This window comes from Salvelinus namaycush, chromosome 2 (assembly GCF_016432855.1).
Source record: "Salvelinus namaycush isolate Seneca chromosome 2, SaNama_1.0, whole genome shotgun sequence".
NCBI classification, from domain to species: domain Eukaryota; kingdom Metazoa; phylum Chordata; class Actinopteri; order Salmoniformes; family Salmonidae; genus Salvelinus; species Salvelinus namaycush.
Window position 1 is genome coordinate 72,187,962 of NC_052308.1, and position 72,089 is coordinate 72,260,050.

General features: G+C 44.3%; 1 protein-coding gene, 1 long non-coding RNA gene and 1 pseudogene across 2 annotated transcripts; all 3 read left to right on the forward strand.

Annotated features, from left to right (window-relative positions):
- The first annotated feature begins 27,094 nt into the window (after positions 1–27,094).
- LOC120023315 (alpha-2-macroglobulin) lies at positions 27,095–48,204 on the forward strand. The gene is made up of 7 exons (XM_038967338.1): positions 27,095–27,153; positions 46,064–46,244; positions 46,621–46,777; positions 47,181–47,233; positions 47,579–47,599; positions 47,854–48,019; positions 48,116–48,204. Exons 1-7 carry the CDS (start codon positions 27,095–27,097, stop codon positions 48,202–48,204), a joined length of 726 nt encoding a protein of 241 aa, XP_038823266.1.
- Positions 48,205–49,128: 924 nt separating this feature from the next.
- LOC120017807 lies at positions 49,129–52,621 on the forward strand. Its single transcript, XR_005472146.1, has 3 exons — positions 49,129–49,231; positions 49,415–49,463; positions 52,571–52,621. It is a non-coding gene; the product is annotated as an uncharacterized LOC120017807 (long non-coding RNA).
- Positions 52,622–63,788: 11,167 nt separating this feature from the next.
- The window catches only part of LOC120023327, a 16,537-nt pseudogene continuing 8,236 nt past the window's right edge, over positions 63,789–72,089 (forward strand).

The following is a 72,089-nucleotide window of genomic DNA, read 5'->3' on the forward strand; positions in this document are numbered from 1 at the left end:
ACAGTGAGTGAAGACCATAACAAACAGACAGTGAGTGAAGACCATAACAGACAGACAGTGAGTGAAGACCATAACAAACAAACAAACAGACAGTGAGTGAAGACCATAACAAACAGACAGTGAGTGAAGACCATAACAGACAGACAGTGAGTGAGTGAAGACCATAACAGACAGACAGTGAGTGAAGACCATAACAGACAGTGAGTGAAGACCATAACAGACAGACAGTGAGTGATGACCATAACAAACAGACAGTGAGTGAAGACCATAACAAACAGACAGTGAGTGAGTGAAGACCATAACAGACAGACAGTGAGTGAGTGAAGACCATAACAGACAGACAGTGAGTGAGTGAAGACCATAACAGACAGACAGTGAGTGAGTGAAGACCATAACAGACAGACAGTGAGTGAAGACCATAACAAACAGACAGTGAGTGAAGACCATAACAGACAGACAGTGAGTGAAGACCATAACAGACAGTGAGTGAAGACCATAACAAACAGACAGTGAGTGAAGACCATAACAGACAGACAGTGAGTGAAGACCATAACAGACAAACAGTGAGTGAAGACCATAACAGACAAACAGTGAGTGAAGACCATAACAGACAAACAGTGAGTGAAGACCATAACAAACAAACAGTGAGTGAAGACCATAACAAACAAACAAACAGACAGTGAGTGAAGACCATAACAAACAAACAGTGAGTGAAGACCATAACAAACAGACAGTGAGTGAAGACCATAACAGACAAACAGTGAGTGAAGACCATAACAGACAAACAGTGAGTGAAGACCATAACAAACAAACAGTGAGTGAAGACCATAACAAACAAACAAACAGACAGTGAGTGAAGACCATAACAAACAAACAGTGAGTGAAGACCATAACAAACAAACAAACAGACAGTGAGTGAAGACCATAACAAACAGACAGTGAGTGAAGACCATAACAAACAGACAGTGAGTGAAGACCATAACAAACAGACAGTGAGTGAAGACCATAACAAACAAACAAACAGACAGTGAGTGAAGACCATAACAAACAGACAGTGAGTGAAGACCATAACAAACAGACAGTGAGTGAAGACCATAACAGACAGACAGTGAGTGAAGACCATAACAAACAAACAAACAGACAGTGAGTGAAGACCATAACAAACAGACAGTGAGTGAAGACCATAACAAACAAACAGTGAGTGAAGACCATAACAGACAGACAGTGAGTGAAGACCATAATAAACAGACAGTGAGTGAAGACCATAACAAACAGACAGTGAGTGAAGACCATAACAGACAGACAGTGAGTGAAGACCATAACAAACAAACAAACAGACAGTGAGTGAAGACCATAACAAACAGACAGTGAGTGAAGACCATAACAGACAGACAGTGAGTGAGTGAAGACCATAACAGACAGACAGTGAGTGAAGACCATAACAGACAGTGAGTGAAGACCATAACAGACAGACAGTGAGTGATGACCATAACAAACAGACAGTGAGTGAAGACCATAACAAACAGACAGTGAGTGAAGACCATAACAAACAGACAGTGAGTGAAGACCATAACAAACAGACAGTGAGTGAAGACCATAACAAACAAACAAACAGACAGTGAGTGAAGACCATAACAAACAGACAGTGAGTGAAGACCATAACAAACAGACAGTGAGTGAAGACCATAACAGACAGACAGTGAGTGAAGACCATAACAAACAAACAAACAGACAGTGAGTGAAGACCATAACAAACAGACAGTGAGTGAAGACCATAACAAACAAACAGTGAGTGAAGACCATAACAGACAGACAGTGAGTGAAGACCATAACAAACAGACAGTGAGTGAAGACCATAACAAACAGACAGTGAGTGAAGACCATAACAGACAGACAGTGAGTGAAGACCATAACAAACAAACAAACAAACAGACAGTGAGTGAAGACCATAACAAACAGACAGTGAGTGAAGACCATAACAGACAGACAGTGAGTGAGTGAAGACCATAACAGACAGACAGTGAGTGAAGACCATAACAGACAGTGAGTGAAGACCATAACAGACAGACAGTGAGTGATGACCATAACAAACAGACAGTGAGTGAAGACCATAACAAACAGACAGTGAGTGAGTGAAGACCATAACAGACAGACAGTGAGTGAGTGAAGACCATAACAGACAGACAGTGAGTGAGTGAAGACCATAACAGACAGACAGTGAGTGAGTGAAGACCATAACAGACAGACAGTGAGTGAAGACCATAACAAACAGACAGTGAGTGAAGACCATAACAGACAGACAGTGAGTGAAGACCATAACAGACAGTGAGTGAAGACCATAACAAACAGACAGTGAGTGAAGACCATAACAGACAGACAGTGAGTGAACACCATAACAAACAGACAGTGAGTGAAGACCATAACAGACAGTGAGTGAGTGAAGACCATAACAGACAGACAGTGAGTGAGTGAAGACCATAACAGACAGACAGTGAGTGAAGACCATAACAGACAGTGAGTGAAGACCATAACAAACAGACAGTGAGTGAAGACCATAACAAACAGACAGTGAGTGAAGACCATAACAAACAAACAAACAGACAGTGAGTGAAGACCATAACAAACAGACAGTGAGTGAAGACCATAACAAACAGACAGTGAGTGAAGACCATAACAAACAGACAGTGAGTGAAGACCATAACAAACAAACAAACAGACAGTGAGTGAAGACCATAACAAACAGACAGTGAGTGAAGACCATAACAAACAGACAGTGAGTGAAGACCATAACAGACAGACAGTGAGTGAAGACCATAACAAACAAACAAACAGACAGTGAGTGAAGACCATAACAAACAGACAGTGAGTGAAGACCATAACAAACAAACAGTGAGTGAAGACCATAACAGACAGACAGTGAGTGAAGACCATAACAAACAGACAGTGAGTGAAGACCATAACAAACAGACAGTGAGTGAAGACCATAACAGACAGACAGTGAGTGAAGACCATAACAAACAAACAAACAAACAGACAGTGAGTGAAGACCATAACAAACAGACAGTGAGTGAAGACCATAACAGACAGACAGTGAGTGAGTGAAGACCATAACAGACAGACAGTGAGTGAAGACCATAACAGACAGTGAGTGAAGACCATAACAGACAGACAGTGAGTGATGACCATAACAAACAGACAGTGAGTGAAGACCATAACAAACAGACAGTGAGTGAGTGAAGACCATAACAGACAGACAGTGAGTGAGTGAAGACCATAACAGACAGACAGTGAGTGAGTGAAGACCATAACAGACAGACAGTGAGTGAGTGAAGACCATAACAGACAGACAGTGAGTGAAGACCATAACAAACAGACAGTGAGTGAAGACCATAACAGACAGACAGTGAGTGAAGACCATAACAGACAGTGAGTGAAGACCATAACAAACAGACAGTGAGTGAAGACCATAACAGACAGACAGTGAGTGAACACCATAACAAACAGACAGTGAGTGAAGACCATAACAGACAGTGAGTGAGTGAAGACCATAACAGACAGACAGTGAGTGAGTGAAGACCATAACAGACAGACAGTGAGTGAAGACCATAACAGACAGTGAGTGAAGACCATAACAAACAGACAGTGAGTGAAGACCATAACAAACAGACAGTGAGTGAAGACCATAACAAACAAACAAACAGACAGTGAGTGAAGACCATAACAAACAGACAGTGAGTGAAGACCATAACAAACAGACAGTGAGTGAAGACCATAACAAACAGACAGTGAGTGAAGACCATAACAAACAAACAAACAGACAGTGAGTGAAGACCATAACAAACAGACAGTGAGTGAAGACCATAACAAACAGACAGTGAGTGAAGACCATAACAAACAGACAGTGAGTGAAGACCATAACAAACAGACAGTGAGTGAAGACCATAACAAACAAACAAACAGACAGTGAGTGAAGACCATAACAAACAGACAGTGAGTGAAGACCATAACAAACAGACAGTGAGTGAAGACCATAACAAACAGACAGTGAGTGAAGACCATAACAAACAAACAAACAGACAGTGAGTGAAGACCATAACAAACAGACAGTGAGTGAAGACCATAACAAACAGACAGTGAGTGAAGACCATAACAGACAGACAGTGAGTGAGTGAAGACCATAACAGACAGACAGTGAGTGAAGACCATAACAGACAGTGAGTGAAGACCATAACAGACAGACAGTGAGTGATGACCATAACAAACAGACAGTGAGTGAAGACCATAACAAACAGACAGTGAGTGAGTGAAGACCATAACAGACAGACAGTGAGTGAGTGAAGACCATAACAGACAGACAGTGAGTGAGTGAAGACCATAACAGACAGACAGTGAGTGAGTGAAGACCATAACAGACAGACAGTGAGTGAAGACCATAACAAACAGACAGTGAGTGAAGACCATAACAGACAGACAGTGAGTGAAGACCATAACAGACAGTGAGTGAAGACCATAACAAACAGACAGTTAGTGAAGACCATAACAGACAGACAGTGAGTGAACACCATAACAAACAGACAGTGAGTGAAGACCATAACAGACAGTGAGTGAGTGAAGACCATAACAGACAGACAGTGAGTGAAGACCATAACAGACAGACAGTGAGTGAAGACCATAACAGACAGACAGTGAGTGAAGACCATAACAAACAGACAGTGAGTGAAGACCATAACAAACAGACAGTGAGTGAAGACCATAACAAACAAACAAACAGACAGTGAGTGAAGACCATAACAAACAGACAGTGAGTGAAGACCATAACAAACAGACAGTGAGTGAAGACCATAACAAACAGACAGTGAGTGAAGACCATAACAAACAAACAAACAGACAGTGAGTGAAGACCATAACAAACAGACAGTGAGTGAAGACCATAACAAACAGACAGTGAGTGAAGACCATAACAAACAGACAGTGAGTGAAGACCATAACAAACAGACAGTGAGTGAAGACCATAACAAACAAACAAACAGACAGTGAGTGAAGACCATAACAAACAGACAGTGAGTGAAGACCATAACAAACAGACAGTGAGTGAAGACCATAACAAACAAACAGTGAGTGAAGTTGTCAAAAGTTAAATCAGTAGCTATATAGATGTATATGTAAGTTATTAGTTCAACTCTTCAGATCTATTTCACTGAGACCCTACCGACCGACCGACCGAACGAACGAACGAACGAACGAACGAACGAACGAACGAACGACCGACCGACCGACCGACCGACCGACCGACCGACCGACCGACCGACCGACCGACCGACCGACCGACCGACCGACCGACCGACCGACCGACCGACCGACCGACCGACCGACCGACCGACCGACCTACCTACCTACCTACCTACCTACCTACCTACCTACCTACCTACCTACCTACCTACCTACCTACCTACCTACCTACCTACCTACCTACCTACCTACCTACCTACCTACCTACCTACCTACCTACCTACCTACCTACCTACCTACCTACCTCAGGCCCAGGGAAAGGGATGGATGGATCTGCCAGTGGTCTTACTATGTGTCCCAAATGTCAACCTATTTCCGATATAGTGCACTACTTTTGACCAGGGCCCTATTCCCTATATAGTGTACTACTTTAGACCAGGGCCTATAAGGTGCCTTTTGGGGACAGGTCTTCAGAGTAGGCAGGCTAAGTGGATATAGCTAAAGCTCTCAGTCAGAACCAATGACTGGACCATAGTCCTATATACAAAATAGAACCTGGTTGTTTTCCCCACACTAAAACAGTTTGCCTTTTTTAAACATATGAAAAATATCTATTTTTTCATAATTATATTTCAGCAGCTTAGGGGGAGAGAAAAAAAATGCATGAGCCCGAAAATCTATAGTTGATGAGATTATTGAGATAGAGTGAAGGAGGCGTGTGTTGTTGCAGAGACCCGTGTAGCTCTCTCCCTCACACGCCAAGACACCCCCCCCCCCCCCCCCCCCACACACACACACCCTTCTCTGTCCCCGTCCTAACCCGTTCTCTCTCGCTGCTCCAGAGTTGAAACAGGGATAATGTCATGGTAATATGATCAGTCTTCTATAAGCGTGACCCAGTACTCTTTGTGGGACTCCACCAGAGTACCTGGAAACACACACACCTACACACATACACAATGTGGGTGTGTGTGTCGCTGTCTGTCACAGTTCGTGCCATGGCAACAAACCAGAACACCTTGACGACTGGTTGCCATGGCTGACAGGGTGTTTAAGGTAAGTTGGAGTGTTAATGCTCCAGGACATGGGAGGGAGGGAGGGAGGGAGGGAGGGAGGGAGGGAGGGAGGGAGGGAGGGAGGGAGGGGGGGAGAGAGACTTCTGATGTCTTGGTTGGCCTCTTTATGTCCTCCCTACACCAGCTAAATCCAGAACCATATATACACTCTATATCTGTCTCTGTCCTAATCAACCAACCAACACACACCAGTCCCAAAACATCTGTCTGGTTCCAACATCAAACTGACCTCAAAGCTCAAAGCCTGTCTATCTCCCTGGAGGGTATTTATTTGGGGGTCAACTGGGGAATATCTCTGAAGTCACAGTTTTCCATGGCAAGGAAGAGGAGGCTGAAGAGGAGGGTGAAGAGGAGGCTGAAGAGGAGGCTGAAGAGGAGAGTGAAGAGGAGGCTGAAGAGGAGGGTGAAGAGGAGGCTGAAGAGGAGGCTGAAGAGGAGGTGGAGAGGAGGCTGAAGAGGAGGGTGAAGAGTAGGCTGAAGAGGAGGGTGAAGAGTAGGCTGAAGAGGAGGGTGAAGAGGAGGCTGAAGAGGAGGCTGAAGAGGAGGGTGAAGAGGAGGCTAAAGAGGAGGCTGAAGAGGAGGCTGAAGAGGAGGGTGAAGAGGAGGGTGAAGAGGGGGGTGAAGAGGGGGGTGAAGAGTAGGCTGAAGAGGAGGCTGAAGAGGAGGCTGAAGTGGAGGGTGAAGAGGAGGCTGAAGAGGAGGCCGAAGAGGAGGCTGAAGAGGAGGGTGAAAAGGAGGCTGAAGAGGAGGCTGAAGATGAGGTTGAGTCAGGATTAGATGTGTGATGAGGGTCAGGGTTAAATTAGTTTCCTGCAGCAACAGAATTAGAAGTCTAGATAATGACTGTTGGAGTTGGAGGTGAGAGATCAGCCCGTAATAGATACCAGTAACCAGACCGCCAGATTGATCAGCCCGTAATAGATACCAGTAACCAGACAGTCAGATTGATCAGCCGGTAACCAGACAGTCAGATTGATCAGCCGGTAATAGATACCAGTAACCAGACAGTCAGATTGATCAGCCGGTAATAGATACCAGTAACCAGACAGTCAGATTGATCAGCCGGTAATAGATACCAGTAACCAGACAGTCAGATTGATCAGCCGGTAATAGATACCAGTAACCAGACAGTCAGATTGATCAGCCCGTAACCAGACAGCCAGATTGATCAGCCAGTGACCAGACAGTCAGATTGATCAGCCGGTAACCAGACAGACAGATTGATCAACCGGTAATAGATACCAGTAACCAGACAGCCAGATTGATCAATCGGTAATAGATACCAGTAACCAGACAGCCAGATTGATCAGCCGGTAATAGATACCAGTAACCAGACCGTCAGATTGATCAGCCGGTAATAGATACCAGTAACCAGACAGTCCGGTTGATCAGCCGGTAATAGATACCAGTAACCAGACAGTCAGATTGATCAGCCGGTAACCAGACAGTCCGATTGATCAACCGGTAACCAGACAGCCAGATTGGTCAACCGGTAACCAGACAGTCAGATTGATCAACCGGTAATAGATACCAGTAACCAGACAGTCAGATTGATCAACCGGTAATATATACCAGTAACCAGACAGTCAGATTGATCAGCCGGTAACCAGACAGCCAGATTGATCAACCGGTAATAGATACCAGTAACCAGACAGTCAGATTGATCAGCCGGTAATAGATACCAGTAACCAGACAGTCAGATTGATCAGCCGGTAATAGATACCAGTAACCAGACAGTCAGATTGATCAACCGGTAATATATACCAGTAACCAGGCAGTCAGATAGATCAGCCCGTAACCAGACAGCCAGATTGATCAGCCAGTAACCAGACAGTCAGATTGATCAGCCGGTAACCAGACAGCCAGATTGATCAACCGGTAATAGATACCAGTAACCAGACAGCCAGATTGATCAATCGGTAATAGATACCAGTAACCAGACAGTCAGATTGATCAGCCGGTAACCAGACAGTCAGATTGATCAACCGGTTATAGACACCAGTAACCAGACAGTCAGATTGATCAGCCGGTAACAGATACTGGTAACCAGACAGTCAGATTGATCAACCGGTAACCAGACAGTCAGATTGATCAGCCCATAATAGATACCAGTAACCAGACAGCCAGATTGATCAGACAATAATAGATACCAGTAACCAGACAGTCAGATTGATCAGCCGGTAATAGATACCGGTAACCAGACAGTCAGATTAATCAACCGGTAACCAGACAGTCAGATTGATCAGCCCATAATAGATACCAGTAACCAGACAGTCAGATTGATCAGCCAGTAATAGATACCAGAAACCAGACAGTCAGATTGATCAACCGGTAACCAGACAGATTGATCAGCCCATAATAGATATCGGTAACCAGACAGTCAGATTGATCAGCCAGTAATAGCAACCGGTAACCAGACAGTCAGATTGATCAGCCAGTAATAGCAACCGGTAACCAGACAGCCAGATTGATCAGCCGGTAATAGCTACCGGTAACCAGACAGCCAGATTGATCAGCCGGTAACCAGACAGTCAGATTGATCAGCCAGTAATAGCAACCGGTAACCAGACAGTCAGATTGATCAGCCGGTAATAGCTACCGGTAACCAGACCGCCAGCTTGATCAGCCGGTAACCAGACAGTCAGATTGATCAGCCGGTAATAGCTACCGGTAACCAGACAGCCAGATTGATCAGCCGGTAACCAGACAGTCAGATTGATCAGCCGGTAATAGCTACCGGTAACCAGACAGCCAGATTGATCAACCGGTAACCAGACAGTCAGATTGATCAGCCGGTAATAGCTACCGGTAACCAGACAGCCAGATTGATCAGCCGGTAACCAGACAGTCAGATTGATCAGCCAGTGAGCAGAGTGTTCCTATGAAGATAACAGTCTGGTTATGTAATGCAATAAGGGCGTCTGCCAGGATAACACAATATGCTACGGAACAATGCACGCTGTGTGTGGGTGTGTGGGTGTGTGTTTGTGCCACAGAACAATGCACTTTGACTAGAGTATATCAGTCATCTGTGATAGACGTAACATAGGTAACATCACACAATGGAGTTTTATGTGTGTGTGTGTGTGTGTGTGTGTGTGTGTGTGTGTGTGTGTGTGTGTGTGTGTGTGTGTGTGTGTGTGTGTGTGTGTGTGTGTGTGTGTGTGTGTGCGTGCGTGTGTGTGTGTGTGTGTGTGTGTGTGTGTGTGTGCAGACAAATGAAAAGCATTAGGCATAGAGGTGTGGACCATCACATGGTGAACTATTTATAGTTCTAGAAATTAATTTCAACAAATACACTGTCTCTGTAATCCCTCTAACCCATACTGTCTCTGTAATCCCTCTAACTAAGCCATACTGTCTCTGTAACCCCTCTAACTAAGCCATACTGTCTCTGTAATCCCTCTAACCCATACTGTCTCTGTAATCCCTCTAACTAAGCCATACTGTCTCTGTAACCCCTCTAACTAAGCCATACTGTCTCTGTAATCCCTCTAAACCATACTGTCTCTGTAATCCCTCTAAGCCATACTGTCTCTGTAATCCCTCTAACTAAACCATACTGTCTCTGTAACCCCTCTAATAAGCCATACTGTCTCTGTAATCCCTCTAAACCATACTGTCTCTGTAACCCCTCTAAACCATACTGTCTCTGTAATCCCTCTAAACCATACTGTGTCTGTAATCCCTCTAACTAAACCATACTGTCTCTGTAACCCCTCTAAACCATACTGTCTCTGTAATCCCTCTAAACCATACTGTCTCTGTAATCCCTCTAAGGTATACTGTCTCTGTAACCCCTCTAAACCATACTGTCTCTGTAATCCCTCTAAACCATACTGTGTCTGTAATCCCTCTAACTAAACCATACTGTCTCTGTAACCCCTCTAAACCATACTGTCTCTGTAACCCCTCTAAACCATACTGTCTCTGTAATCCCTCTAAACCATACTGTCTCTGTAATCCCTCTAAATCATACTGTCTCTCTAATCCCTCTAACTAAACCATACTGTCTCTGTAATCCCTCTAAACCACACTGTCTCTGTAATCCCTCTAACTAAGCCATACTGTCTCTGTAATCCCTCTAAACCATACTGTCTCTGTAATCCCTCTAAACCATACTGTCTCTGTAACCCCTCTAACTAAGCCATACTGTCTCTGTAATCGCTCGAAACCACACTGTCTCTGTAACCCCTCTAACTAAGCCATACTGTCTCTGTAATCCCTCTAACTAAGCCATACTGTCTCTGTAATCCCTCTAACTAAACCATACTGTCTCTGTAATCCCTCTAACTAAGCCATACAGTCTATGTAATCCCTCTAACTAAACCATACTGTCTCTGTAACCCCTCTAACTAAACCATACTGTCTCTGTAACCCCTCTAACTAAGCCATACTGTCTCTGTAATCCCTCTAACTAAACCATACTGTCTCTGTAATCCCTCTAACTAAGCCATACAGTCTATGTAATCCCTCTAACTAAACCATACTATCTCTGTAACCCCTCTAACTAAACCATACTGTCTCTGTAATCCCTCTAACTAAACCAACTTCCTACGGGTTTCAATCAGAGGCACAAAGCACTTGTAATTTAAAAGTACTTTCTGATTGAGTTGAAATCTGCAGCGTTTATCGTGAATATGATCTCATTAACGATAGTTCAATGGACTCGTCGCCAACATGCCATATACAGTGCATTCGGAAAGTATTCAGACCCTTTGACTTTTTAAAACCTTTTGTTACGTTACAGCCTTATTCTAAAATTCCCCTCATCAATCTACACACAATACTCCATTATGACATCACAATACTCCATTATGACATCACAATACTCCATTATGACATCACAATACTCCATTATGACAAAGCAAAAACAGGTTCTTATACATTTTTGCAAATTTATTTGAAAAAACCCTGAAATATCACATTTACATAAGTATTCAGACCCTTCACTCAGTACTTTTTTGAAGCACCTTCGCTGTGATTACAGCCTTGAGTCTTCTTGGGTATGATGCTACAAGCTTGGCACACCTGTATTTGGGGAGTTTCTCCCATTCTTCTCTGCAAATCCTCTCAAGCTCTGTCAGGTTGGATGAGGAGCGTCGCTGCACAGTTATTTTCAGTTCTCTCCAGAGATGTTAGATCGGGTTCAAGTCCGGGCTCTGGCTGGGCCACACAAGGACATTCAGAGACTTGTCCCGAAGCCACTCCTGTGTTGTCTTGGCTGTGTGCTTAGGGTCGTTGTCCTGTTGGAAGGTGAACCTTTGCCCCAGTCTGAGGTCCTGAGCGCTCTGGAGCAGGTTTTCATCAAGGATCTCTCTACTTTGCTAAATTCATCTTTCCCTCGACCCTGACTAGTCTCCCAGTCCCTGCCACTGAAAAACATCCCCACAGCATGATGCTGCCACTACCATGCTTCACCGTAGGGATGGTGCCAGGTTTCCTCCAGACGTGACGCTTGGCATTCAGGCCAAAGAGTTCAATCTTGGTTTCATCAGACCAGAGAATCTTGTTTCTCATGGTCTGAGAGTCTTTAGGTGCCTTTTGGCAAACTCCAAGTGGGCTGTCATGTGCCTTTTACTGAGGAGTGGCTTTCGTCTGGCCACTCTACCATAAAGGCCTGATCGGTGGAGTGCTGCAGAGATGGTTGTCCTTCTGAAAGGTTCTCCCATCTCCACAGAGGAACTCTGGAGCTCTGTCAATTTCGAGTCTCATAGCAAAGGGTCTGAATACTTATGTAAATAAGGTATTTCTGTTTTCGCTTTGTCATTATTGGGTATTGTGTGTAGATAGATTTTTTATTTTTTATTTTATTTATTTCACCTTGATGAGGTAAAACATGAATTGAATCAATTTTAGAATAAGGCTGTAACATAAAACACCTTGAAAAAGTCAATACTTTTATTTTATTTTTATACTTTCCGAATGCACTGTAGATGTGAAGTAGGCCACAGACAGGGGAACATGGATATAGCAACACTTGTGTGTGTCTGTCTGTGCTACCAGTCTGTTAAACAACGCCCTTCCTCCTGCTTCATTTCATCTCAGAGTGTATTGTAGAAGCTACAGTACAGTATGTATGTCATCTGATAGGGCTGCATCAGTTCACCAGTAGTGACGCAACACCCTTCACACCTCCACAGGTAGGCTACAGGGTGAAGAACATGCAAACAGGAGACAAAAGGGGAGAGGATGTGTTCTGAGTGTGTGTGTGAGTGTGTGTGTGTGTGTGTGTGTGTGTGTGTGTGTGTGTGTGTGTGTGTGTGTGTGTGTGTGTGTGTGTGTGTGTGTGTGTGTGTGTGTGTGTGTGTGTGTGTGTGTGTGTGTGTGTTCTGAGTGTGTGTGTGTGTGTGTGTGTGGCGACAGAGAATGAGCAAGAAAAGGAGAAAGGGGGGAGAAATATCTGCTCGGTTTGAATGCCTGTAGAATGTTGGGCCACCCACCAGTTTGAATACCTGTACAATAATGGGCTACACCCACCACAGTTTGAATACCTGTGGAATGTTGGGCCACCCACCACAGTTAGAATGCCTGTAGAATGTTGGGCAACCCACCACAGTTTGAATACCTGTATAATGCTTGGGCCACCCACCACAGTTTGAATACCTGTAGAATGCTGGGCCACCCACCACAGTTAGAATGCCTGTAGAATGTTGGGCCACCCACCAGTTTGAATACCTGTACAATATTGGGCTACACCCACCACAGTTTGAATACCTGTGGAATGTTGGGCCACCCACCAGTTTGAATACCTGTACAATATTGGGCTACACCCACCACAGTTTGAATACCTGTGGAATGTTGGGCCACTCACCAGTTTGAATACCTGTACAATATTGGGCTACACCCACCACAGTTTGAATACCTGTGGAATGTTGGGCCACCCACCACAGTTAGAATGCCTGTAGAATGTTGGGCCACCCACCACAGTTTGAATACCTGTACAATATTGGACTACACCCACCACAGTTTGAATACCTGTGGAATGTTGGGCCACCCACCAGTTTGAATACCTGTACAATATTGGGCTACACCCACCACAGTTTGAATACCTGTGGAATGTTGGGCCACCCACCAGTTTGAATACCTGAACAATATTGGGCTACACCCACCACAGTTTGAATGCCTGTAGAATGTTGGGCCACCCACCAGTTTGAATACCTGTACAATATTGGGCTACACCCACCACAGTTTGAATACCTGTGGAATGTTGGGCCACCCACCACAGTTAGAATGCCTGTAGAATGTTGGGCCACCCACCACAGTTTGAATACCTGTATAATGCTTGGGCCACCCACCACAGTTTGAATACCTGTAGAATGCTGGGCCACCCACCACAGTTTGAATGCCTGTAGAATGCTGGGCCACCCACCACAGTTTGAATACCTGTAGAATGCTGGGCCAACCACCACAGTTTGAATACCTGTAGAATGCTGGGCCACTCACCACAGTTTGAATGCCTGTAGAATGCTGGGCCCCCCACCACAGTTTGAATGCCTGTAGAATGCTGGGCCACCCACCACAGTTTGAATACCTGTAGAATGCTGGGCCACCCACCACAGTTTGAATACCTGTAGAATGCTGGGCCACCCACCACAGTTTGAATACCTGTAGAATGCTGGGCCACCCACCACAGTTTGAATACCTGTAGAATGCTGGGCCCCCCACCACAGTTTGAATGCCTGTAGAATGCTGGGCCACCCACCACAGTTTGAATACCTGTAGAATGCTGGGCCAACCACCACAGTTTGAATGCCTGTAGAATGCTGGGCCACCCACCACAGTTTGAATACCTGTAGAATGCTGGGCCACCCACCACAGTTTGAATACCTGTAGAATGCTGGGCCAACCACCACAGTTTGAATACCTGTAGAATGCTTGGGCCACCCACCACAGTTTGAATACCTGTAGAATGCTGGGCCACTCACCACAGTTTGAATGCCTGTAGAATGCTGGGCCACCCACCACAGTTTGAATGCCTGTAGAATGCTGGGCCACCCACCACAGTTTGAATGCCTGTAGAATGCTGGGCCACCCACCACAGTTTGAATACCTGTAGAATGCTGGGCCACTCACCACAGTTTGAATGCCTGTAGAATGCTGGGCCACCCACCACAGTTTGAATGCCTGTAGAATGCTGGGCCACCCATCACAGTTTGAATACCTGTAGAATGCTGGGCCACCCACCACAGTTTGAATGCCTGTAGAATGCTGGGCCACCCACCACAGTTTGAATACCTGTAGAATGCTGGACCACCCACCACAGTTTGAATGCCTGTAGAATGCTGGGCCACCCACCACAGTTTGAATGCCTGTAGAATGCTGGGCCAACCACCACAGTTTGAATGCCTGTAGAATGCTGGGCCACCCACCACAGTTTGAATGCCTGTAGAATGCTGGGCCACCCACCACAGTTTGAATACCTGTAGAATGCTGGGCCCCCCACCACAGTTTGAATGCCTGTAGAATGCTGGGCCACCCACCACAGTTTGAATGCCTGTAGAATGCTGGGCCACCCACCACAGTTTGAATACCTGTAGAATGCTGGGCCACCCACCACAGTTTGAATGCCTGTAGAATGCTGGGCCAACCACCACAGTTTGAATACCTGTAGAATGCTGGGCCACCCACCACAGTTTGAATGCCTGTAGAATGCTGGGCCACCCACCACAGTTTGAATGCCTGTAGAATGCTGGGCCAACCACCACAGTTTGAATGCCTGTAGAATGCTGGGCCACCCACCACAGTTTGAATGCCTGTAGAATGCTGGGCCACTCACCACAGTTTGAATACCTGTAGAATGCTGGGCCACCCACCACAGTTTGAATGCCTGTAGAATGCTGGGCCACCCACCACAGTTTGAATACCTGTAGAATGCTGGGCCACCCACCACAGTTTGAATACCTGTAGAATGCTGGGCCACCCACCACAGTTTGAATGCCTGTAGAATGCTGGGCCACCCACCACAGTTTGAATGCCTGTAGAATGCTGGGCCACCCACCACAGTTAGAATGCCTGTAGAATGCTGGGCCACCCACCACAGTTTGAATGCCTGTAGAATGCTGGGCCACCCACCACCATATTCCCTATTTAGTGCAATACTTTTGACCGGGGTCCATAGGTTAAAAGTAGTGCACTATATAAGGATGAGTGATGTGTAGTTCGTGAACGATTCCTTCTTTTTGAACGATTCTTTTTACTGACTCGAGAGTCATGATTCGTTTTTCTGAGTGACTTGTTCATTTTAGTCTGTCGTTTGACCCGCTTGTGCTGGCTGCAATGAGTCCTACAGTTGCATGAAAAGCCCGTTTCTGCTTGATCTGGAGGCTCTGTGACGCAAAAGCGGAGCCCTCAGAGGCACGCATGGGCCAAATTGAGCTCCACCCCGCATCGATGTTGTAACAATGTGGAGGGCTCCATATAGCTTTGCTTTGACATGATTGGTTGAAGGTAGGTCGGGGTGGGAGTTCCTGTATAAACGCAAACTCACTTCCTTGACAACTTCCTTCACAACAGCTCTGCTCAACAGCTCAAGAAGTATGAGTTCCCTGACTTTTGCAGAGTCTGTATTACCGTAAGTGCTGCACGGCCAATGCAGATACTGACCATGCAGCGGCTCTAACACAAGCTCTGACCATGCAGCGGCTCTAACACAAGCCCTGACCATGCAGCGGCTCTAACACAAGCCCTGACCATGCAGCGGCTCTAACACAAGCCCTGACCATGCAGCGGTTCTAACACAAGCCCTGACCATGCAGCGGCTCTAACACAAGCCCTGACCATGCAGCGGCTCTAACACAAGCCCTGACCATGCAGCGGTTCTAACACAAGCTCTGACCATGCAGCGGCTCTAACACAAGCTCTGACCATGCAGCGGCTCTAACACAAGCCCTGACCATGCAGCGGCTCTAACACAAGCTCTGACCATGCAGCGGCTCTAACACAAGCCCTGACCATGCAGCGGCTCTAACACAAGCCCTGACCATGCAGCGGCTCTAACACAAGCTCTGACCATGCAGCGGCTCTAACACAAGCTCTGACCATGCAGCGGCTCTAACACAAGCTCTGACCATGCAGCGGCTCTAACACAAGCCCTGACCATGCAGCGGTTCTACACAAGCTCTGACCATGCAGCGGCTCTAACACAAGCTCTGACCATGCAGCGGCTCTAACACAAGCCCTGGCCATGCAGCGGTTCTAACACAAGCTCTGACCATGCAGCGGCTCTAACACAAGCCCTGACCATGCAGCGGTTCTAACACAAGCTCTGACCATGCAGCGGCTCTAACACAAGCTCTGACCATGCAGCGGCTCTAACACAAGCTCTGACCATGCAGCGGTTCTAACACAAGCTCTGACCATGCAGCGGCTCTAACACAAGCCCTGGCCATGCAGCGGTTCTAACACAAGCTCTGACCATGCAGCGGCTCTAACACAAGCCCTGACCATGCAGCGGTTCTAACACAAGCTCTGACCATGCAGCGGCTCTAACACAAGCTCTGACCATGCAGCGGCTCTAACACAAGCTCTGACCATGCAGCGGTTCTAACACAAGCTCTGACCATGCAGCGGCTCTAACACAAGCTCTGACCATGCAGCGGCTCTAACACAAGCTCTGACCATGCAGCGGCTCTAACACAAGCCCTGACCATGCAGCGGTTCTAACACAAGCTCTGACCATGCAGCGGCTCTAACACAAGCCCTGGCCATGCAGCGGTTCTAACACAAGCTCTGACCATGCAGCGGCTCTAACACAAGCTCTGACCATGCAGCGGCTCTAACACAAGCTCTGACCATGCAGCGGTTCTAACACAAGCTCTGACCATGCAGCGGCTCTAACACAAGCTCTGACCATGCAGCGGCTCTAACACGAGCCCTGACCATGCAGCGGTTCTAACACAAGCTCTGACCATGCAGCGGCTCTAACACGAGCTCTGACCATGCAGCGGCTCTAACACGAGCCCTGACCATGCAGCGGTTCTAACACGAGCTCTGACCATGCAGCGGCTCTAACACAAGCCCTGACCATGCAGCGGCTCTAACACAAGCTCTGACCATGCAGCGGTTCTAACACAAGCTCTGACTATGCAGCGTCTCTAACACAAGCCCTGACCATGCAGCGGCTCTAACACAAGCTCTGACCATGCAGCGGTTCTAACACAAGCTCTGACCATGCAGCGGCTCTAACACAAGCTCTGACCATGCAGCGGCTCTAACACAAGCTCTGACCATGCAGCGGTTCTAACACAAGCTCTGACCATGCAGCGGCTCTAACACAAGCTCTGACCATGCAGCGGCTCTAACACAAGCTCTGGCCATGCAGCGGCTCTAACACAAGCTCTGACCATGCAGCGGTTCTAACACAAGCTCTGACCATGCAGCGGCTCTAACACAAGCCCTGACCATGCAGCGGCTCTAACACAAGCCCTGACCATGCAGCGGCTCTAACACAAGCTCTGACCATGCAGCGGTTCTAACACAAGCTCTGACCATGCAGCGGCTCTAACACAAGCCCTGACCATGCAGCGGCTCTAACACAAGCCCTGACCATGCAGCGGCTCTAACACAAGCCCTGACCATGCAGCGGCTCTAACACAAGCCCTGACCATGCAGCGGCTCTAACACAAGCCCTGACCATGCAGCGGCTCTAACACAAGCTCTGACCATGCAGCGGTTCTAACACAAGCTCTGACCATGCAGCGGCTCTAACACAAGCTCTGACCATGCAGCGGTTCTAACACAAGCTCTGACCATGCAACGGCTCTAACACAATCTCTGACCATGCAGCGGTTCTAACACAAGCCCTGACCATGCAGCGGCTCTAACACAAGCTCTGACCATGCAGCGGTTCTAACACAAGCTCTGACCATGCAGCGGTTCTAACACAAGCTCTGACCATGCAACGGCTCTAACACAAGCTCTGACCATGCAGCGGCTCTAACACAAGCTCTGACCATGCAGCGGCTCTAACACAAGCTCTGACCATGCAGCGGCTCTAACACAAGCCCTGACCATGCAGCGGCTCTAACACAAGCCCTGACCATGCAGCGGCTCTAACACAAGCTCTGACCATGCAGCGGCTCTAACACAAGCTCTGACCATGCAGCGGCTCTAACACAAGCCCTGACCATGCAGCGGCTCTAACACAAGCTCTGACCATGCAGCGGCTCTAACACAAGCTCTGACCATGCAGCGGCTCTAACACAAGCTCTGACCATGCAGCGGCTCTAACACAATCTCTGACCATGCAGCGGTTCTAACACAAGCCCTGACCATGCAGCGGTTCTAACACAAGCTCTGACCATGCAGCGGTTCTAACACAAGCCCTGACCATGCAGCGGCTCTAACACAAGCTCTGACCATGCAGCGGCTCTAACACAAGCCCTGACCATGCAGCGGCTCTAACACAAGCTCCTTTGGCTCAGCGGCAATCGAGTTTATATCTCAGTGCCCCAGAGACGTGCTCCGACCACCAACTGTCTGTCATATTTACGCGCAGGAAAATAGATCATGATAAGAAACCTACATGTTTAGAACTGAAAAGGTGCAAGAATTAATGGAATTAATTGATTATTGAATGTTTTGATGGAAACCGTTTTGCTCAACAAACTCAATGACTAATCTTTCTGGGGAGGCTGCAGTTCGAGAACGACTTTACCACCTTGCCTGGTTACCCAGACTACTTGCTCCGGTCCAAACGCTATGCCCCGCCTATGGACGTCACTTCTCCGCAATGAGAAATTATGTAGCGAAAGACAGAGCCGCGGAAGAGTCGTAAGGCTACTAATCACCCGGCAGTCAAGCAATGCATTCCACCAAGAGTCGTTCACAATCTACTCCGGTTTCAAATGTATCAATACATAATCTTACTTGTATGCCTAGCAATCAACAAATGTACATTGTTTAAAGCACACGTTTACAAATCTCAGCCACAAATGACAGCTCCAATACCCCCCTATGGTGAACTAGAGGATTGTAGAATCATGACTCTTTCGAGTTTTCTATTCGCCGGTAACGGGGCCTGCGGACTCTGAGCATTACTGCCTCAAATGAATGAAATATGAGTTATTTTGATTAAACGATCTTAGTTAGTAAAAAGAGCCAAACTTCCCATCACTATAACAGGGATCTTTAGTTTTGGGGTTTTGGCGTCCTAAAGGACAAGGGTTTGGACCGGAGCCTGACCAGATGATCAAAGGAACAACAAAGCCCTGAGGTTCTAAAGGACATTATGACACCTGAGATCTTTGAAGAAGAACCCCCCTGTATCCTTTCAAATATCTCTGTACATGGACACGAAACCAGTTCTAAATGTAGCAGATTGTGATTGGGTTATATTGTCACCTTGGGAACAGAGAGGCTTGAAATAAACAGAGACACAAAGGTATTGAGAGTATTTTTTGCTGACATGTCAAAAAGGGGTGGTGAGTGATGGGTACTGTAAGAACAGGTACCATGGACAGACTGTGTGTATCTGACCTGCTCTGGTCCATGGACAGACTGTGTGTATGTGACCTGCTCTAGTCCATGGACAGACTGTGTGTATCTGACCTGCTCTAGTCCATGGACAGACTGTGTGTATGTGACCTGCTCTAGTCCATGGACAGACTGTGTGGATGTGACCTGCTCTAGTCCATGGACAGACTGTGTGGATGTGACATGCTCTAGTCCATGGACAGACTGTGTGGATGTGACCTGCTCTAGTCCATGGACAGACTGTGTGTATGTGACGGATGTGAAATGGCTAGCTAGTTAGCGGTGGTGTGCGCTAATAGCGTTTCAATCGGTTACGTCACTCGCTTTGAGACCTTGAAGTAGTGGAGCGATGGGTAACGATGCTTCGTGGGTGACCAGATGATGATGTGTTGTTGATGTGTGCAGAGGGTCCCTGGTTCGCGCCCGGGTCGGGGCGAGGGGATGGACGTAAAGTTAAACTGTTACATGTATCTGACCTGCTCTGGTCCATGGACAGACTGTGTGTATCTGACCTGCTCTGGTCCATGGACAGACTGTGTGTATCTGACCTGCTCTGATCCATGGACAGACTGTGTGTATCTGACCTGCTCTGGTCCATGGACAGACTGTGTGTATCTGACCTACTCTGGTCCATGGACAGACTGTGTGTATCTGACCTGCTCTGGTCCATGGACAGACTAGACTGTGTGTATGTGACCTGCTCTAGTCCATGGACAGACTGTGTGTATGTGACCTGCTCTGGTCCATGGACAGACTGTGTGTATGTGACCTGCTCTGGTCCATGGACAGACTGTGTGTATCTGACCTGCTCTAGTCCATGGACAGACTAGACTGTGTGTATGTGACCTGCTCTAGTCCATGGACAGACTAGACTGTGTGTATGTGACCTGCTCTAGTCCATGGACAGACTAGACTGGGTGTATGTGACCTGCTCTAGTCCATGGACAGACTGTGTGTATCTGACCTGCTCTAGTCCATGGACAGACTGTGTGTATCTGACCTGCTCTAGTCCATGGACAGACTGTGTGTATCTGACCTGCTCTGATCCATGGACAGACTGTGTGTATCTGACCTGCTCTAGTCCATGGACAGACTGTGTGTATGTGACCTGCTCTGATCCATGGACAGACTGTGTGTATGTGACCTGCTCTAGTCCATGGACAGACTGTGTGTATGTGACCTGCTCTGATCCATGGACAGACTGTGTGTATGTGACCTGCTCTAGTCCATGGACAGACTGTGTGTATGTGACCTGCTCTGGTCCATGGACAGACTAGACTGTGTGTATCTGACCTGCTCTGGTCCATGGACAGACTGTGTGTATCTGACCTGCTCTGGTCCATGGACAGACTGTGTGTATCTGACCTGCTCTGGTCCATGGACAGACTGTGTGTATGTGACCTGCTCTAGTCCATGGACAGACTGTGTGTATGTGACCTGCTCTAGTCCATGGACAGACTGTGTGTATGTGACCTGCTCTGGTCCATGGACAGACTGTGTGTATCTGGCCTGCTCTGGTCCATGGACAGACTGTGTGTATCTGACCTGCTCTGGTCCATGGACAGACTGTGTGTATGTGACCTGCTCTAGTCCATGGACAGACTGTGTGTATGTGACCTGCTCTGGTCCATGGACAGACTGTGTGTATCTGACCTGCTCTAGTCCATGGACAGACTGTGTGTATCTGACCTGCTCTAGTCCATGGACAGACTGTGTGTATGTGACCTGCTCTGGTCCATGGACAGACTGTGTGTATCTGACCTGCTCTAGTCCATGGACAGACTGTGTGTATCTGACCTGCTCTAGTCCATGGACAGACTGTGTGTATCTGACCTGCTCTGGCCCATGGACAGACTGTGTGTATCTGACCTGCTCTGGTCCATGGACAGACTGTGTGTATCTGACCTGCTCTGGTCCATGGACAGACTGTGTATCTGACCTGCTCTGGTCCATGGACAGACTGTGTGTATCTGACCTGCTCTGGTCCATGGACAGACTGTGTGTATCTGACCTGCTCTGGTCCATGGACAGACTGTGTGTATCTGACCTGCTCTGGTCCATGGACAGACTGTGTATCTGACCTGCTCTAGTCCATTTCTGACGGCTGATCTAATCCCCTCTAACTCTGATCTCTCCTCAACAACACAGGTGTGTTTGACTGCAGAGTGGGAGGTAGAATAAGATAGAGCGAGTGTGTGTGTGTGTGTGTCTGTGTGTGTGGTTGCAAATAAAAAACACCTTACCAACACAGATAACAGCTATATGCCGGAAGCTCAATCAATTAATATCTCTCTCTCTCTCTCTCTCTCTCTCTCTCTCTCTCTCTCTCTCTCTCTCTCTCTCTCTCTCTCTCTCTCTCTCTCTCTCTCTCTCTCTCTCGTTCATAGGGCAGTTGCAGCGATGGGACAAAACTGTAACTACCAATTGGGGAGAAAAATGGGTAAAAAGACCCCAAAAAAACAAGGTGAAACTGATCTTAGATCAGCACTCCTACTTTGAGACACTTTATGAATATGGGAATTCACTGTGTACTCTGAGAGGAGGAGAGTGAATTGGTCTGGAGAAACAGATGGTAAACTGGTCTGACCCAGTTGAGATAAATATAGACAGACAGACATGAGAGGAGGGGAGAGGAGAGGAGGGAATAGGAGAGGAGGGAAGAGGACAGCGTTGTTTTACCTGTCAGGTAATCAGGATCAGACAGGCACCTGGTGGGCTGTGATTGGTTTAAATCTTACATACTGTGACCAGTGCCTAAATTGGAATCTGTTGAAATCCTACATACTGTGACCAGTGCCTGAATTGGAATCTGTTTAAATCTGTGTATTTCTGCTAGTGAACGAACGAGCGGCGAGAGAGAGAGAGAGAGAGAGAGAGAGAGAGAGAGAGAGAGAGAGAGAGAGAGAGAGAGAGGCGAGGGTCAAGAGCCATGCGTCCTCCGAAACACGACCCCTGCAAAGCCGCCGCACTGCTTCTTGACACACTGCTCGTTTAACCCGGAAGCCAGCCGCACCAATGTGTCAGAGGAAACACCGGACAGCTGGTGACCTAAGTCAGCTTGCACGTGCCCTGCCCACCACAAGGAGTTGCTAGAGTGCGATGGGACAAGGAAATCCCGGCCGGTCAAACCCTCCCCTAACCCGGACGACACTGAGCCAATTGTGCGCCGCCTCATGGGTCTCCCGGTCACGGCCGGGTGTGACACAGCCTGGGATCAAACCCGGGGCTGTAGTGATACCTAAAAACCGCTGCGTCACTCGGGAGGTAAGTTTCACCTTTTAGATTATAATGAATAAGACTACGTGGACAGGTGGGGACCTGATCTAGGATCAGTTTAGCCTTTTAGATTATAATGAATAAGACTACATGGACAGGTGGGGACCTGATCTAGGATCAGTTTAGCCTTTTAGATTATAATGAATAAGACTACGTGGACAGGTGGGGACCTGATCTAGGATCAGTTTAGCCTTTTAGATGATAATGAATAAGACTACGTGGACAGGTGGGGACCTGATCCTTGATCAGCACTCCAACTCCTACACACTTTGTGGATACAGACCCTGCAATTCAAGTTAGGAGCTGAACAGCTTAACTGAAAAGGAAGGGTTAACTATTGTAACCCTGGTATAATAGTGAGCCAATTTAAAAAAAAACATTTAGCAGACACTGTTATCCAAAGTGGTTACAGTAGTGTGTCCATATATTTGCATACCGGCTCCCCCTCGTGGGAATCGAACCCACAGCCCTGGTGTTGCAAGCACCATGCCCTACCACCTGAGCCACACAGGACCTGCAGTGGACACTCTTGCAGCCAGTCCCAAATCGTTCCCTATCCCTTCACCTTGGCCCTAACCCCTCGATGTTAGTGTGCCTAAAGGTGTTAGTAGGTTGAGCTTCCACCTTACAGATGTGAAAACACTGAAGGGTTGGGGCCAAGCGGAGGGAGGTAACGAACTGGGACCGCCGAGCAGCGCTAGCTTCACTAGACATGAAATACAACTGTTTTTGTGCTTAGAGAGGGACCAAGTATCCCCACTGAATAGATACCATCTACCACATCACCTACCCTTTTCTTGGTGCCAATCATCAGGCTTGACGTCGGCGATCGTGTATCCATCCTTCTGGGTGAGGCAGAGGTGTGTTTGAGTGCTTTAGTGAGGATGTGTATGGGTGAGGGTGAGAGGACTTCCCCCTGGGCTACAGGGGAGGCTGAGGGGGAGGTGAAGGGGGAGGGCCGGGGAGAGAGATTGCCCATCTCAACGGCGAGGTCCTCTGTGCAGGCCAGCCCGTGACTACGCAGGTAATCATCTGTCTCTTTGTCGATGACCAGCAACCTGGTACGATGCTCCACTGCTCTGATACGATACACTACCTAGGGGGAAGAGGGTGATAGAGACAGTAACACAATTAGACCCAACCAAATCATGAGAAAACAAAAAGATCATTACTTGACACATTGGAAAGAATTAACAAAAACAACAGAACAAACTAGAATGCTATTTGGCCCTAAACAGAGAGTACACAGTGGCAGAATACCTGACCACCGTGACTGACTCAAACTTAAGCTGCACTTCCTAACCTCCTGCTCAATGTATGACCATATTAGAGACACGTATTTCCCTCACATTACACAGATCCACAAAGAATTCGAAAACAAACCCAATTCTGATAAACTCTCATATCTACTGGGTGAAATAACACAGTGTGCCATCACAGCAGAAAGATTTGTGACCTGTTGCCACAAGAAAAGGCCAACCAGTGAAGAATAAACACCATTGTAAATACAACCCATATTTATGTTTATTTATTTCCCTTTTGTACTTTAACTATTTGCACATAGTTACAACACTGTATATAGACATAATATGACATTTGTAATGTCTTTATTCTTTTGGAACTTCTGTGAGTGTAATGTTTACTGTTAAATTGTATTGTTTATTTCACTGTTGTATATTATCTACCTCACTTGCTTTGGCAACGTTAACATATGTTTCCCATGCCAATAAAGTTCCTTGAATTGATTTGAATTGAGTTGAGAGAGAGGAGGGGAGAGAGGAGAGGTAGAGGCAAATAAAGAGAGAGGGGGGAGAGGAGAGAGGAGAGATATAGGGAGATAAAGAGAGAGGGGGAGAAGAGAGAGGAGAGATATAGGGAGATAAAGAGAGAGGGGGAGAGGAGAGAGGAGAGATAGAGGGAGATAAAGAGAGAGGGGGAGAGGAGAGAGGAGAGATAGGGGGAGATAAAGAGAGAGGGGGAGAGGAGAGATAGAGGGAGATAAAGAGAGAGGGGGGAGAGGAGAGAGGAGCGATAGAGGGAGATAAAGAGAGAGGGGGATAAATTATTAACTGCTTTCACATTTTTGTTGAACCGTTCATAGTCATGTCAATAAAGCACAAATTGTGAGAGGGAGCGACAGATGGATTAGAGAGAGTGAGGAAAAACAATGGAGAGGAAAGTAAGGAGAAGAGAGGGAAAGAGATGAAAAGGAGGATGAGAGAAGATATTTTAGATGAGGTGATGAATAATGACAGAGCCAACAGAGGACAAGGAAGAAGGGAGAGAGAGAGAAACAGAGAGTAATGGGTTAACATGGAGAGTAGGGTTGTCAATTCCAGTTCAATTAAGAAAGTAAACCAAATTCCAATTCCAAATGTTCCTCATTGAAAAGCATTGAAGAGAATTAGAATTTCAGTGTAGGCTACTTCCTGAATGGGCTGGAATTGAACTGGAATTGACCCCAACCCTGCTGGAGACAGGGGTAGTTAAAGGGTTAAAAGGTGATCCGACCACATCTCGGGCAAATAGCTGTTGGTGTGACAACCTCAACCCAGTTTCAAAGACTTGAGTTTGTTTTTAACACAACTAACACACAGTCTCAGCTCCACAATACCTTCCATTGATTCCCATGACAATAAGGACCCATTTGACCCAGTTCACTGTCCATCCCTTAAGGCTACGGGAAGTTTGTCTGTAATGTCTTTTCCCTTGTGTGTCGGACACCAGGAAAACTAGATGTCACCGTTGACGTCGGCTAAATGGGATCTAATCACATCTAAATCTGAAGTGGGCAAACAGGTAGAAGGTAACCTGTTGTCTGTGGTTCACACGCATACTGTAACACACACACACACACACACACGCACACACTCAAACGGACACAAATACTCGAGTCGCACTCACTCACACACACACACTCAAACGGACACAAACACTCGAGTCGCACTCACTCTCACACACACACACACACACACACACACACACACACACACACACACACACACACACACACACACACACACACACTCACACACACACACACACACACACACACACACACACACACACACACACACACACACACACACACACACACACACACACACACACACACACACACACACACACACACACACACACACACAGAGAGAGAGAGAGAGAGAGACAAAAGAGAGAGAATACCTGACAACTGTGACTGACCAAAAACGAAGGAAAGCTTTGACTATGTACAGACTCAGTGAGCGTAGCCTTGCTATTGAGAAAGGCCACTATAGGCAGACCTGGCTCTCAAGAGAAGACAGGCTATGTGCCCAATGCCCACAAAATGAGGTGGAAACTGAGCTGCACTTCCTGCACTTTCTGCCACGAGAAAAGTGGAACAAGTGAAGCACAAACACCATTGTAAATACAACTCATATTTATGTTGATTTATTTTCCCCTTTGTACTTCAACTATTTACACATCGTTACAACATGGTACATACCCATAATATAACATTTGAAATGTCTCTATTATTTTGAAACTTTCGTGAGTGTAATGTTTACTGTTCATTTCTGATTATTTCACTTTTGTTTATTATCTATTTCACTTGCTTTGGCAATGTATACATATGTTTCCATGCCAATAAAGCCCTTTGAATTGACATTGATTTGAGAGAGAGAGCACTCACTTGATGGTGCGTCTCGTCTTCCACGTTTTCCCCGTTCACTTCCACGACCCGGTCCCCCGCGCGCAGCCCCGAAAGCTCCGCGGACGAACCGGGTACCACTTTCCGTATGAACTGTCCGCCTTTATTCCGCTCGCCGTGAAGGTGAAAGCCGTACCCGCGCGGCCCTTTCGTTAGGAAACAAAGCCGTGGTCTCAGCTCCCACTCCATTCTATAGAATGTCCGTGTGAGAAATCTAGAGTCCGATGAAAATCTGAAGTTCCTCAAACCGGGAACCAGGTTAGGTTAGGCTACCTAGCCCAGGTAGGGCGGGAATTTCAGTCCGAAGGAACGATCACAGACATCCGCGGCCCAAAACTCCCCTTTCACCATGATGATGCGCATTGGTGTGACTGTGCTGAACACAGACAAAAGTATCCAAACCACAAAGTAAAAGGAAAGAAATATACATGTTGGCTACTCAACAGGAGGAGAGATGTCAATCAATCCGAAATAGCAGCATACAGTCTAACACTAACCTCCAGTCCCCGGGGCTGGAAAAAAGATAACCGGAAAGTTGTTCAACTAGGACACTGTCGTTAGTTAAATTACCGTAGATTACCTCGAGCCTACCCGAGGGTTTATCCAGAAGATCAAAGATTAAGGAATAGCGGCTTCACACACACACAGTAGCCTAAATCCCCGTGTGTGTGTGTGTGTGTGTGTGTGTGTGTGAGAGAGAGAGAGAGAGAGAGGAGAGAGAGAGGAGAGAGAGAGACAGAGAGAGAGAGAGAGAGAGAGAGAGAGAGAGAGAGAGAGAGAGAGAGAGAGAGAGAGAGAGAGAGAGAAGGCGATCCTGTCCCACTCCGCGCTACAGTGGCAATGACGAATAGCAACAGGTGCCTCTGCGTTCCGTTCTGTTCGCACCTGTACAGCGCGACTCACTCCGCTGTACAAACACTCCTGGGAGAAATATGATGATACATTGCCCATATAGGCTAAAAGAGATCCATGAAGCGCTTATATACCTGCTGCCCGAGTCCCACGCCTGATAATACATCTATTTCCCGTTATATAGTCTGGATACACTGATCTAAGGTCAGTTTTGCACACCCCAGTCTAATGGTTAAGGTCGGGGTTGAGGGAGGGTGATCTGATCCTAGATCTGTGTCTATGAGCAATTTCTACTTGGAGCCGCAACAGGCAGGTAGTTTGATGATTGCGACCTGGATTAAAGGGAAGTCTTCCTCATCTGTTGGCTGTGAAAGAAAGAGACAGAGGAAGACAGGCTGAGAGAGAGAGGAAAAGAGAGATAGAGAGAGACAGAGAGTACACAAACAATTAGGGGTTCAACAAGGGTTCTTCTAAGATCCTCAACGTTCTTTGAAGAACCTTAGGGTTCTTGACACTGAAAATGGCGCCCAAAAAGGTTATTCTAAGAACCCCACAGGAGGTGGGGTTCCTCGTGGAACCTCCTTAGTTGTTGGGGGTCCTTGCAGGAACCTAACTGCCCAACTGAAACATGTGAATTTGAATTTGAAAGGACAGCAGGTGCAGGAACTTAACTGAAGAATGTAAAGATCTCTTCAATGTAAGGTAAGTTTTGTCCCTTGTATGATCTGAATTAATATTGTTTTATGATGATGCCATCTATCTTTTCACATTTGTGCAAATCTTTCTAAAAAAAGAAACTGGACACAATTCAGTGGATATCAATCAACAAAGAGGTAAGACTATGTACTGTAGGCTATAGGAATATGTACTGTAGGCTATAGGAATATGTACTGTAGGCTATAAGAATGTGTACTGTAGGTTATAAGAATATGTACTGTAGGCTATAAGAATATGTACTGTAGGCTATAAGACTATGTACCGTAGGCTATAAGAATATGTACTGTAGGCTATAAGAATATGTACCGTAGGCTATAAGAATATGTACTGTAGGCTATAAGAATATGTACTGTAGGCTATAAGAAATGTACTGTAGGCTATAAGAATATGTACTGTAGGCTATAAGAATATGTACTGTAGGCTATAAGAATGTGTACTGTAGGTTATAAGAATATGTACTGTAGGCTATAAGAATATGTACCGTAGGCTATAGGAATATGTACTGTAGGCTATAAGACTATGTATCGTAGGCTATAAGACTATGTACTGTAGGCTATAAGAATATGTACCGTAGGCTATAAGAATATGTACTGTAGGCTATAAGAATATGTACTGTAGGCTATAAGAATATGTACTGTAGGCTATAAGAATATTTACTGTAGGCTATAGGAATATGTACTGTAGGCTATAAGAATATGTACCGTAGGCTATAAGAATATGTACTGTAGGCTATAGGAATATGTACTGTAGGCTATAAGAATATGTACTGTAGGCTATAAGAATGTGTACTGTAGGTTATAAGAATATGTACTGTAGGCTATAAGAATATGTACCATAGGCTATAAGAATATGTACCGTAGGCTATAAGAATATGTACCGTAGGCTATAAGACTATGTACTGTAGGCTATAAGAATATGTACTGTAGGCTATAAGAATATGTACTGTAGGCTATAAGAATATGTACTGTAGGCTATAAGAATATTTACTGTAGGCTATAGGAATATGTACTGTAGGCTATAGGAATATGTACTGTAGGCTATAAGAATATGTACTGTAGGCTATAAGAATATGTACCGTAGGCTATAAGAATATGTACTGTAGGCTATAGGAATATGTTGAAGGCTATAAGAATATGTACTGTAGGCTATAATAATATTTACTGTAGGCTATAGGAATATGTACTGTAGGCTATAAGAATATTTACTGTAGGCTATAGGAATATGTACTGTAGGCTATAAGAATATGTACTGTAGGCTATAAGAATATGTTGAAGGCTAGCTGTATTAGGTGCAGATGACTGAACTGCTCACTTTTGTGTCTGTGTCTGCAGGTATACAGACGAGGACGCATAAAAATGTATGTCAATAGGTATTGGTATGTTATGCAGATCACGTACCATCTTCCTCCATTACCTCTTCAATGAATATCCCAAAGGCCTCTACATTATGGACAAAGTGTGTGAATGAAAACCATTATCAAAACAGCTTTTCATTCACATTCACCACAGAAACCAAGGTATGAATACTGTCGTGTGCATGTTGTGTTAATCATCTGTATAATGACTATTTGGGGGATTCACAGACTTCACCCTCCCTACAGGAAACCTGTTCGATCACCATTCACTGCTAAATCATTATCGCTATGGATACGGAGAACGTCAACACATTACCATCAACACACCAGAGGACAAACCCATTGGACTTGGGGCTCTGCTGGGACTTTACCTCATATTTAGATTTTTTATTTATTTTGCTTTGCCATTAAAATCATAATAAACACTGAGAACTAAAATATTGTGTTGTTGTTGTTATTGTTATGCGTATTAATAATAATAGTTAAAACAATATTCTGGTTCTTGGAGGATCCATTAAAAGGGGTTCTTTAAAGACCTTAAAGGGGTTCCCCCACAGTTTCAACTTGAAGAACCCCTAAAGGATACTCCAGGAACCTTTACCTTTTAGAGTGTAGTCTGTAGGTAAGAAATAGCATTAAATGAACAGGCTATTGTTGTATAAATGTGTTTAATAGTCTACACAGGGTTGAGTGGGCTATTCAAATGGCTGCCTAGTGTTTGATAAAGTCTACACAGGGTTGAGTGGGCTATTCAAATGGCTGCCTAGTGTTCTTAATAGTCTACACAGGGTTGAGTGGGCTATTCAAATGGCTACCTAGTGTTTGATAAAGTCTACACAGGGTTGAGTGGGCTATTCAAATGGCTACCTAGTGTTTGATAAAGTCTACACAGGGTTGAGTGGGCTATTCAAATGGCTACCTAGTGTTCTTAAAGTCTACACAGGGGTACAATTAGGTTAGGTTAGGTTTAAAAGTTGGGTTAGGTTTAAAAGTTGGGTTAGGTTTAAAAGTTGGGTTAGGGTTAAAAGTTGGGTTATGGTTAAAAGTTGGGTTATGGTTAAAAGTTGGGTTAGGGTTAAAAGTTGGGTTAGGTTTAAAAGTTGGGTTAGGGTTAAAAGTTGGGTTAGGTTTAAAAGTTGGGTTAGGTTTAAAAGTTGGGTTAGGGTTAAAAGTTGGGTTAGCTTTAAAAGTTGGGTTAGCTTTAAAAGTTGGGTTAGGGTTAAAAGTTAGGTTAGGTTTAAAAGTTGGGTTAGGGTTAAAAGTTGGGTTAGGTTTAAAAGTCGGGTTAGCTTTAAAAGTCGGGTTAGGGTTAAAAGTTGGGTTAGGGTTAAAAGTTGGGTTAGGGTTAAAAGTTGGGTTAGGGTTAAAAGATGGGTTAGGTTTTAGGTAAGTTTTAGATTTGGATTAATTGTTTTGCAGGTCATCAGTGTCCTTATTGTGTCTCCCGGGCTGCAGTGTCCTTATTGTGTCTCCCGGGCTGCAGTGTCCTTATTGTGTCTCCCGGGCTGCAGTGTCCTTATTGTGTCTCCCGGGCTGCAGTGTCCTTATTGTGTCTCCCGGGCTGCAGTGTCCTTATTGTGTCTCCCGGGCTGCAGTGGCTATACAGTCCTATCAGTGAGATTCAGTGGAAAACTAAGTCAATATAGTTGAAGTAAATAGTTGATGTAGGACGAGGGTAAATATCCTTCCAGGATGTTTGCTTCCTGGATACTCATCAGAGCTCTTACTGCCTAATCACACATGTTTAGGTTATTATAATTATGTTATAATAATCTCTCGTGGATGGACTATGTAAACATAAATGGTGCTTCTGATCAAATTACGCAAGATTTTAGTTGTGGGTTACCCGAGATGAAGTATAACTGTGTATAGGGGACTCTTCCATGATGGATTAGACCAATAGGCCTACAGTTGTTGGATGCTATAGAATCAAATAGTAGGGAAAAATACACATCCAACCCTCTTTCGAACACAGGAATACTCATCCAACCCTCTTCAGAACACAGGAATACTCATCCAACCCTCTTCAGAACACAGGAATACTTATCCAACCCTCTTCAGAACACAGGAATACTCATCCAACCCTCTTCAGAACACAGGAATACTCATCCAACCCTCTTCAGAACACAGGAATACTCATCCAACCCTCTTTAGAACACAGGAATACTCATCCAACCCGCTTTCGAACACAGGAATACTCATCCAACCCTCTTCAGAACACAGGAATACTCATCCAACCCTCTTTAGAACACAGGAATACTCATCCAACCCTCTTCAGAACACAGGAATACTCATCCAACCCTCTTCAGAACACAGGAATACTCATCCAACTCTCTTCAGAACACAGGAATACTCATCCAACCCTCTTCAGAACACAGGAATACTCATCCAACCCTCTTCAGAACACAGGAATACTCATCCAACCCTCTTCAGAACACAGGAATAGCATAACATTGACTCTAAGAAACAGAACCAAGACTCTAAAAAACAGAACCAAGACCAAGTAATAGGAATAATAGGCAATAGTCTCCTAAGTGTCTTATTCTGACCCACTGTACAGCAGCACCACCTGGGGAACAGTTATATAAATGCATTTCACACCATGCCACAAAATAAAGAGCACATTTCTAATAGATTTTTGTTGTTGTTGTAAAAAGTAATATGATATTTACAGAAAAAAAATTACTGTAATTTTCCTTAAAGTATATGTATATTTTATTACTAATGTTACGGCCCCGACTATAACAACAAAATACTTAAATACATGTAATTTTGTCCTTGAAACCTTTAATCAAAATACTGTAGAATTCCATTCATTCCTATGGAGGAATGCTCCGACTGGGGTGTGCCAATATGGTAGACCAGTGGTTTCAAAGCATAGAGAATGATAGAGGCCTCTAGTGGCCAAAAGGCTGTATAGCATGGGCAGCACCATTCAGAGCTTCCACCATTTTTATGTACTCAACTGGGTGGGACTTCCAACTTCATTGGCTGATCACTCCTGGTGACCATGTTGGAGTGATGTCCTACCAGGACAGCCAATCGTGAGAAAGAAAATTTACTACTTCAAAATGGATATTGCCTCATGCTGTCACAGACGCTATAGAGTACCACAGTATTAGTCATAATACCCATAAAACCTAGTGGTCAAACAAGGAAATGGTTATCATAAAGAACTACAGGTGCCATGATGATCTGGACCAGACTGCTGAAACGAGGAACATTTAAGAATCTCTGGATTAACTATCTAATGTTAGCTAAATTTAGTCATGAATAAATTGGATAAATGTCTTTAAATGGACAATTCTGTGAACTGTCTTGTGCAAGATTTAAATTGACACAATACATGTTAGCAAAGGTGTCAGCTAGAGATGACGTGCAGGAGCTTCTTGGGATTTGTAGTTTTGCATGATGTCTACTTTGATGCTAATTAGCATCTTTGAATCTGAGAGTAAATAGAGACGAATATATTGATAAAAGTCAACTTGTCCGAGAGAAATTTACACGGTTATTAAAACATCACGCCGGGGTAAGCCTATACGAAACACAGCCCTTATTTGAAGTGTTTCTGCTGATGTAAATACATTTGATGTTGATTTAGAATAAAAAAATTGACTACAGCAAATTGGAGATTGCCTCAATGGCTCTGCCCGTGCGCTCACAGACGCCATAATGGGAACGATATGGGGATTTCTCTATTATTCTCTATGATCTCAATGGAGTCATGGGGAAGAGCTCAATTGCATACTCCTCGCGTCCTCTTTCCTCGTCTCCTTCTCAAAACCCATTGGGGGAAAAGGTCAGAGGGGAGGGACCTTTGGCTTTCTCATCCAATGGGTTTTGAGGAGGAGAGAGGACGTGAGGAATATGCAATTGAGATCTTCCCATGTGCAGTGTGTCTGAAAGTAGGCGTTACGAAAGATGTGGGTGGATCAACAGAAGTGTGTGTACTGAAAGCGAAGCAGCTAATTGGGTAGATTTGTTGCCACTAAAGAAAGTTTTGAGTGGCTGATTGGGCTGCACAACTTGATAAGCCAGTGTAGCATATTAGCTATTCTCCTAACCTACTAAATTAATTATCCTAACCTGCTACATTAGTTCTCCTAACCTGCCATATTAATTATCCTAACCTGCTACGTTAGTTCTCCTAACCTGCCATATTAAATCTCCTAACCTACCAAGTTAATTCTCCTAACCTGCCATATTAATTATCCTAACCTGCTACGTTAGTTCTCCTAACCTGCCATATTAATTATCCTAACCTACCAAGTTAATTCTCCTAACCTACTAAGTTAATTCTCCTATCCTGCCGCGTTAATTCTCCTAACCTGCCATATTAATTATCCTAACCTGCTACGTTAGTTCTCCTAACTTGCTACGTTAGTTCTCCTAACCTGCCATGTTAATTATCCTAACCTGCTATGTTAGTTCTCCTAACCTGCCATGTTATAGATAAAAGGATAAATAGTGTTTTTCTCCTCTGACAAAACAAAAGCTGATTCAAACTGGGTTTGGCAGGTTTCAAAACACTTCTGCAGTAGGAAACACATGACTATCCTCAATGAAAGGTGGCTATTGAGGAGGCGAGGACACTCTTCCGTTTGCCAACTAACGAACTGACACACTGCTGGACCACTCGACCACTTATCGGTTCTGGGTCACGGAGCAGAGAGGACGGAGGGACGGTCTTTTGCTCAAGCAAGAATCTCCCCAAGTATGCAGTTACCCATACTTGTCTCAATGGCCAATACATATGCCTGGTTCGTAAACAAATGGGAGGTGGGAATTTACCAGTTGTGAAGTCGTAAATACCAGTTGGATGCATTAACGTGCTTTGAACTCGTTGAGAAAAACACTGATTGGCTAATGGCCAACAAGCTGTGCAAACCATAAACTAAAAGTAAAGCCATCATGCATGTAAACCAATTAGTGTTCAAAAACCATATTAATACACTGAACACAAATATAAACGCAACAAGTAAAGTGCTGAGGAGTATTTCTGTCTGTAATAAAGCTCTATTGTGGGGAAAAACTCATTCTGATTGGCAGGGCCTGGCTCCCAAGCGGGTGGGCCTATGCCCTCTCAGGCCCACCCCTTGCCCAGTTATGTGAAATCCATAGATTAGGGACTAATTAATTTATTTCAGATGACTGATTTCCTCATATGATCTGTTACTCTGCAAAATCTTTGAAATTGTTGCATGTTGTGTTTATATGTTTGTTTAGTATAGATAGGTTTTTATAAACAATGGTTTGTTGTTGCATTTAACTCCTGAAAGTTCTCGAGGTAATTTCAGTAGTAGGTGACATCAGAGGTCGGCGTGTGGAGAAGTGGGAGCTCGGGATGATAGAGGAGTTTCCCACTAGTAATTACCAGTTGGAGGAGGGCCGTTCAAGTGGATTTTACCCAGTCCTTTGTGGTAATTTCCCACTTCCCACTTGGATACGAACGCATCAATAGTGTAAGCAATTCAGGGTTTATATCGGCCTACAATGATCTGCCCCGGGAGGAGTTTGCACATGGTGATACGGGATTGCATTCGTTTTGTAACCGGGCTGCCTTCCGGCATGAGCCAGGTGCCGCTAAAAAGGCGAAGTCGGTTCAAAACAAGGAGTAATGATTTAGGATAGTTTCATATGCGTGTCATAGGCCCAAGTGTTCGGTCTTCATACAATCCCCATTATGTGCTTTAGCTGCCTTGCCAATATTGGAAAACATTTGATCGAAAAGACATGTATGATCCTGAACGAAAAAGACATGTATGATCCTGAACGATAAAGACATGTATGATCCTGAACGATAAAGACATGTATGACCCTGAACGATAAAGACATGTATGATCCTGAACGATAAAGACATGTATGATCCTGAACGATGCACCATGCCGCCTTGTTGACTATTGTTGATAAAACGTTTACTGGAGACAGGAGAACAAGTGGAGACATAGGACGAGGTGGATAATTGTATAATAAGGCAGGTTTATTCAAGTGTAAAAATATTAGGCAAAGCGTGCAGCACGGCTCCTTCTGTCTGATTCGTATGGAATCGTCAGGAAAAGAGGCAGTTTAAACAGTTGTACAGTTTTATATAGGCAACAAGCAAAGTAGGTTGATCTGGTAGTCTGGCCTTCCGATTGGTCGATCTGGGTCTTGGGTAGTCCTGATCAGGCCTGATGTCGACATTCCATTGGCTCTTCCCACAGTCCTTTGTCTTGTGCTCCAACCTTGAGTTGTGTGTGTCTGTGATTGTCATGGGGGAGGGGAGTTGTGTGTGTCGGTGGTTGTCGTCTAATAAGATCAGCATATGTCCAAGCGAAAGAGGGGGTGTGTGCATGTTGTGTCAACTATAGCTAATGTTGAGAAGTTGTTAAAACAAGTTACCAATATCTAATACAATTTCTTACAAATCCCCCTCTTCACGTCTTATAGACGTGAATAAACTAGTTAAAATTTGTCAGAAGACAAATTTTGATTCCCCCTCTTCACGTCTCACAAGAGACGTGACATAAAAGTATCTTAGTCCTCAAATAGATAGACAGGTCCAGCTTCCCCATCATCAAGCAATGGGAACATTTGGGCCCTTTCCTGATTAGGGTCTATGGCGGCAGTGATAACACGGCTAGCAAGCGTCCGCGCACATGGAATGCAACAGCATCCACAAAGTACAAGAATGCCTGCAAAAACGGAAATAGATACTAGGATAGCTGCCAATTTTCCCTGGACCGCCTCAAAGCCTTGTTGAGTCCAATTGCCCAGTTTCTGGACATTAAAATGAATGTAGTTAATTCTGTCCACATTTTTATTAACTGTACACCACCAACAGACAGAAGATTTAAACCCAGCTGTCACTTGGTCCACCAGTTTATATTCATCTAGCACCCCCTAGGGACACCAATATCATCAATGTAAGTTGAGTCGTAAAAGAGCTAGGACCAAAAAGGAGACCACTCCAATAACTACACCTGGAGTGGCCAACCACACATTAGTAACCCAAAAAACGAGAATATGTTAAACCCTCAGGTCCATCCCTCTATACAACCTGTACCAGGTGGGCTCGTCGCCACCCGGGAACTTCAAACCTTCACAACAGGGAGGACAAACATCACTTTTTATTCATTCGACAACATCAACTACAGCAAACCAAAGGTCCTCCTCTGTCAAGCCCACTCTCCTGCGGAAGCTTGTTTTCGTATCAGCCTCTCCTACTGGAGCATCAAGCAGCGGCATCATACCAGAGGCCCTTGCCACATCTGTAACAAACTTCTTCAAACAAGGTTTGATACAGGCAACACAAAAATGAAAAACAACAACTAGTGTCAGAAATCCAGTAATCATCATTGCAGTGTACTTACCAAAACAACCACCCAGCCAGGGGAACAGTCCACTCTCCTCCACACCTGCAAGACCCTCCATCTCCACTGATAACCTCGCCAACCCACTCAGAGCTTTTGAAATGCTCCCATCCGGACTAGTATTGTTAGGAACAAACGTGCAACACTGTTCTACAATCTTTTTACATACACCTTCCTGGTTGGCCAGACTTATGTCCAGTGTTAGTCTATTGTGTCTACTGGTTTTAGAGGTAGCATCCAATTGTTCAGCCATCCCTGTAAGTGCTGTGTGGGTGTGTTTAACAAATCATCATTAATTATAGTAGATATAATTTATCCAGACATTTTGTTTAGCATCAACAATAGCTGGGCCAATGATGGGCATCAGATGCCACAGGCCATCATTCCTGTTTAATGTCTGGAATTCGTGGGGGACCCCTATTGGGACCCCAACAGGTTGGTGTGAATGTTATCTGTACCCTCGGACCAAGGAGCGTCACGTTTCTGCCGTCTCCTGGGTTGGTACCGAGTCTCTGTGTCATGTGCAACTCCCAGAAGTTGGTTAGCTATAACCTCAATAATAGGCAATGGTGGTATCAGACTGGCCAAAACACATGTGCAACGACAATTTCCTTTCAAAAATGGGGTCAACCGCCTGGGAGGTCCACACATCCACCATACATCAGCAACACCTCTAGTTAATAGTGGCATTAGTGATGCAGGTAGTAGTAGGGAGCCTCCCATAGTCTATACCTCTACCTGTACCAGTGATACAGCTTTTATATCCCCCATGTGCCTTAACTCCCCACGGTACCTTCTGGGGAGGGACTTCTGGGAACACAAGACTCAGAGTTTTACACAGAGTTGAATTTGACTTGAACTTTCCAATATGCACATCCAACCTTCCCCATTACTTAGGACAAATGGGTGAGCAGCCAGAATAGGTCTGGCATGTCCACATACGACACAGTCCTTTCTATTAAGTGTTTTGTAGGCCAACCACATATTCTCCCTTTCCTCATAACCAGTTTCCGTCCCCAAATGTTCACTATCTGAGATGTCTTTTATATTTATTATCTGTACCGGATTGGAGAGCTTAGGTGGTGGTGTGGGACTTGGTCTTGAAGTGGTGGAGGAGGCCGGCTGAACCCTGGTCCTTTGGAACTGGTGGTGGTTCTGGCAGCACTGCGATGGTAACATCCCCATCGTATCCTATTCAGACAGCTCAGGACTACAAGCAGTCCTGTAAAACCCCACCCTCTCCCAGAGAACACATCATCAGCCAGAGATCAAACAACACTTTCACTTCTATGAACGTACACAGTGTTGAGAGGTCGGGGTCAGGGATTCTTCATTAAGGAGTTGATCCCCGAGCTCTATTAGCAACGGTTCTTCTCCTTAACTCTGTGATCATTCGGCAGTGTCAGTGTGTCTCACCCTCCAAGTGCGATATGCCCCCAGGTCGAGTGATTCACCTTCTCCCTTAATTCACCTGCAATGCATAAAATCTTTAACATACAGGTTTGGTTAACAAACAGTTTCTCATTTGTTCTTTCTGATTATATATTTAACTTCTATGCCTATTTTTTAGCTAGAAATTTTTAATTTTAAATAAGTTTATTATCCAATAGGCCCCATCCTATCCTTGACCACAATGTACCCTCCCCCGTTTGATACCTGGCTCTGGCCAGGTATCAACCTTACCTACTCTAAATAATGACTTAGTACATCATATTATAGGAACGTCCCTTTTATTCGCCGCATATCCAATTCTCCCTTGGGCGTACATTCATATCTATTCTTTTCCAATTCTCTGTCAAGTGACTTATCTACTTTGAAATGTATCTGTGCTGCTTATATATGTTAAACCCTTTCTCTCCTATCTTATTTCACAGCCTACCTTGCTCATTTCCTGGTCCACCCTCTTCACTCTGCTCTCAAACCTTCAAGGTCTCAACAGTGCGGGGTAGACCCCTCTGTCTGCCCTTTTTTAATAATAGTCAATAACAACTATGTGTTCCTTTGCAATATTAACTAAGTGTCTCACTATTTTGACTTTATCTGAAATCATGGATTTAAAAATAACAACATGTCTTATAGTGTCAATCTCTAAAGTCCTTACATAACCTTAATAAACCTATCTCTATCTTCTAATGGCCAATACAAATGCTTACCTTATGGTCAAGAGTTATAAACTCTATTATAATCAATTTACCTCAAAACTAGTATCCCAAATGACACAAATTCATTATTCTCACTACATTTCCCCGTGAGTGATCAAGTCACCGGAAAATGCAACGAAAATAGAAAAATAGGTCAAAAGGTTACACCTACATTCGTGTTCCATACCATATCCAGACATACCAAAAGAACCCTTTATCTTCTCAAAGTCCCTTACCTAAATAAAACTCAGAAAGTAAAACTCCTATTCCAATATGAGTGTATTCTTTTAAGATATCTTGTCTCTGGGAACACGGAAACCCTTATCCTAAACATTTACTGCAAAAAACAAAATTATGTCACCAGCACTCAACCAGGCTCCCCGTCGGCTGGGAGACCGTTGAGTGCTGCAATACTGCCATCTTCTGTCCATTCACTGCACAGCTCTCCACCCACTCTTATTCAACCTTCTCAATTTGAGCCATATTAGTTTCTTATTTTAACTGTTGTTTTACAAATTTTGATTTATTTTTTAATCTGTTATTACCTAGTTAGACTAGAGTGTCCGTGACATACATCCATGGGGATCCGGTTATAGTTATTCTATTAACCATGTGAAAGTGCCCAGGGACACCCCAAATATCAGTAGGAATATCACAAATAAGGGGCCAGATATCCCTAGTCTTGCCCAGGGAGGGAGAAATGTCCCTCTAACTGGGCGAGGTTTCTTTTTGCAGGGGAGGCGGAGTTTGATGCCGCATCCCCTGAGTCAGGAATGTCTTAATTTAAAATCGAATTTAGCTGTTTAAATCAGCTCTGACTTCTGTCAGTGTTCTAGAAGGAATTGGAGCTGGAGTGCAATGTGTGAGGTGGTGCCAAGGTGCGCCTGATTTACCTTTGACCTGAACTGAGTGTGAAGTAACCTCCTTCACTTCGTACAGTTCAGTCCACCTGGGTTCCAGCCACTTTCTCTTGTGGACTTTTACCCCACCCAGTCACCAATTTTTACCTTCAGTGATGGCGGATCTCCCGTCAACTCCCCCATTTGGACCTTGTGAATCTGTTTGGAGAGAGCTGCAGAAAGTTCCGTCAATTATCAGACATTACAATTTGTTATACATCAAGGGCGGGCATATGACCTCCCTTCCTTGGTGGACCAAGCATAATTTTTCCAACCATTATCTCATGAGGAGAGAGATGGGTGCCTGCACCTGGAGAGGCTCTCATGGCCAGCAACGCCAGGGGCAGGGCTTCAACCCAAATCAACTTCAAACCTGCACATACATTTGATTGGCACGTTCCACGAGACTTTTGAGATTGTGGCCTGTACACTAACCCAAACTTGTGCACAATACCCAATCTTTCCTTCACCTGTCTCAGGTGTTAGTTACTGAAATGGGACCCGTTTGTCGGATCGGATTTGCCTTGGAACTCCATACCTTGGTATGAGTTCGGTTTGCAGCCACTTAATGACCGATTTTGCATCCTCCCTTGCTGTTGGTATTGCCTCAACCCATTTAGAGAACCTGTCTACCATAACTAACAGGTGCCTTTTTCCATTTGTCACATTGTCTTGCCCCATATCTGTGTAATCTATGCTGATGTCCTGAAAACAAGCATTTGGGACTGGGTATGAACCCATGGGCGTTTGATATGGTTTCTTTGGATTGTGGCTACCACAAATGCTACACTCGTCACAAAACAAATCTGTCATGTCTTTCATGTGGGGGTACCACCAGATGTGGGACACCTTCTGTAAAGTCTTCAGTTTGCTTTCGTGTGTGGGCCCATGAGCTTCTCGTATTAGTTCTGGACAGAGGTTTGCAGGGGCCACTAGTCTGCCATCATGGCATCTCCACAGTTCATCAAGTCCTTTGGTGGCCCCTTTCTGTCCCCATACTGAGTATTCATAGTGTCCTGCTGAAAACTGGAGTTCTTTTATGTGTTGCCCTGTGAGCTCAGTCCGAGCTGGTTGGATCTGAAGTATCATTTGTCTCGGGGTGTATCCACCAGCTTTCTTGGCTGCTTTGTCAGCTGCATCATTTCCCTCGCTGACTCTGTTTTTCAGTTGTTGATGTCCTTTACACTTCAGGATGGCCACCTTCTTAGGTAGTGAGACTGATTTAATCAGTTTTTCCATCTGTGTCTTGTGTTTGATTGGCAGGCTTCCTGTGGTGGTGAAGTTGCGTCTAACCCATTGTGGTCCATCAGTATGGACTGCTCCATGAGCATACGCTGAGTCGGTGTAGATGTTTACAGTCTTTCCTTCAGCTCTTTCCAGAGCTTGTGTCAAACCTATGATTTCAGCTAACTGGGCTGATGCAGGTTGTGTGATGATGGCAGATTCCAAAGTCACATGTGATCTATCCGGGAGCTGCTGCACCACTGCGTATGCTGCTATGTTCCCTTCCTCTCCTCTATAGCAGCATCCATCTGTGTATAACCATAGGTCCGGGTTGGTGAGTGGTTCGTTCCCCAGGTCAAGTCTCAGTTTCAGTTCTTGTGCAGCTCTTTCTGCACAGGAGTGGGGTAGACCTTCTTCAGCATTGAGTGCGTCTTCCATGTTTTTGTCAGTGTTGACAAATGTGATGTGTGATTGTGTGCATTTATTCTGGATTTTCGTTTTTCTTTCAGCGCTGAACGTGAATTCTTTGCTCATCAGATATGCTGCAACTCCATGGTGGGTGTGGATTTCTAATGGATGGCACATTACCAAGTGGGCTGTTTTTCAATAGCTTTTGCCACTGCAGCTACATACCTGGAGCATATGGTTTGTCCTAGTTCAATGTGGTCCAGTTTGTAGGAGTGATACATCAACACTCTACTCTCCCCCTCTTAGTCTAGGGGCGTATCCTCGTCCCCTATTGGCCAGAAACTGGCTTTGGGCCGGGGTTATTGGGTGCGGACACTGTCGCACCATGTGCCCAGCTTGTTTACAATTATGACAGCTTCCATAAGATCCAGAGTACCTCTGGGGCTGTCCCCATGTGGGTGAATAGTTTGATTGTGGTAGTGGGTAGTAGGGTTGTAGAGGTGGTTCCGACAAAGGGTATGGCTGAAGCGGGTAGGCATACGGCAGTTGGAATGGCTGCTCCTGGGGTGGGTGTATAGATGGTCCCTGCTGGGTGAAGATGGGTAGTTGTTGTTGCTGTATCATTCGGGAAACAGTTTTTTCAATAATTTGTGAGATTTCTTGTTGGTCTTCAGCCACCATCTGTTTCTTGGGTTTCTCTCCTTTCTGGGCCTCTTTCAATTGTAGTTTCAAAAGTTGTACCTGTAGGGACTGGATTTGTGTTTCAGCCCCTCCCTTATCCTTATTGTATTGGGTGATGTGGTGATGCACATGGGAGTTGAACTGAGCCTGGGGAAGTGCCATTAACCCCACAGTGCCCCTGAGATGGGTTGGGGCCGATGGGGCTGCTGTGGTGGTAGGTGGGGCGTCATTATTGTTGGGCCTGCCCTCTTTGGTGTCAGTTGGTGCTCCAGTGACCACCCCCATCGTATCAGGTTTCCTGTAAGGGAGTGCTCTCCTCATTTCTTCAATCGCCCACATGCCTATTTTTAGTTCTGCCTCTGCTTTTTCCCTATGCTTTGTTCCTTCCTTCTTAAATAAGTGACTCTTATTCTTTTCAATTTCACTTTCTATCCCTTCTTTTACTGCTTCCCCTAATTCTTTCTCCATAGTGAGGAGTTGCCCTTTTGATGGGGCCGTACCAGTAAGGTAACCTTCTTGCGTCCATTTTAGCCTCACTTTTTCCCAGATCTTTTTAATGGCTTTATATTCTATTCTCCCCCCTGCTCTGTCTTCCATTCTCTGATCTAAGTATTCATTGAATTTGTGTTTGGGGACGATAGTCGTGGTCATTTTGTCGTTAAGCTATGTCTGGGTCTATTAATATCTTTGTATACTTTTAGCCCGTCACTGATCGAAACCAGCGATGTATCCTTAGCTCTAACACCCACCAATCTCGTGTCCGACCCGCGTGCACAAAGAATTTTATTACCGTGTATTCGATGAATTATTTTCGTTTTCCAACAATATTTCAGCTATATCTTTTTGGGTCAATATACTAATATATTCACGCGCTCCTGATATAATTGGAATGACAATTTTAGGTACTTATATTCAAAAATTATTATTGCTTTTCGCTTATTCAATTAATTAAATATTTTGGCAAAATATTTCAGAACTGTCCTTTTGGTACAATATACTAATTAATTCAAGCGCTCCTTATATAATTGGAATGACAATTATAGGATCTTTTATTCGAAAGTTATTATTGCTTTTAACTTTTTTCGATTAATTTGAACTTTTTCGATTAATTAAATACTTTGCCAAAACATTTCAGAAATTTCCTTTGGGGACAATATACTAGTATATTCTAGCGCTTCTAAAATAATTGTCAAATTAATTCTAACCCTTAAGGATTTACCAACAGCACGAGAGGGAAAAATCAGGTCAACTTCTCAACAGAAAATAACTGCTTCACAGTAGACTCGGCGGTCACTTCAACACAGCCTCAACTTAGCATATGGCTAATTAGTAGCAATCGGTCTCGTGGAACGTTCAATCACTCACATTAATTTGGAGAGTTTCAGGTTTAATACCATTACTCCTAGTTCAAGCTTAGATTTATCACCGATGCTCCTAGTTGAAGAATATTTTGACTAGTCCCAGATTACTAATGCAACTTGAATCCCGATACGCCAAGCTTAGATTTATCACCGATGCTCCTAGTGGGGTGCCATTTCCACTAGCCCCAGATTACTAATACGACTTGAACAGACTACATTACATTTCAACACTTTGAGTTTCAGGTTTAATACCATTACTCCTAGTTCAAGCTTAGATTTATCACCGATGCTCCTAGTGGGGTGCCATGTCCACTAGCCCCAGATTACTAATTCGACTTGAACAGCATCAAGCTTAGATTTATCCCCGATACTCCTAGTTGAAGAATAATTCAACTAGTTCCAGATTACTAATTCGACTTGAACAGCATCAAGCTTAGATTTATCCCCGATACTCCTAGTTGAAGAATAATTCAACTAGTTCCAGATTACTAATACGACTTGATTTTATACTTCGCAAATATCTTTACACAATGCCTTAGATTCTAAACAATTCCACATAAATTTAGCAACAATTCACACTCACCACAGTACTTCTGATCATTGAATTTAGATATTGGCTATAATACAATATACAGATTTTGATTAAACAGGCATCTGCTCACCTTTTAGTTTCGAGCTCTTTTGATCAGTTTCCTGGGTGAGTTGAATCGCGATTCTCCTTCAAAACAGGTCACCTCTCCTTCTGGAATCTTTCTCCCACGCGTCTCCTGTCTGATCAATTTTCTATGGACCGAAATCAAAGGTGTCTAATTACCATCCTCTGCTTACCAAGTTTCTGTTGATAAAACGTTTACTGGAGACAGGAGAACAAGTGGAGACATAGGACGAGGTGGATAATTGTATAATAAGGCAGGTTTATTCAAGTGTAAAAATATTAGGCAAAGCGTGCAGCACGGCTCCTTCTGTCTGATTCGTATGGAATCGTCAGGAAAAGAGGCAGTTTAAACAGTTGTACAGTTTTATATAGGCAACAAGCAAAGTAGGTTGATCTGGTAGTCTGGCCTTCCGATTGGTCGATCTGGGTCTTGGGTAGTCCTGATCAGGCCTGATGTCGACATTCCATTGGCTCTTCCCACAGTCCTTTGTCTTGTGCTCCAACCTTGAGTTGTGTGTGTCTGTGATTGTCATGGGGGAGGGGAGTTGTGTGTGTCGGTGGTTGTCGTCTAATAAGATCAGCATATGTCCAAGCGAAAGAGGGGGTGTGTGCATGTTGTGTCAACTATAGCTAATGTTGAGAAGTTGTTAAAACAAGTTACCAATATCTAATACAATTTCTTACACTATTATGACCGGGCAGCGCAGATTACTGTTCCATTTGAGAAGGCGCTCCTCCCTACCGGTTTTGCCCGTTCACGTGCACCCCGGTTCAGCCTAATCGAACGCCTTCAATATCCGGCAGGTGTGCGCACTTAGTAACCAGAAAACAAATCCGGAACTAGCCGCGCACCTGCAGGATATTTAAGAGGACGTGACCGAGTCGTCTCATTTCTAAATCGATATACAAATCGCGGTGGTGAGTATACATAGACCACAGCTGTTGTGGCATTTTGTGGTGCAATCATTATTCCCATAACAGGGCGGCGATTAACTTCTAATAAATTAACGCCTAACATTTTTGACATTCATCTGATCTTTTACAGGCTATACCAAATGCAAATGCACTCTAAATGGGTTTAGTAACATAGTAGACTATGCACACTAGACTAACATTGATTTGTTAGTCACTCTCACTCATCATTAAAATGGCATAGTCATGGGGGAATATCTAGAATTGATGGAAATAAAAGTGCAATTGGCCACTTCTTTCTGGCCATTTGCAAAATTGGTGTAATTGCATGAAATGGATCATACAATTGTTAAATTCTTTGCCCAATGGTAGAATGACAGGAAATGAACTTGCAGTAGGCAGGTCTTCCATGTAGGAATACTGGGTCATAACAGACTTGGTGGTTTATTCTTCTCCTTTAGTCATGGTTCTTCCTGGGCTTCAGGTTTGGAGATGGATACTCTTTGCCTGCATTCAGTGGCTTTGTGTCTGTCAAGAGACTCCAAGACCGTAAGTCAATCTGCACTCACAAGTTAGAATTTAATGATCAGACTTGCTTCTCTCGTCTGGGTTTAATGTTCTCTGTCAGAGCAGATTTAGAGCAATTTTTAATCTACCCTTTCTGCAGATCTTTATCCCCCTGTGTATTTCACCTGGCTTTGTGTTTGGCGGTATCCTGTCATTGGGTAGTGATTTTCCTGTTGCCGGGTGTGTTCTCTGTAGGGTTTACCTGGTAGCCATTCCTGCAGTGATCCAGGCAGGCTCAGAGGCCAAGCTTTGTGCCAGCCTTCTGCAGCCCAACGAGACCCTTGTCATGACCGTATCTCTGATGGCCGACGGGCAGAACAAGAGACTTCTCCACCAGAGTTCTGACCAAGAGTTTCACCGCTGTTTCCAGTTTCAGGTCAGCCCAGCACTGGTGGACATCTAGAGCCATTCCAATAAGAGTGTACTGTACTGCTCAGCTGTGATGCATCGCTTAGGTTCTTTGTGTAATGCCAGCTTATTTTATGGGAAATGTGGTGGCCTACCAGAACTCTTCTGTGATTCAGGTGCCAATTTGTAGCAGGTTTTGATTGAATGCTAGTATATACTATCGAGACAATTTATATTTGTAACTTACAGTATGCATAATGGGATCCCTGCAGGAGTTAAACGCTCTACCTTGAAGTTGCTAGTGGCACGCTCTTACCAGCTGGGCCACACGGCACCACATTTTTAATGTCCTATGTTATCGGTCCGTTAGTTCACCGGTGTTGCCCTGTTTCCGTCCCTGACAGGCCCCTCATGTGAAGAGCGACAAAGTGCAGAACTTTAAGGTGGAGGTTCGAGGGGAAACATTTCTATCCACAGAGGAGAGAAGGGTCATGATCAAACCCTACAGCCCCATGACGTTCATCCAAACGGACAAACCAATCTACAACCCAGGACAACCGGGTAATGTTACAGCCGGTAGTCTGGTTGCTAAGAAACAGGACAATTAGGTGTTGGCATGTTCTGTAATGGTTTACTCCGGTGCTTTGACCTTTTTGGACCCCTGACCCCATTTTGATATCAACAGTTTTCCACGACCCCACCATGTTCCCTTTGTTTATTTGAGGCTGTAACCGTATTACAATGAAGTACTGTCAGACTGAAATCTGAAGGAAGAACACTATCATTGCTGGCAATGCTCTTCCCCAGTCTGTTCTAACGAGTCATGCGTGGCTTATGAGGATTGTAGAGGGAAACGTGAAAGATTACTGGAATCAGGATGGGAATCTGGGAACCTTGGGATTATGTTGTCTGAAATGATGCTTCTAATATTCTTATTGTTCGTCTTGTCATTGGCTTTTTACAGTGCATTTTAGAGTCGTCACCTTGGATACCCATTTTAGCCCCGTCAATCAGCTGGTGAGTTGAAAATATACGATTGACAATAGTATTTTAAGTCCGTCTCTACTATTTCAAACCAAGATGCAGAAGTGTCACAATACTGTGATGGACATAGCAGTCTGGTATTATGTACAGCACTCAACCAGCCAGGACATGGGGCTTCCATTCATATAGGTCAGATTGGAATGAATGGGATCATCTCTTCCTGAGATTGAATTGCAAATGCTACATGTGATGTTTACGTTAAGTGACCAAGCCAATCACCTGTCTAGTTCCTATAGTTGTAGACAGCTATGCGCCTCTGTTTTGGCATTGGGTTCATGTTTCATTAACAACTCCATCTCTTGTCTTTGCCCTTCACAGTACAACATTGTGGAACTTGAGGTAAGATCCTTGTTAGTGTGACTTTATGTTGACTGTCAGTGTAAAGACTGCAGCATTATGACTCCCCCAGCTAGCTAGGTCCTCATATCCACCTACTGTAGGAGTTAGCTAAATACTTCCTATCAGCATTGTGATCTGGGCCCCCTTCAGTAGATGAATGTTGCAGATAGAACTGACTCCTTGTCCTGTATACTGTTGTGAACTTTCCACATCGTTGTGTCCTGCTGAACGTTCCCCTTCCTATGACCCAACAGGATGTTAATCACAACCGGATTGGACAGTGGGTCAACACTACATCCAGTGGCAGCATTCTGCAGCTTTCTCACCCCCTGAACTCTGAAGCACCTGTAGGATCCTATACCATTGTAGTGTGGATTGGTGAAGAGAAAATCTACCACAACTTCAAGGTAGAACAGTATGGTAGGTGGAGTTTCTCTTTCATGCTTGGTAATGTTGAATCAATGCATCACAACCCTGGAACATTCTGGAGTTGACTGCTGTTCTTTTTATCTGTAGTTTTGCCCAAGTTTGAGATCCAAATGAACCTCACGGACAAGATCAGCGTTGTTCAGGAAGAGTATGAAGTGAAAGTGTGTGCAAAGTGAGTAAACACTATTGGTGAATTGCAATGTACTGTAGTTACAAGGGGATGTAGTGGAGTTACACATGTCATTAATAATCTCATTACGCTGAGGCAGACCTGGGTTGAAATACTATTAGAAGTATTTCATTTACTTTCACAGTTCAAAGTAAGCATTTGGATCTTTGAAAATACAAGTAAATGACATTTTATTGGTTACAACACGTGTTTAGTACATGGTGCGGGTGCAGCAATATGTAACAATTTCACAAATGCCTAATACACACATCTAAGGAATGGAATGAGGTATAGGTATAGAATACAGTATATACATACAAGATGAGTAATGCAAGGTATGTCAGCATTATTAGTGACCAGTATTTCAAGTCTGTAGGCAGCAGCCTGTGCTAGTACTGTAGCTTAATTTGATAATACACTTGGAAATTGTTATGCATTTGAGGATGCTCAAATACACTTGTTTAAATATAAAATCCTTAAATATGCATGTGGTCTACATTAATGACATGCTACTGCTCAATGTCTTAAAATACTGCTACAATCCCTGAGATTATGTACGGTGGCATTTTACATGAGCAGCTGGTTCTTCGGTCATAAAGCGTCTCAGATTAGGATTGCTGTTCTAGGATCATGTCCCACCCTGACATGTGACCTTGTTCATTATGATCTGTAGTTAAAACGGATCCCGTTCTGAGGCTCTATGAATACAGGTCCAGATTCATTGACCGTGTTAAATGAGTGACTTCAAGCATGCAGGAATGCACAAGCCTTTAGGTCTCATGTTTTTAATATGGTAACTGGATGTAGGAAGTTGACACTTGTCTTGTTGTGAATTGAAATCAGATACACGTATAGGCAGCCTGTACCTGGTAAAGCAGGGGTCAAGTTTTTTAATTTTTTTTTTTTTATTGTGTGTGTGTGTGTGTAGGCGTGGACACGCACGTCCACTGTATCTCCAACCGGCTGGGATGGACGAGAGGTGGGACAAAGAACCCAGAGGAGACACGCAAGGCCCTGGAAGACTGGTTACCAAGGTAACCAGACAACACCACTTCCTGTACCTCTGACCCATCAGGTCACTCGTTAACCAGTCACTGACCAATCAGATCCCTTACAGCAGGAAAGGGGAACATTTGGCCTTGTGATTTCTGTCTGACATGATTTTGATGAAGATGGGGATGGTGATTGATGATCTTCCTCTCTCTTCCCTGACACAGGGATCTATGGAGTGAGATCAACTGGTTGCTGGTGGGGTTTGGTCAACAGGTGTGTCTACCTGTCAATCCTCTCTGCTCTGTGTGTCTGAACCAGCACAGCTGTCCCTCCACCCATCAAGCCTCCCCAGCCAAGAGGCCTACAGCTGGGTCACCTCGCTCACCACACTCCCCCAAGACCTCCAGGGTTAAGCTGGAGCTTGGTTTGGGGTTACCCAAACTCTCTCCTTCCTCCCAGTGTGCACGTGTCACTTCCCTTGACTGATGTGAAATGACTGGTACTAACTCCTACTAGCCCAGTGGTATTAACTTCTTTAGCAGGGAGACCATTTTTGGACCGAATTTCTGCAGACCCCATTTATTTTACTAGAATTTCACAACCCCAACCCAAAATTACCTTCAAATCATTACATTTCATTTTTTTTTTTACATCAACTAATAACCAATTCATTATATTTTCATATTTATCAAACTGAAAAACAAATGTACTCAATTGTTTTTTTCAAATGATTTCAAACACGTTTGCATATTGTCCCATACAATAATCAGCACTTAAATGTTCTGTTCCAAAAACTAATAGCGACCACTGACAGTCCTTGCAGATATACCAGAGTGCCTAAGATGTGGAATTAACAATGCGAGTGTATAACCCCGTTACTCAGTGCCACAAGTGATTGAGTTCCCCCAGGAGACTACAGGGTGGTTTGGTGACCACTGCCTTACTGGATCCAACTGACTGTCAGGGTCCTAATCTGAGTTTATGGATAGAATACACTTGATATCATTGCACCCTTAAGTTACCACTGAAGTGGGTTGATATTATCCATTAATATACATGCAACAACTTCAAGGATTTTCCAGAGTTACAGTTCATATAAGGAAAGCATTTAATTGAAATAAATGATGCCCTGATCTATGGATTTCATTTGACTGGGCAGGGGCACAGCCATGGGAGAGCATAGGCCCTGAGCCAGACCATCAGAATGTTCCCCCCCACGAAAAGGCTTTACTACAGCCAGAAATATTCCAGTTTCATCAGCTGTCCAGGTGGCTGGTCTCAGACGATCCTGCAGATGAAGAAGCCGGATGTGGAGTTCCTGGGCTGGCCGGTTGGAAGTACTGGCAAATTCTTTAAAAATGACACTGGATGCGGGAAATGGTAGAGAAATGATTCAATTTTCTGGCAACAGCTCTGGCAGACATTTCTGCAGTCAGCATGCCAATTGCACGCGCCCTCAACTTGACAGCTGTGGCATTGCGACAAAACTGCACATTTTAGTGGCCTTACTGTCCCCAGCACAAGGTGTACGCGTGTCATCAGCCCCACCTGTCAAGTGGCTGGATTACCTTGTCAAAATGCTCAAATTTGTGCACAATTTGAGCGCTTTCTTTGTGCGTATGGAACATTTCTGGGATCTTCTATTTCAGCTCATGAAACATGAGAACAATTTACATGGTAATATATTTGTGTTCACTATTGTTTAAGAATTCCTGCGTACTGTCCAATCAAGAGGGCTTGCTAAATCTTCTGAACCGAAACATCTGGTATTGTACCGCCGTCGAAAGTAGAGCGATTGCTTAGTTTGACAGCTCAGCATGTACAGGAGACAACCCAGAACACGTCTTTTCTTTCCCCTTGTCAGGTCATAAACACTGCTTTTCAGCAGCACACGCTTAATCCCAGTATGTTTGCATACTAAATTCTATGAACGAGATGCGAGTCGTGTTGTCAGTAGGGCTCTAGAGTATCTGTTGGGTCGTCAATCTCATTGATTTGTGAGGTGTTTACCACCACATCTTGCCTTGTCCACACCATTCATCAGGAACTCATAACCAGGACTCAATACCTTGTAAGAAGTTTATCATTTAGTGTTAAAAAGTCCCGACCCGTTCCCTGATGAGAACCAGGCCTTCACAACTACAGGGGGCCATGTCACAGACTGAGGAACAAAAGAGATGAGAACCCAAAGTTGGGTTTAAACTCAGACAACAGAGATGCTTGTTCTAGCTCCCAAGAAACAAAGAGATCTTCTGTTGAATCTGACAATTAATCGTGATGGTTGAAAAGTCGTCTCAAATCAAACTGAAGGACCTCGGCGTTACTCTGGACCCTGATCTCTCTTTTGACGAACATATCAAGACTGTTTCAAGGACAGCTTTTTTCCATCTACGTAACATTGCAAAAATCAGACATTTCCTGTCCAAAAATGATGCAGAAAAATTAATCCATGCTTTTGTTACTTCTAGGTTAGACTACTGCAATGCTCTACTTTCCGGCTAAAGCACTAAATAAACTTCAGTTAGTGCTAAATACGGCTGCTAGAATCCTGACTAGAACCAAAAAAAATGGATCATATTACTCCAGTGCTAGCCTCCCTACACTGGCTTCCTATTAAGGCAAGGGCTGATTTCAAGGTTTTACTGTTAACCTACAAAGCGTTACATGGGCTTGCTCCTACCTATCTTTCCGAGTTGGTCCTGCCGTACATACCTACACGTACGCTACGGTCACAAGACGCAGGCCTCCTAATTGTCCCTAGAATTTCTAAGCAAACAGCTGGAGGCAGGGCTTTCTCCAATAGATCTCCATTTTATGGAATGGTCTGCCTACCCATGTGAGAGACGCAGACTCGGTCTCAACCTTTAAGTCTTTACTGAAGACTCATCTCTTCAGTGGGTCATATGATTGAGTGTAGTCTGGCCCAGGAGTGTGAAGGTGAATGGAAAGGCTCTGGAGCAACGAACCGCCCTTGCTGTCTCTGCCTGGCCGGTTCCCTCTGCCTCTAACCCTATTACAGGGGCTGAGTCACTGGCGCTCTTTCATGCCGTCCCTAGGAGGGTTGAGTCACTGACGTGATCTTCCTGTCTGGGTTGGCGCCCCCCCTTGGGTTGTGCTGTGGCAGAGATCTTTGGTGGTTGAAGATATCCCTCTAGTGGTGTGGGGCAGTGCTTTGCCAAAGTGGGTGGGGTTATATCCTTCCTGTTTGGCCCTGTCCGGGGGTATCATCGGATGGGGCCACAGTGTCTCCTGACCCCTCCTGTCTCAGCCTCCAGTATTTATGCTGCAGTAGTTTGTGTCGGGGGGCTAGGGTCATTTTGTTATATCTGGAGTACTTATCCTGTGTGAATTTAAGTATGCTCTTTCTTTCTCTCTCGGAGGACCTGAGCCCTAGGACCATGCCTCGGACGACCTGGCATGATGACTCCTTGCTGTCCCCAGTCCACCTGGCCTTGCTGCTGCTCCAGTTTCAACTGTTCTGCTGCGGCTATGGAACCCTGACCTGTTCACCGGACGTGCTACCTGTCCCAGACATGCTGTTTTCAACTCTCTAGAGACAGCAGGAGCGGTAGAGATACTCTCAATGATCAGCTATGAAAAGCCAACTGACATTTACTCCTGAGGTGCTGACTTGCTGCACCCTCGACAACTACTGTGATTATTATTATTATTATTATTTGACCATGCTGGTCATTTATGAACATGTTCTGTTATAACCTCCACCCGGCACAGCCAGAAGAGGACTGGCCACCCCTCATAGCCTGGTTCCTCTCTAGGTTTCTTCCTAGGGAGTTTTTCCTAGCAACCGTGCTTCTACACCTGCATTGCTTGCTGTTTGGGGTTTTAGGCTGGGTTTCTGTACAGCACTTGACATATCAGCTGATGTACGAAGGGCTATATAAATACATTTGATTTGAGTACAACATTCACACCTTTGTACAGTTGGCGACCCTGATTAACAGCACAGATGGAAACTATACCTCCAGAGAGCTGCTCTGTTTACTGTACCCCAATCACATTGCGTCATGTACCCCAGGATGAACACTGCCTCACAATATTCACCTCAGTGACAAAATACTCCAGAAAAGGGTTCTAATGAAAAGCTTTATTTCCATTGTTTTACTTCAGCACTTGGAAGACGTCTCAAGGGTTGCAGGTGTGACCTCAATGGCATCTTCTTCCATCTGTCGAGGAGCAAATACATTTAATGAATCCTTTAACTGACAAGCATTTAGATTAAAGGAAGACTGGCTCCCTAAATCATTTTTAGTATACGAGTCACCTAGAACACAATTCATCACCAATAAGTCCAGATTTAAAGCAGCTCACCAGCTTGGAACCCCTACTTGCAAGGGAAGACGTATTCTGTCTCAGCCTGGTCACCTGTAACCGTAAGACAGGTTAGTCTCAGTGAATGAAAACAAGTTGACCAAATGTTCCTCAGAAGAGGGGAAAATAACATTTTGGGGAGGGTTAGTAGATCAACTTACTTGGCTGGTAGTAGTCATAGATCTTGACCACTGCTGGCTTTAGATTCTGTACTGGGAACTCCTGTATGATGTCCAGGGTGATGTGGAAAGGAAATAGTGATGTCAGCTGTTGGGAGAAACAAACATATGGGTCATTAAACGATCTAAGCAGAAGTTTCTGTATTTCAGCTTTGCTGACAGATACAGCAAAATATATTATTTTTAAATGAAGCCCATTATATTTCATTATCCACCTCGTCCTATTGTCTCCTCTTGTTCTCCTGTCAACAGTAAACGTTTTACTAACAAACTTGGAAGCAGAGGATGGTCAAAACATATTTGTATTCGGCCCAATAGAAAATCCATCGGACAGGAGCGAGAGGGAGAAATTTATCCAGAGGAGAGGTGACCTTTGAGGGAGAATCGCGATTCAACCCACACAGGAAACTGATCAAAGAGCTCGAAACTAAAGAGTGAGCAGATGCCCGTTTAACCAAAATCTGTATATTGTATTATAGCCAATATCTAAATTCAATGATCAGGAGTACGTGTGTGAGTGTGAATTCTTGCTAAATTTATGTGGAATTGTTTAGAATTTAAGGCATTGTGTACAGATTCTAAGTATTAATAGGTCAAAGACTTATTCACATAGTCTGGCACTACGCGGTATGCTGATCGAGTAGGTGTACAGTGAAGAATAAGCTTTATAACGATTCAATAGTCGGGCCATATTTGACAGTCGATCAGTTGGGTTACCGTGAAGAATCCATAATTAAAAGATGGGATCCAAATAGCCGGGCAGTAGTTAGATTTGGCAAATCAGCTAGGTGTTACCGTGAAGACCCATAAAAAAAAAAAAAAAAAAAAAAAAAAAAAAATATATAACGATTCACACAGTCGGGCCATATTTGACAGTCGATCAGATAGGGGTACCGTGAAGAATCCATACGTTTTCAAATAGTCGTGCAGTAGCTATACTTAGCTAGGTGTTACGTGAGAAATCTAATGTGTTTTCAAATAGTCGTGCAGTAGCTATACTTAGCTAGGTGTTACGTGAGAAATCTAATGTGATATTGCATGTGTAAGTTGTGTTGTAATTGTATGTGTAAGTTGTGTTGTCGCAATGTGGGGGATTGAACGTTCCACGAGACCAATTGCTACTAACTAGCCATATGCTAGTTGAGGCTGTGATAAAGTGACCGCCGTGTCGATGTGTATATATTGCTGTGAAGCAACTATTTTCTGCTGATGAGTTGACCGGATTTTTCCCTCTCCTGCTGTTGATAAATCTCTAAGGGTTAGAATCAATTTGAGAATTATTAAGAAGCGCGTGAATTACTAGTATATTGTCCCCAAAGGAAATTTCTGAAATGTTTTGGCAAAGTATTTAATTAATCGGAAAAAGTTCAAATTAATCGGAAAAGTTAATAGAAATAATATCTTTCGAATTATATATCTATAATTGCCATTCCAATTATATCAGGAGCGCCTGAATTACTAGTATATTGTCCCCAAAGGACACTTCTGAAATATTTTGCCAAAGTATTTAATTAATTAAATTAGCGAAAAGCAATAATATTCTTTTATTAAAAGTACCTAAATGTCATTCCAATTATAAAGGAGCGCGTGAATATATTCGTTATTGTTTCAAAGAGATATAGCTGAAATATTTTGGAAAACGAAAATAATTCATCGAATACACGGCAATAAAATCCTTTGTCCACGCGAGTCGGACACGAGACTGGGGGAGGTTAGGGGAAGAAAAACACATCGCTGGTTTCGATCAGTAACGGGCTAAAGTATACAAAGATAATAATAGACCCAGACATAGCTTAACGACAAAATGACCACGACTATCGTCCCCAACACAAATTCAACGAATATTTAGATCAGAGAATGAAAGACAGAGCAGGCGGGAAATTACACTACAAACCCGTTAAAAAGATTTGGGAGGAAGTGAGGCTGAGATGAACTCAAACAGGTTTCCTTAGTGGAGTCGCCCCATCAAAAGGGCAACTCCTCATTATGGAGAAAAGAATTGGAGGAAGCAGTGAAGCAAGGTAGAATGTGAAGTTGATAAGAATAAGAGTCACTTATTTAAAAAAGAAGGGACAAAGCAAAGGGAAAAGGCACAGGCTGAGATGAGAATAGGTTTATGGGCAATTGAGAAATTAGGAAAGCTCTCCCTTCCGGAAACCTGATACGATGGGAGTGTCACTGGAGCACCAACTGACACCAAAGAGGGCAGGCCCAACAATAATGACGCCCCACCTACCACCACAGCAGCCCATCGGCCCCAACCCATCTCAGGGGCACTGTGGGGTTAATGGCAATTCCCCAGGCTCAGTTCAACTCCCATGGCATCACCACATTACCCAATACAATAAGGATAAGGAGGGGCTGAAACACAAATCCAGTCCCTACAGTACAACTTTTGAAACTACAATTGAAAGAGGCCCAGAAAGGAGAGAAACCCAAGAAACAGATGGTGGCTGAAGACCAACAAGAAATCTCACAAATCATTGAAAAAACTGTTTCCCGAATGATACAGCAACAACAACTACCCATCTTCACCCAGCAGGGACCACCTATACACCCACCCCAGGAGCAGCCATTCCAACTGCCGTATGCCTACCCGCTTCAGCCATACCCTCGTCGGAACCACCACTACAACCCTACTACCACTACCACAATCAAACTATTCACCCACATGGGGACAGCCCCAGAGGTACTCTGGATCTTATGGAAGCTGTCATAATTGTAAACAAGCTGGGCATATGGTGCGACAGTGTCCACACCCAATAACCCCGGCCCAAAGCCAGTTTCTGGCCAAAAGGGGACGAGGATACGCCCCTAGACCAAGGGGGAGTCAGGCCAATGATGTATCAACCACGTGCGGCCCTTCAACCCGCATACAATCACCCCAATCCGAACCGAATCAGCAATCACCTCCCCCTTTTCAGGGCATGGCTGACGAATATGCCCCATGGCCCTGAAGCTCTCACACTAACCACACTCACATTGACCTGGACTACTGAAGCATCAAGGCTTTTGCACTCTTGAAAACAGATCTCTAAGTGGCAGTAGCCCTAACAGCACCTGACTAAAAAAAACAACAAGTCCATCTGGATGTTTCTGAAAAAGAAGGATTTACATCATCCATCCTTTTCCAGAACCTAGAGGGGGAGGTAGAGTGTTGATGTATCACTCCTCCAAACTGGGCCACATTGAAGAAGGACAAATCACATGCTCCAGGATGTGGCTGCAGTGGCAAAAGCTATTGGAAAACAGCCCACATGATAATGTGCATCCATGGAAATCCACACCCACCATGGGTTGCAGCATATCTGATGAGCAAAGAATTCACGTTCAGCGCTGAAAGGAAAACGAAAATCCAGAATAAATGCACACAATCACACATCACATTTGTCAACACTGAAAAAAACATGGCAGAACGCACTCAATGCTGAAGGTCTACCCCACTCCTGTGCAGAAAGAGCTGCACAGGAACTGAAACGGAGACCTGACCTGGGGAACGAACCACCTACCAACACACACACAGTATGGGGAAAGACAATGTGACAAATGGAAAAAGGTACCTGTTGTTATGGTAGACAGGTTCTCTAAATGGTTGAGGCAATACCAACAGCAGGGAGATGCAAAATAGGTCATTAAGTGGCTGCAAACCGAACTCATGTGTATTGTTTAATGACAAACGCTCCATGTACCAATAGGGTCGGATGTGTAAATGTCAACTGATTGTTGTTTAATGATGGGGTTAGTGTACAGGCCACAATCTCATAAGTCTCGTGGAACGCGCCAATCAAATGTATATGCAGGTTTGAAGTTGATTTGGGTTGAAGTCCTGCCCCTGGCGTTGCTGGCCATGATAGCCTCTCCAGGTGCAGGCACCCATCTCTCTCCTCATGAGACATGCTGGAGGAGTCTGCTTGGTCCACCAAGGAAGGGAGGTCATATGCCCGCCCTTGATGTACAACAATTGTAATGTTTGATAATTGACGGAACTTTCTGCAGCTCTCTCCACACAGATTCATAAGGTCCAACGGGGAAGCAGAAGGGAGATCTGCACACGGAAGGTAAAAATTGGTGACTGGGTGGGGTTAATGTCCACAAGAGAAAGTGGCTAGAACCCAGGTGGACTGGACAGTACGAAGTGAGGAGGTTACTTCACACTCAGTCCAGGTCAAAGGTAAATCGCGCACCTTGGCACCACCTCACACATTGCACTCCAGCCCCAATCCCTTCTAGAACACTGACAGAGTCAGAGCTGATTTAAACAGCTTAAATTCGATTCCAAATGAAGACATTTCTGACTCAGGTGATGCGGAATCAAACTCCCCCTCCCCTGATAAAGGAACCTCGCCCAGTTAGAGGGATATTTCTCCCTCCCTGGGCAAGGCTAGGGATATCTGGCCCCTTATTTGTGATATTCCTACTGACATTTGGGGTGTCCCTGGGCACTTTCACATGGTTAATAGAAATCTATAACCGGATCCCCATGGATGTATGTCACGACACTCTAGTCTAACTAGGTAATAATAGATTAAAAAATTTAAAAAAATTAAAAATTTAGAAAACAATAGTTAAAATGAAACTAATATGGCTCAAATTGAGAAGGTTGAATAAGAGTGGGTGGAGAGCTTGCAGAGAATGGACAGAAGATGGCAGTATTGCAGCACCCAAATGGTCTCCCAGCCGACTGGTTGAATGCTGGTGACATAATTTTGTTTTTTGGAGTAACATTAAGGTTAAGGGTTTCCGTGTACCCAGAGATAAGATATCTTAAAAGAATACACTCATATGGGAATAGGATTTTACTTTCTGAGTTTTATTTAGGCAAGGGACTTTGAAAGATAAAGGTTTCTTTTGGTATGTTTAGATATGGAACACGAATGTAGGTGTAACATTTTGACCTGTTTTCTGTTTTCATTGCATTTTCCGGCGACTGTATCACTCGCGGAAATGTGGTGAGAATAATGAGATTGTGTCATTTGGGATACTAGTTTTGAGGTAAATTGATTATAATAGAGTTTTATAACTCTTGACCATAAGGTAAGCATTTGTATTGGCCATTAGAAGATAGAGATAGGTTAATTAAGTTATGTTAGGACTTTAGAGATTGCACATTAAGACCTGTGTTATTTTAAATCCTGCAGATAAAGTCAAACAGTGAGACACTTAGTTAATATTGTAAAGGAACACATAGAAAAAGGCAGACAGATGGGTCTACCCCGCACTGTTGAGACCTTGAAGGTTTGAGAGCAGAGTGGGGAGGGTGGACCAGGAAATAAGCAAGGTAGGCTGTGAAATAGATAGGAGAGAAAGGGGTTAACTATATAAGCAGCACAGATACATTTCAAGTAGATAAGTCACTTGACAGAGAATTGGAAAAGAATAGATATGAATGTACCCCAAGGGAGAATTGGATATGCGGGGAATAAAAGGGACGTTCCTAGAATATGATTTACTAAGTTATTATTTAGAGTAGGTAAGGTTGATACCTGGCCAGAGCCGTATCAAACGAAGGAGGGTACATTGGTGACTAGAAAGGATGGGGCCTATTGGATAATAAACTTATTTAAAATTAAACATTTATCTAAAAAAAATAGGCATAGAAGTTAAATATATAATCAGAAAGACAAATGAGGAACTGTTTGCTAACCAAACCTGTATGTCCAAGAGTTTATACATTGCAGGTGAATTAAGGGAGAAGGTGAATCACTCGACCTGGGGCATATCGCACTGGAGGGTGAGACACACTGACACTGCCGAATGATCACAGAGTTAAGAGAAGAACCTTTGCTAATAGAGCTCGGGGATCAACTCCTTAATGAAGAATTCCCTGCCCCGACCTTTCCTCACTGTGTTCGTTCATAGAAGTGAAAGTGTTGCTTGGTCTCTGGCTGATGATGTGTTCTCTGGGAGAGGGTGGGTTTTACAGGACTGCTTGTAGTCCTGAGCTGTCTGATCAGGATACGATGGGGATGATACCATCGCAGTGCTGCCAAGAACCACCACCAGTTTCAACGGACCAGGGTTCAGCCGGCCTCCTCCACCACTTCAAGACCAAGTCCCACACCACCACCTAAGCTCTCCAATCCGGTACAGATAATAAATATAAAGACATCTCAGATAGTGAACATTTGGGGACGGAAACTGGTTATGAGGAAAGGGAGAATATGTGGTTGGCCTACAAAACACTTAATAGAAAAACTGTGTCGTATGTGGACATGCCAGACCTATTCTGGCTGCTCACCCATTGTCTAGTAATGGAAGGTTGGATGTGCATATTGGAAAAGTTCGAGCCAAATTCAACCCTGTGTAAAACTCTGAGTTTTGTGTTCCCAGGTCCCTCCCCAGAAGGTACCGTGGGGAGTTAAGGCATATGGGGGATATAACAGCTGTATCCCTGGCACAGGTAGCGGTATAGACTATGGGAGGGCTCCCTGCTACTACCTGCATCACTAATACCACTAGGAACTAGAGGTGTTGCTGATGTATGGTGGATGTGTGGACCTGCCAGGCGGGTGACCCCATTTTTGAAAGGAAATTGTCGTTGCTCATGTGTTTTGGCCAGTCTGATACACCGTTGCCTATTATTATAGCTAATCAACTTCTGGGAGTTACACAGGACACAGAGCTTGGGACCAACCCAGGAGACGGCAGAAACGTGACGCTCCTTGGTCCGAGGGTACAGATAACATGCACACCAACCTGTTGGGGGTCCCAATAGGGTCCCCCACGAATTCCAGACATTAACCAGGAATGATGGCCTGTGGCATCTGATGCCCATCATTGGCCCAGCTATTGTTGATGTTAAACAAAAGGTCTGGATCAATTAAATAACACACCCACACAGGACTTACTGGGATGGCTGAACAATTGGATGCTGCCTCACAAACCAGTAGACACAATAGACTAACACTGGACATAAGTCTGGCCAACCAGGGAGTGTATGTAAAAAGATTGTAGAACAGTGTTGCACGTTTTTTCCTAACAATACTAGTCCGGATGGGAGCATTTCAAAAGCTCTGAGTGGGTTGGCAAGGTTATCTGTGGAGATGAAGGGTCTTGCAGGTGTGGAGGAGAGTGGACTGTTCCCCTGGCTGGGTGGTTGTTTTGGTAAGTACACTGCGATGATGATTACTGGATTTCTGACACTAGTTGTTGTTTTTCATTTCTGTGTTGCCTGTATCATACCTTGTTTGAAGAAGTTTGTTACAGATGTGTAAGGAGCCTCTAGTATGATGCCGTTGCTTGATGCTCCAGTTGGAGAGGCTGATACGAAAACGAGCTTCCGCAGGAGAGTGGCTGACAGAGGAGGACCCTTGGTTTGCTGTATTGATGTTGAATGAATAAAAAAGTGATGTTTGTCCTCCCTGTTGTGAAGTTTGAAGTTCCCGTGGCGACGAGCCCACCTGGTACAGGTTGCATAGAGGGATGGACCTGAGGGTTTAACATATTCTCGTTTTTTGGTTTACTAATGTGTGTTGGCCACTCCAGGGTAGTTATTGGAGTGGTCTCCTTTTTGGTCCTTGCTCATTTACGACTCAACTTACATTGATGCTATTGGTCTCCCTAGGGGGTGCCAGATGAATATAAACTGGCGGACCAAGTGACAGCTGGGTTTGAATCATCATTTTGTTGGTGGTACAGTTAATAAAAATGTGGACAGAATTAACTACATTATTTTAATGTCCAAAAACTGGGCAATTGGACTCAACAAGGCTTCGAGGCGGTCCATGGACAATTGGCAGCTACGTCCCTGATGGCATTTCAAAATAGAATCGCGGTTGATATGTTATTGGCTGAACGGGGGGGGGTCTGTGCAATGTTTGGTGAACAGTGTTGTACTTTCATTCCCAATAACACAGCTACGGATGGGAGTCTAACTGTAGCATTGGAGGGACTTCGTACCCTTAATGGTAAGATGAAACAGCATTCTGGATGGACACTACTATGTGGGACTCATGGATGGATGCTTTTGGTAAATATAAGACGCTGGTTTCCTCCATCCTAGTATCAATTCTGTTTTTGCGGCCATTCTTGTACTTTGTGGATGCTGTTGCATTCCATGTCGCGCACGCTTGGTAGCTGTTTTTATAACTGCCGCATAGACCCTAATCAGGAAAGGGCCCAAATGTTCCCATTGCTTGATGATGGGGAAGCTGGACCTGTCTATCTATTTAGGACTAAGATACTTTTATGTCACGTCTCTTGTGAGACGTGAAGAGAGGGAATCAAAAATTTGTCTTCTGACAAATTTTATCCCATAGCTTTGTCTTTTATACTTTTATGTCACGTCTCTTGTGAGACGTGAAGAGAGGGAATCAAAAATTTGTCTTCTGACAAATTTTATCCCATAGCTTTGTCTTTTTATACTTTTATGTCACGTTCTCTTGTGAGACGTGAAGAGAGGGAATCAAAAATTTGTCTTTGACAAATTTTATCCCATAGCTTTGTCTTTTTATACTTTTATGTCACGTCTCTTGTGAGACGTGAAGAGAGGGAATTAAAAATTTGTCTTCTGACAAATTTTATCCTTTAGTTTTGTCTTTTATATACTTTTATGTCACGTCTCTTGTGAGACGTGAAGAGGGGGATTGTAAGAAATTGTATTAGATATTGGTAACTTGTTTTAACAACTTCTCAACATTACCTATAAGTTGACACAACATACACACCCCCTCTTTCTCTTGGACATATGCTGGACACATAGGACATATACACGGCACCCACAATTCCCCTCCCCCATGACAATCACACAGACACACCCAACCATGGTTGGACCTCAGGACAAAGAACTCTCAGGAACCAATGGAACGTGGACACCAGGCCTGATCAGGACTACCCAAGACCCAGATCGACCAATGGAAGGCCGGACTCGCAGATCTACCTACTTTGCTTGTTGTCTATATAGTACTGAACATTTTCGGAAACTGGCCTCTTTCCGGACGATTCACTAGGAGTCAGACTGAAAGAGCCTTGCTGCAAGATTTTACTAGATATCTTTACATGTAATTAACGGCTTATATAAAATTATCCACCTCTCCTATTGTCTCCTCTTGTTCTCCTGTCAACAGTAAACGTTTTACTAACATTACTCCGCGTACTTTTGTACACTGCTGCAATTCGCTGTTTGTTTGTTACCTATGCGTAGTCACTTCGCCCCCACCTACATGATGATTACCTCAACTAGCCTTGGACTCGGTACCGGTGCCCCCTGTATATAGCCTCGTTATTGTGTTACTTTTTATTTTAGTCTACTTGGTCAATATTTTCTTCTTCTTGAACTGCACTGTTGGTTAAGGGCTTGTAAGTCAGCATTTCACGATAAAGTCTACACTTGTTGTATTCGGCGCATGTGACAAATGCAATTTGATTTGATTTGACCTACATCACTTTGTTTTGATCCGGCTTTGAAAGTGGCACCTGTCAGGCTCCAGAGACATCCCGGACACTCCTTCCACCGGGTAACGCAGACAGATAATTGAATCCCCTCCTATCACAGCTGTTAAACTCTGTAACTGTTTTAAAGTCACCATTGGCCTCATGGTAAAATCCCTGAGCAGCTTCCTTCCTCTTTGGCAACTGGTTGGGAAGAACGCCTGTATCTTTGCAGTGACTGGGTGTATCGACACACCATCCAAAGTGTATTCATAACTTCACCATGTTGAGATTTCAATATCTGCTTTTTATTTTTACCCATCTACCAACCCATCTGCTCTAATCTGTGAGCCATTAGAAACCTTCCTAGTTTTTGTGGTTGAATCTGTGTTTGAATTCACTGCTCGACTGAGGCAACTTACAGATAATTCTATGTGTGGGGTATTACAGTCATTACTGCACACAGTGAGTACATGCAACTTATGTGACTTGTTCAGCACATTTATTTAGGCTTGCCATAACAAAGAGGTTGAATACCTATTGACAAGACATTTCAGCTTTTTATTTGTAAAAAAGTAATAAATAAAAAAACAATTCCACTTTGACATTATGGGGTATTGGTGGTAGGCCAGTGACCAAACAAATCTCTGTGTAATCCATTTTAAATTCAGGCTGTACCATTTGGAAAAAGTCAAGGGTGTGAATACTTATGAATAAACCTTGACATGTCTTCTCCCCTCCTCCAGACCAAGGTGAAGTACCTGAAGCAGACGTCAGTGATGCTCCAGAGGGAGTTTAGAGGGGACATCCCTAACACAGTGGAGGGCCTGGACGACTACCTGGAGTAGGACCCAAGATGGCTCACCTGGCCATGGACATCGCCTGGCACCAGGTCTCTGGCATAGGTAGGTATGGCTCACATAGAACTACAAATCCCATACTCTAGTCTGATGTTATGTGGTGTGGTCTGATCAAGTGCAGTGGCAGTTCTATGGATTATATAGTGGGCGTCTTTATAATGGGATTTTTGTTGTTTTTATTGTGTGTGTGTAGGCGTGGACACGCACGTCCACCGTATCTCCAACCGGCTGGGATGGACGAGAGGTGGGACCAGAAACCCAGAGGAGACACGCAAGGCCCTGGAAGACTGGTTACCAAGGTAACCAGACAACACCACTTCCTGTACCTCTGACCCATCAGGTCACTCGTTAACCAGCCACTGGCAATCAGATCCCTTACAGCAGGTAAGGGAAACATTTGGCCTTGTGATTTCTGTCCGACATGATTTTGATGAAGACGGGGATGGTGATTGATGATCTTCCTCTCTCTTCCCCGACACAGGGATCTATGGAGTGAGATCAACTGGTTGCTGGTGGGTTTGGTCAACAGGTGTGTCAATCCTCTGCTCCGTGTGTCTGAACCAGCACAGCTGTCCCTCCACCCATCAAGCCTCCCCAGCCAAGAGGCCTACAGCTGGGTCACCTCGCTCACCACACCTCCCCAAGACCTCCAGGGTTAAGCTGGAGCTTGGTTTGGGTACCACCCCCTCCTCAGCCACACATGTCAAGAGGAACCTCTGGCTACCCCTCTCCCTCCTCTGCCCCAGAAAGAGGAAGTCCAAAGCCAAAACCTTCTCTATGATATGACAGAAGGGGTAGAATCCCTATAGATATAGGGACCTGGTCCCAATTCTCTCTCCTTCCTCCCAAAGTGTACACGTGTCACTTCCCTTGACTGATGTGAAATGACTGGTACTAGAGATATGTGGTAACTCCTACTTGCCCAGTGGTATTAATTTCTTTAGCAGGGAGACCATTTTTGGACGAATTTCTGCAGACCCCTTTATTTTGCTAGAATTTCACAACCCCAACCCAAAATTACCTTCAAATCATTGCATTCGATTTTTTACATCAACTAATAACCAATTCATTAAACTGAAAAACAAATGTACTCAATTGTTTTTTTCAAATGATCTCAAACACGTTTGCATATTGTCCCATACAATAATCAGCACTTAAATGTTCTGTTCCAAAAACTAATAGCGCCCACTGACAGTCCTTGCAGATATACCAGGTGCCTAGATGTGGAATTAACAATGCGAGTGTATAACCCCGTTACTCAGTGCCACAAGTGATTGAGTTCCCCAGGAGACTACAGGGTGGTTTGGTGACCACTGCCTTACTGGATCCAACTGACTGTCGGGTCCTAATCTGAGTTTATGGATAGAATACACTTGATATCATTTGCACCCTTAACAGTGACCACTGAAGTGAGTTGATATTATCCATTATATACATGCAACAACTTCAAGGATTTTCCAGAGTTACAGTTCATAAGGAAAGCAGTCGATTCAAATCAATTAGGCCCTGACTATGGATTACATGTGACTGGGCAGGGGCACAGCCATGGGAGGCACAGGCCCACCACTGAGCCAGACCATCAGAATGAGGTTCCCCCCCCGCAAAAAGGCTTTACTACAGCCAGAAATACTCCTGTTTCATCAGCTGTCCAGTGGCTGGTCTCAGACGTCCTGCAGGTGAAGAAGCCGGATGTGGAGTTCCTGGGCTGGCAGGGTTACACGTGGTCGCGAGGCAGTTGGAGTACTGGAAATTCTTAAAAAATGACACTGGATGCGGAAATGGTAGAGAAATGATTCAATTTTCTGGCAACAGCTCTGGCAGACATTTCTGCAGTCAGCATGCCAATTGCACGCGCCCTCAACTTGACAGCTATACATTGCGACAAAAATGCACATTTTAGAGCGGCCTCATTGTCCCCAGCACAAGGTGTACACGTGTCATCAGCCCCACCTGTCTAGTGGATGGATTATCTTGGAAAAGTCCAAATTTGTGCACAATTTGAGCGCTTTCTTTGTGCGTATGGAACATTTCTGGGATCTTCTATTTCAGCTCATGAAACATGAGAACAATTTACATGGTAATATATTTGTGTTCACTATTGTTTAAGAATTCCTGCGTACTGTCCAATCAAGAGGGCTTGCTAAATCTTCTGAACCGAAACAATCTGGTATTGTACCGCCGTCCAAAGTAGAGCGAGTGCTTAGTTTGACAGCTCAGCATGTCCAGGAGACTACCCAGAACACGTCCTTTCTTTCCCATTGTCAGGTCATAAACACTGCTTTTCAAAGGTACTGTTTTCACAGCACACTCTTATTCCCAGTATGTTTGCATACTAAATTCTTGAACGAGATGCGAGTCGTGTTGTCAGTAGGGCTCTAGTATCTGTTGGGTCGTCAATCTCATTGATTTGTGAGGCGTTTACCACCACATCTTGCCATGCCTTGTCCACACCATTCATCAGGAACTCATAACCAGGACTCAATACCTTGTAAGAAGTTTATATCATTTAGTGGTAAAAAGTCCTGACCCATTCCCTGATGAGAACCAGGCCTTCATAACTACAGGGGTCCATGTCACAGACGAGGAACAAAAGAGATGACAACCCAAAGTTGGGTTTAAACTCAGACTAACATAGATTTGCGCGTGCCACTAGCAACTTCAAGGTAGAGCGTTTAACTCCTGCAGGGATCACATTATGCACGTCGCAAAAATATAAAATTGTCTCGATAGTATAGACAAGCATTCAATCAAAACCTGGTACAAATTGGAGCCTGAATCACAGAAAAGTTCTGGTAGGCCACCACTGACATTACCCATAAAATAAGCTGGCATTGCACAAAGAACCTAAGCGATGCATCACAGCTGAGCAGTACAGTACACTCTTATTGGAATGGCTCTAGATGTCCACCAGTGCTGGGCTGACCTGAAACTGGAAACAGCGGTGAAACTCTTGGTCAGAACTCTGGTGGAGAAGTCTCTTGTTCTGCCCGTCGGCCATCAGAGATACGGTCATGACCAGGGTCTCGTTGGGCTGCAGAAGGCTGGCACAAAGCTTGGCCTCTGAGCCTGCCTGGATCACTGCAGGAATGGCTACCATGTAAACCCTACAGAGAAAACACCCGGCAACAGGAAAATCACTACCCAAAGACAGGATACCTCCAAACACAAAGCCAGGTGAAATACACAGGGGGATAAAGATCTGCAGAAAGGGTAGATGAAAAATTGCTCTAAAAGAAGATTAAACCCAGACGAGAGAAGCAAGTCTGATCACTAAATTCTAACTTGTGAGTGCAGATTGACTTACGGTCTTGGAGTCTCTCGACAGACACAAAGCCAGTGAATGCAGGCAAAGAGTATCCATCTCCAAACCTGAAGCCCAGGAAGAACCATGACTAAAGGAGAAGAATAAACCACCAAGTCTGTTATGACCCAGTATTCCTACATGGAAGACCTGCCTACTGCACTGTACACAGGTTGTGTCTAGATGGGATACAGATTGTCAATAGTTCTAACCTTATAGGTGAATTCATACACAGCAGGTTGGGAGAATTAGGTTAAGGGTTGGCTAATAAAATACAATTCTACAGGGAAGGGGGTGAGAGACCAAACAATTGAATTTAAAATTCTTTCCTGGGAACTGCAAACCATATCAGAAGCATCTACCCACTGACATACCACCAGACAGGGAGAAGCAACACCAAACAGGCACCAACCTAGTCTCAGACCATTTTGTACGCAAAACTGAAACACTCTAGTATGATATATTACATTTGTGGATGTCCATCCATTTCATATGATATGTTAAAAATGTACATCTTACAAATTCCAATTTGTTGTGGCCAACATGAGCTAGGTAGCTAACATTATCTAGGCTAAACATTAGGAGTAAAGTTAATTAGCATGTTGGCTAACCTTAACCCTTTTAGCTAAGTAGTTCCAAAGTAGATGAAGTTGCTTATTACCCAAAATGTTATACGTCAGTTTTATTACACCCACCCCTCCACCCTTTTGGTTTTTGCCTTAAGTAGCTGTCAGTCTCCTGTAAAAATACCAAACTTACCATTTCATACAGATTTCAGTCTGGCAGATATACTTTTACTATGTTACGTACAGTCCATGAGACCAGGCTGCAGACACAGGTCGGTAAAAAGGCTCAATTGCATGTAGGTTAGTGTTACTTCTAGACCGAGTTACAATATATCGGGCTAGAAACTAGCGTGCACTAGGAGAAAGTATTCTGTTGCTAAGACCAGATGCAAGTTTGTTTTTTTTAACTGTTGTTTTGGGTATATGATTGCAACACAAGTTGCTATAGCACCTGTGACCTAGGCATACTCACCGCAGCGGGTTGTTCGTGGACTCAGTCGAACGTAAATCTCCCCCGTCGGTCATGTCCCTATAAATATCCTTAGTTACGGACTTTTTTTCTCTAATTACTAAGCGCTCGCACCTGCTGGATATTCAGGGAGTTCGATTAGACTGAACGGCCATTTCAAATGCGCGATCATATTGTCAACAAGGCAGCATGGTGCGTATAGTAATTCAGGAACATAGGTCTACAACATGTTTTCTATCCGTCAAATGTTTGCATTTTCAAACATTGGGAAGGCAGCTGAAGCACATATGGTTTTTTTTTTTTATCAAGACCAAACACTTTTAGGCCTATGCATATGGAAACTTCGAATCCTAAATCATTACTGTAAGAAATTGTATTAGATATTGGTAACTTGTTTTAACAACTTCTCAACATTACCTATAAGTTGACACAACATACACACCCCCTCTTTCTCTTGGACATATGCTGGACACATAGGACATATACACGGCACCCACAATTCCCCTCCCCCATGACAATCACACAGACACACCCAACCCATGGTTGGACCTCAGGACAAAGAACTCTCAGGAACCAATGGAACGTGGACACCAGGCCTGATCAGGACTACCCAAGACCCAGATCGACCAATCGGAAGGCCGGACTCGCAGATCTACCTACTTTGCTTGTTGTCTATATAGTACTGAACATTTCTGGCAACTGGCCTCTTTCCGGACGATTCACTAGGAGTCAGACTGAAAGAGCCTTGCTGCAAGATTTTACTAAGATATCTTTACATGTAATTAAACGGCCTTATTATAAAATTATCCACCTCGTCCTATTGTCTCCTCTTGTTCTCCTGTCAACAGTAAACGTTTTACTAACAAACTTGGAAGCAGAGGATGGTCAAAACATATTTGTATTCGGCCCAATAGAAAATCCATCGGACAGGAGACGAGAGGGAGAAATTTATCCAGAGGAGAGGTGACCTTTGAGGGAGAATCGCGATTCAACCCACACAGGAAACTGATCAAAGAGCTCGAAACTAAAGAGGTGAGCAGATGCCCGTTTAACCAAAATCTGTATATTGTATTATAGCCAATATCTAAATTCAATGATCAGGAGTACTGTGGTGAGTGTGAATTCTTGCTAAATTTATGTGGAATTGTTTAGAATTTAAGGCATTGTGTACAGATATCTAAGTATTAATAGGTCAAAGACTTATTCACATAGTCTGGCACTACGCGGTATGCTGATCGAGTAGGTGTACAGTGAAGAATAAGCTTTATAACGATTCACATAGTCGGGCCATATTTGACAGTCGATCAGGTAGGGGTTACCGTGAAGAATCCATAATTAAAAGATGGGATCCAAATAGCCGGGCAGTAGTTAGATTTGGCAAATCAGCTAGGTGTTACCGTGAAGACCCATAAAAAAAAAAAAAAAAAAAAAAAAAAAAAAAATATATAACGATTCACACAGTCGGGCCATATTTGACAGTCGATCAGATAGGGGTACCGTGAAGAATCCATACGTTTTCAAATAGTCGTGCAGTAGCTATACTTAGCTAGGTGTTACGTGAGAAATCTAATGTGTTTTCAAATAGTCGTGCAGTAGCTATACTTAGCTAGGTGTTACGTGAGAAATCTAATGTGATATTGCATGTGTAAGTTGTGTTGTAATTGTATGTGTAAGTTGTGTTGTCGCAATGTGGGGGATTGAACGTTCCACGAGACCAATTGCTACTAACTAGCCATATGCTAGTTGAGGCTGTGATAAAGTGACCGCCGTGTCGATGTGTATATATTGCTGTGAAGCAACTATTTTCTGCTGATGAGTTGACCGGATTTTTCCCTCTCCTGCTGTTGATAAATCTCTAAGGGTTAGAATCAATTTGAGAATTATTATAGAAGCGCGTGAATTACTAGTATATTGTCCCCAAAGGAAATTTCTGAAATGTTTTGGCAAAGTATTTAATTAATCGGAAAAAGTTCAAATTAATCGGAAAAGTTAATAGAAATAATATCTTTCGAATTATATATCATATAATTGCCATTCCAATTATATCAGGAGCGCCTGAATTACTAGTATATTGTCCCCAAAGGACACTTCTGAAATATTTTGCCAAAGTATTTAATTAATTAAATTAGCGAAAAGCAATAATATCTTTTATTAAAAGTACCTAAAACTGTCATTCCAATTATAACAGGAGCGCGTGAATATATTCGTATATTGTTTCAAAGAGATATAGCTGAAATATTGTTGGAAAACGAAAATAATTCATCGAATACACGGCAATAAAATCCTTTGTCCACGCGAGTCGGACACGAGACTGGGGGAGGTTAGGGGAAGAAAAACACATCGCTGGTTTCGATCAGTAACGGGCTAAAGTATACAAAGATAATAATAGACCCAGACATAGCTTAACGACAAAATGACCACGACTATCGTCCCCAAACACAAATTCAACGAATATTTAGATCAGAGAATGAAAGACAGAGCAGGCGGGAAATTACACTACAAACCCGTTAAAAAGATTTGGGAGGAAGTGAGGCTGAGATGGACTCAAACAGGTTTCCTTAGTGGAGTCGCCCCATCAAAAGGGCAACTCCTCATTATGGAGAAAGAATTGGAGGAAGCAGTGAAGCAAGGGATAGAATGTGAAGTTGATAAGAATAAGAGTCACTTATTTAAAAAAGAAGGGACAAAGCAAAGGGAAAAGGCACAGGCTGAGATGAGAATAGGTTTATGGGCAATTGAGGAAATTAGGAAAGCTCTCCCTTACCGGAAACCTGATACGATGGGAGTGGTCACTGGAGCACCAACTGACACCAAAGAGGGCAGGCCCAACAATAATGACGCCCCACCTACCACCACAGCAGCCCCATCGGCCCCAACCCATCTCAGGGGCACTGTGGGGTTAATGGCAATTCCCCAGGCTCAGTTCAACTCCCATGTGCATCACCACATTACCCAATACAATAAGGATAAGGGAGGGGCTGAAACACAAATCCAGTCCCTACAGGTACAACTTTTGAAACTACAATTGAAAGAGGCCCAGAAAGGAGAGAAACCCAAGAAACAGATGGTGGCTGAAGACCAACAAGAAATCTCACAAATCATTGAAAAAACTGTTTCCCGAATGATACAGCAACAACAACTACCCATCTTCACCCAGCAGGGACCACCTATACACCCACCCCAGGAGCAGCCATTCCAACTGCCGTATGCCTACCCGCTTCAGCCATACCCTTCGTCGGAACCACCACTACAACCCTACTACCCACTACCACAATCAAACTATTCACCCACATGGGGACAGCCCCAGAGGTACTCTGGATCTTATGGAAGCTGTCATAATTGTAAACAAGCTGGGCATATGGTGCGACAGTGTCCACACCCAATAACCCCGGCCCAAAGCCAGTTTCTGGCCAAAAGGGGACGAGGATACGCCCCTAGACCAAGGGGGAGTCAGGCCAATGATGTATCAACCACGTGCGGCCCTTCAACCCGCATACAATCACCCCAATCCAGACCCGAATCAGCAATCACCTCCCCCTTTTCAGGGCATGGCTGACGAATATGCCCCATGGCCCTGAAGCTGCTCACCACTAACCTACACTCATCATTGACCTGGACTACTGAAGCATCAAAGGCTTTTGCACTCTTGAAAACAGATCTCTAAGTGGCAGTAGCCCTAACAGCACCTGACTAAAAAAAAAAAACAAGTTCCATCTGGATGTTTCTGAAAAAGAAGGATTTACATCATCCATCCTTTTCCAGAACCTAGAGGGGGAGAGTAGAGTGTTGATGTATCACTCCTCCAAACTGGGCCACATTGAAGAAG

Excerpts from the sequence above, each read along its gene's own strand:
- LOC120023315 (XM_038967338.1), top strand. The coding sequence starts at position 27,095 with ATGATGATGCGCATTGGTGTGACTGTGCTGAACACAGACAAAAGTATC. Across the intron at positions 47,234-47,578 it reads TTAGCCCCGTCAATCAGCTG|TACAACATTGTGGAACTTGA; the intron begins GTGAGTTGAAAA and ends TGCCCTTCACAG. Across the intron at positions 47,600-47,853 it reads ACAACATTGTGGAACTTGAG|GATGTTAATCACAACCGGAT; the intron begins GTAAGATCCTTG and ends ATGACCCAACAG.